This window comes from Oryctolagus cuniculus, chromosome 2 (assembly GCF_051225735.1).
Source record: "Oryctolagus cuniculus isolate XC-2025 breed Fujian yellow rabbit chromosome 2, ASM5122573v1, whole genome shotgun sequence".
In the NCBI taxonomy this organism is placed as follows: Eukaryota; Metazoa; Chordata; class Mammalia; order Lagomorpha; family Leporidae; genus Oryctolagus; species Oryctolagus cuniculus.
This window is the reverse complement of record NC_142868.1, coordinates 112,273,657-112,344,675: the sequence shown is the minus strand read 5'-3', so window position 1 is coordinate 112,344,675 and position 71,019 is coordinate 112,273,657. Positions and strand designations below refer to the sequence as shown.

At 46.7% G+C, this 71,019-nt stretch overlaps 1 protein-coding gene and 2 long non-coding RNA genes across 6 annotated transcripts in view; 2 read left to right on the top strand and 1 right to left on the bottom strand.

Annotated features, from left to right (window-relative positions):
• The window catches only part of LOC103346906 (uncharacterized), a 27,710-nt gene extending 19,627 nt beyond the window's left edge, over nt 1–8,083 (top strand). For both annotated transcript variants that reach the window (XR_016230219.1, XR_016230218.1), the window contains exons 2-3: nt 6,798–7,070; nt 7,248–8,083. This is a non-coding gene — a long non-coding RNA (uncharacterized LOC103346906). The remainder of the gene's footprint in view (nt 1–6,797; nt 7,071–7,247) is intronic.
• A 19,017-nt stretch (nt 8,084–27,100) lies between these two features.
• On the bottom strand, nt 27,101–63,679 carry CREG2 (cellular repressor of E1A stimulated genes 2). Of its 3 annotated transcripts, none has more exons than XM_089327468.1 (4): nt 63,246–63,679; nt 59,345–59,514; nt 35,942–36,055; nt 27,101–31,711 (listed from the first exon to the last, which is right to left on the bottom strand). In XM_089327468.1, exons 1-4 carry the CDS (start codon nt 63,531–63,533, stop codon nt 31,564–31,566), a joined length of 720 nt encoding a protein of 239 aa, XP_089183594.1. In that variant the 5' UTR covers nt 63,534–63,679; the 3' UTR covers nt 27,101–31,563. The 3 variants fall into 3 exon arrangements, with proteins under 3 accessions (XP_089183594.1, XP_017194972.4, XP_089183593.1); XM_017339483.4 differs by lacking the exon at nt 63,246–63,679 and adding an exon at nt 61,601–62,568; XM_089327467.1 differs by lacking the exons at nt 27,101–31,711; nt 35,942–36,055; nt 63,246–63,679 and adding exons at nt 54,632–54,860; nt 61,601–62,575.
• LOC149127996 (uncharacterized) lies at nt 61,852–64,168 on the top strand. The gene is made up of 2 exons (XR_016230217.1): nt 61,852–61,991; nt 63,804–64,168. It is a non-coding gene; the product is annotated as an uncharacterized LOC149127996 (long non-coding RNA).
• The last annotated feature ends 6,851 nt before the right edge of the window (nt 64,169–71,019 follow it).

Here is a 71,019-nt window from a genome sequence, read left to right as displayed (position 1 = left end):
GGGCGCTGGATTCTGTCCTGGTTGCCCCTCTTCCAGGCCAGCTCTCTGCTGTGGCCCGGGAGTGCAGTGGAGGATGGCCCAAGTGCTTAAGCCCTGCAACCCATGGGAGACCAGGAGAAGCACCTGGCTCCTGCCATCGGGTCAGCGCGGTGCGGCCATTGGAGGGTGAACCAACGGCAAAGGAAGACCTTTCTCTCTGTCTCTCTCTCTCTCACTGTCCACTCTGCCTGTCAAAAAAAAAAAAAAAAAAAAGAACCTGGACTTGGCATGATGAGTTTAATCTTCTATTTGGGGAACAATATTCCAGACCAGGAATTGGCGTGGTTCTGTTGTGATCTGAAAGGTTAACTCTAAGTGGACATTTGGCCTAGCAGTGAAGATGCTGCTCGGGACTCCTGTGTCCCACCTGGGAGGGCCTGGCTTCAGCACCAGGCTCTGCTCTGAAATGTACCCTGGGAAGCAGATAGGTTGCCTCAAGTGATTGGATTCCATGTGGGAGACCTAGTTAAAGATTTGTTTATTTTACTTGAAAGAGTTACAGAGATCCAGAGGCAGAGAGAGAGAGAGAGAGAGAGAGAGAGAGGTCTTCTATCCGCTGGTTCACTTCCCAAATGGCTGCAATATCTGGAGCTGGGCTAATCCAAAGCCAGGAGCCAGGAGCTTCTCTGGGTCTCCTCTGTGGGTGCAGGGGCTCAAGGGGTCAGGCCGTAGCAGAGAGCTAGATCAGAAGAGGAGCAGCTGGGACTTGAACCAGGGCCCATATGGGATACCGGCACTACAGATGGTGGCTTTACCCACTATGCCACAGCACCGGCCCCTAGATTGAATTTTGACCTGAGCTGGAGCTGTTGAAGACATTTGGGGGAGTGAACCAGCGTATTGGAGTGCTCTCTCCGTCTCTTTCTCTCTCTGCCTCTCAAGTGAATGAACTTTCTAAAAAAGGAAAAGATTTGCCTCACAACACTGAGGAGAAAACATTTAAAAAGGAAAAGACTAGTTAGGATCACTAGTGATTAGCATGCTATATGAATAATAAGAGCCCAATAGTGAGAGATTGAACCAGTGCGAACCGAAAGGAATGGAAGACATACTTGCAGGCCTTGAAAACTGCTTGAATAAGAGTGTCTAGGGTAAGAAAGGGTGCCTGGAAGGATGATGGTGCAAAAACCAAGGTAGGGAAGATGGCCAGCAGAACTGGTTTGGTGGGAAGATGATGAATGTGGCTTGGATTGAGCTTGTGGTGCTTGGCCAGAAATCCAAGTAGAAATGTACACAGACAATGTAGGTCAGCAGCTCGAGAGCGCTGAGGTCTAGTGATCCTCATCTGAGAGGGAACAGCACAGAGGGGATTAGGGAGCCTTGAGGACTGAGATGCTGAGTGAGAGCTTTCACTGCTTGGAGAGAGCAGGGCCTTGTGGCAGGGAGACAAGTTTGGGTATTGCAAGGGGAGAAGGCGCAGTGTCAGAGAGGGGCGAGAGAACAAAAAGAGCCATTAATAATGGCTACCAATGTCCAGGGAAGACGGGGACTCCAAAGAACACGGCTTCATGGCATCCGGGCAGGAGGGGTCCAGAGGCAACGGTGACAGTGGCACATGCTGGCAGAGTGTTGGTATTGGCTGCCACATTGGCAGTTGTAAGTGTGGGCTACCTTGTGTCGTTTGAGAAGAAGCAAGACGGGCCCTTGGGTTTGGAAAGAGGAATGCTTGTAGGCTGAAGAGAAGGAGCGAGGGACAAGGCAAGAATGAGGCTGCAAGCTAGAGGGTGTGGTTGCAGGAACAAGTCTGCAAAAGGAGTTGCAAGGTGGGAGGGAGGTGAGGGGGTGGGCTTGGAAGGAAGGAGGTGTATGCATTTCAAGATGAAAGGCTAAGTATGGACACAGAGGCATGTTGATGAGTAGAGGCAGGGAGCTGAAGGCGTTTTTGGCAAGCAGCTCTTCTCAAGAGAATAGGAAGCGAGGTCACTAGATGCTTGCAAGGTGTCTGGCGCGTAACAAATCTTCCCAGGCAGACGAATCAATTAATTCACAGGCTTTTATTGGGGTTCCGCTCCCGGGTGAGGTTCCCCGGTCCCAACAGAGCAACAGAGCGGGGGCCGGGGAAGTCGCGCATCAGAGATTGGGAGAGCTCCTTTTATAGATTCAGGGCATGGGGGTTAAAGGTTGAGGTGGGTCTGATCCTCATTGGTTGACCTTTAGGCACCCGCAGAGACCTTGACAAGGACTTTTCTTCCCCACACGTACAGGTAGGGACGTCTCCATTCCCGGAAGTATAGGCCTTCCTTCCATGCGGATCCCAAAGCTACCAATGCTGAGAGTGGAGAAGAAGGGAAAGGATTGCAACAGCTGCTAGGAATCACATAGGGAGTGCACGAGACATAGGTAAAGAGATTCTGGAAACCTCTGGGAGCCCAGCTGAGTCTAAATCCAAGAACGATCAATAAAACCAGTTGGCACTGGACATGGTCTTGATGAATGTAGCTCAGGATGCTTCCCCTTCCTGTAGTCAAAGATTAGGCAAGGGGCGGTCATTTGGCCAAGCAGGTAAGGAGCCAGTTAAGGGGCAGCTGCTTGGCAGGTGAAGTTGCCACCTGGGACATCTGCTCCAATGAGAGCACCTGGTTCAAGTACTGGCTTTTTTTTTTTTTTTAAGGTTTATTTATTTATTTGAAAGTCAGAGTTACACAGAGAGAGGAGATGCAGAGAGAGAGAGACAGATAGACAGACGGACAGAGAGAGGTCTTCTATCCAATTGGTCGCAACAGCCGGCACTGTGCCGATCCAAAGCCAGGAGCCACTTCTGGGTCTCCCACGTGGGTGTAGGGGCCCAAGGACTTGGGCCATCATCCACTGCTTTCCCAGGCCACAGCAGAGAGCTGGATTGGAAGAGGAGCAGCCAGGACCAGAACCAGTGCACATATGGGATGCCAGTGCTCCAGGCCAGGGCGTTAACCCGGTGCACCACAGCGCTGGCCCCCCAAGTACTGGCTTTCACATTTCCAATCCCACTTGCTGCTGGTATACATCCTGGGAGGCAGCTTGAGTATTTGGGTTTTCACCATATAGGAGATCCAGATGGAGTTGCAGGCTCTTGGTTTCGGCTTGGCCTAGCTCTGGCTATTGCAGGTAGGCATTTGGAGAGTGAACCAATGGATGGAAGATCTCTCTCTCTCTCTTTGCCTTTAAGTTAAATGAAAATAAATTTTTAAAAACTTTTTATAAAGATGCCAGTCAAGATGCTTTTATCCCATATTGGAATCCCTGGGCTAGATACCTGGCTCTGGCTCCCAGTTCTTCCTGCTAATGTGGACCCTGGGAGACAGTGGTGATGGCTCAAGTAATGGGGTCCTTGCCACCCATATGCGAGACCAGGATTGAGTTCCAGGCTCTTGGCCTTGGCCTGCGCTCTTCCTCTCCATTGCAGGCATTTGGAGAATGCACAAGCAGGTGGAAGTGCTTTCCATCTGTCAAATAAACCTGAGTTGGAGCAGCACAAAACTGGGAATGGCTGGAGAAAGCTTTTGGGGGTCCAGGGCCCTGAGGGGTTGCTCCCTTGTATCCCACACAGACTTCTAGTTGTCCTGGCTCCTGTTCCTCAGAAGCCAGGAACTTCAGCTTTCTTTCCAATCTGCAGCCGTGCTTTGCTTCTGTGGGATGCACTGCATCCCGTCCTTCAACAGAATCCCTCTGAGAGAGCAGCAGAAAGGGACACCCAGGAGACACTGACTTTATCCGCCTTGCAAGGCAGCACACCCCTTTTTTTTTTTTTTGACAGGCAGAGTGGACAGTGAGAGAGAGAGAGACAGAGAGAAAGGTTTTCCTTTTGCCGTTGTTTCACCCTCCAATGGCCGCCGCAGCCAGAGCACTGCGGCCTGCACACCGCGCTGATCTGAAGCCAGGAGCCAGGTGCTTCCTCCTGGTCTCCCATGGGGTGCAGGGACCAAGCACTTGGGCCATCCTCCACTGCCTTCCCGGGCCACAGCAGAGAGCTGGCCTGGAAGAGGGGCAACCGGGACAGAATCCGGCGCCCCAACCGGGGCTAGAACCCGGTGTGCCGGTGCCGCAGGCGGAAGATTAGCCTAGTGAGCCGCGGCGCTGGCCAGCACACCCTTTTTTTAAAAGCTCCATCACTTTGGGTGTCTCAGCTGGACATCACCATCATGGTGGTTGTCCTCACCATCATCATCATCATCGCCATTGTCAACATCATTTCAGCATCCTCCTCCTCCTCCTCCTGAGTGGCTAAGCCTGCCTGGGGTTACATAATTAGGGAATGACAGTGTTGGCTTGATGGCATAATCTGTCTGATTTACTTATGTTGTGCTGGGGTCTCCCTGCAAGGGCCACCTGGTCTCGGGTTAGGATTTGAGTCTCACCACTTGTTTTTTTTTTTTTTTTTTTTGACAGGCAGAGTTAGACAGTGAGAGAGAGGGAGAGAGAGAGAGAGACAGAGAGAAAGGTCTTCCTTTCCGTTGTTCACCCCCCAAATGGCCACTACAGCCGGTGCACTGCGGCTGTGCCCATCCAGCGCCAGGAGCCAGTAAACCTCCTCCTGGTCTCCCATGCAGGTGCAGGGCCCACGCACTTGGGCCATCCTCCACTGCACACCCAGGCCACAGCAGAGAGCTGGACTGGAAGAGAAGCAACCAGGACAGAATCCGGCGCCCCAACCGGGACTAGAACCCGGGGTGCCGGCGCTGAAGGCGGAGGATTAGCCTAGTGAGCTGTGGCGCCGGCCGAGTCTCACCACTTGTAACTGAGACACCCCGGTGTGGGGACTCCTCTGGGCTCCATTCCCATGTCCATAGCATGAAGATGCTGGATTGTCGTCCTAATAGATGCTCCTTCCTCCTTCAAGTTTGCTCTTTCTGTGAGAAATCATGGGTAAAAAGACAATGGCAGAGTAACTGACATTTCCTCTGTGCCTAAGATGTGCCAGGCCCTACTGTAAACACTTTATATTATGAATTCAACCAACCTGATGAAATAGGCACTATACTGACCCATTTTACAGATGAGGAAACTGAAGCCCAGAGAGCTCTGAGTGGTTTGATCAGGATCACATGGCCAGTAGGTGGTGGATCTGTCAAACACCACACATTCTGCTCCTACCACAGAGGCCCCATGGGGATGGGGGTTTTGTTTTGTTCCCTAGTGTACCTACCTAGTACAAAATAGAAGCCCAGTGAATAATTGTAATGAACAAATTAAACATGAGGAAAAAAAAAAAAACAAGAAGAAATGAAAGAATGAATAGGGAGGGAAAAGAGTCCAATTTTCTCCAAATCTAATTCTATAGTATTTGATTTGCTTGATGCACATGTGTTTCTCATTATTTTTCAAGCGGGATCTAGGCATTCTAAGAAAATTTGGGAATTAGTCCCTTTTTTCCCCTCCAGATGATGTGGAGATAGGATTTCAGAATCTGTTTCATCTCTGTGTTTTCAAATGAAATTAGTAACTATATAAGAGCCCAATTGTGCAAGTGCTTGGATGAGAACTCAGTATCATTTCGTTCGCTGGGGTTTGGTAAAGGCAGAGTCTTCGGGTTGTGAGATGGTTTGTTACCACCCACATAACCTGGTTCCAGTGGGGAGCTCTCTATGACCAGTCCACTGAGGAAAAACCCAGGTGAACTTGGACTTGGATTATGATGAACGGGCTGGGAGAGCACAGCTGCAGAGCATGCCCGAAAGTTAGCAAGAGGGGGAAGGGAAGGGAATCCCAAACCCTCCTGCCAGCCAAGTTTCTGTTAGCTTCTGCCAGTAGGAGGCACTGGTGAGAGAGCCAGTGGTAGGAAAAAGGGACAAACTGTACTTCTTGAGGTAAAATCCCGTAAGTATTCATACTAGAGTAACTTATTTAATCACTTCCTTACAGATTTTAAAAAAATATTTATTTATTTGAAAGGAAGAAATTAAGGGAGGAGAAGAGAGAGAGAGAGAGAGAGAGACAATCTCCTATCCACTGGTTAACTCCCCAAATGGTCACAACAGCCGGAGTTAGGCCAGGCCAAAGCCAGGAGCTAGGAACTTCTTCCGGGTCTCCCACAAGGGTGCAAGCGCCCAAGCACTTGGGCCATCTCCCACTGCTTTCCCAGATGCATTCGCAGGGACCTGGATCAGAAGTGGAGCAGCTGGGACTCAAACCTGCACCCATATAGGATATGGGCACTGCAGGCAGAGGCTTAACTTTCTATGCCACAGCACCAGCCCCTTTTCCTTATATTTGAAGTTGCTAATTGAATGATGAACCACAGTAACAAGTTGCTTGTAGCCAATACATGCATCAGCATGTAATCCTTACTGCTAACCTCACTACATAGTATCTATCAAGTTTATCCTGGCAGTACTGACTGTTCTGTCTTGAAACGCCTGTGGCAGGGCTGGTTCTGTGGTGCGATGGGTTAAAGCCCTGGCCTGCAGCACCAGCATCCCATATGGGTGCCGGTTCGGGTCCTGAAGAAGCTTCTGGCTCCAGCCCTGGCTGTTGGGGCCATTTGGAGATTGAACCAGTGGATGGGAGATCTCACTGTCTGTTGTTGCTTCTATTTCTTTCACTCTGCCTTTCAAATCAAATATATAAGTAATATGAATAGATAAAGAATGTATATTTATTATATAGAATATATTTATTATATGAATAAGAATAAAGAAATAGATTAGTAAATAAATAAATCATAACCAGACATTCCCCACCCCTGGGTCACTGAGCATCCCTGATTGGATAAAATGTGTAGACTATGCACTTTTCCGGGAAGTAACATTAAGAGTCTCTTTGATCTCTGTTGACTTTCTCAGAAAGGATTTGGACATCTTTGTTGGCATCAGAAGAGAAAAAGAGCCGTCACGGAAAGCTATCTGAGGTTTGTCCTCTTTTAGCTGAACCAGCTGAAGTCTTAACAGATTTGTGTATGACTAATACTTGGTGAATAGCTGTGTGCTTAAAGACCCGTGAAAATAAAAATTAGAAGAGCATCTTGGCCGCACAATATGGTGAACGTGCTCAGTGACTTTTTGTATTTAAAATGGTTGGTCCCCTGTTCAGTGAATTTTACTTCCATCAGACAATTGGTAAGTATGTTTTGCGCATTGGGAAAACGGATTGAATTGTAATTGTACCTAGCTTCAAGGATGTTTCGCAGATTTCTCACTGCCCTGCTTCGGCTTATCCCTGTGCTAAGAACCGGCTCTTAGATCACAGGCAGCGTTTATGCTCGGTGAAGTTTCTGATTTTTAATCACATTACAGATGAAAGAAGATGTGAAGCACTCGCTTGCCCCAACTACTTAACTACTTCAAAAGGATGAAAACAATCAACTGTGGGGAAATACACAGAAGCCTTCTCACGAGCACTCAGAGAGATGACCAATTTTAAATTCGTCTGAGATCCTCAGAAATTAATTTTGAAAATAAACCTTGCACAGATTTGCTCAGATAATTATAACAAAATGTGACATGAGTACAAATGGTTCTGAAGCTTGCTAGTATTAACTGTTTTTCACATTTTCTGCCTCTATGTGAGGGGACTTCAAAAAGCTCATGGAGGGGCTGGTGCTGTGGTGTAGTAGGTTAAGCCACTGCCTGCAGTGCCGGCATCCCATATGGGCGCTGGTTCGATTCTCAGCTGCTCCACTTCCTATCCGGCTCTCTGCTATGGCCTGGGAAAGCAGTAGAAGATGGCCCAAGTCCTGGGGTCCCTGCACCCACATGGGAGACTGGATGAAGATCCTGGCTTTGGCCTGGCCCAGCTCTGACCATTGAGGCCATTTAGGGAGTGAACCAGCAGGAGGAAAATCTCTCTCTCACTCCTTCTTGCTGTCTCTGTGCCTGTTTCTCTGTAAGTCCAATTTTCAAATAAATAATTTTTTTAAAAAAGAGTTTTAAAATAGCTCATGGAGGGGCCCGCACTGTGTCATGGTGGGTTAAGCTGCTACCTGCAGTGCTGGGATCCCATATGGGTGCTGGTTCTGGTCTTGGATGCTCCACTTCAGATTCAACTCCCTGCTAATGTGCCTAGGTAAACAGCAGAAGATGGCCCAAGTGCTTGAGGCCCTGCATCCATGTGGAGAAGCTCCTGGCTCCTGACTTCAGCCTGGTCTAGCCCCAGCTGGGCTTTCTTTAAGGAAAGAACCAGTGAATGGAAGATTCTCTCTCTCAAAAAAAAAAAAAAAAAAAAAAAAAAACTCATGGAAAACGTATATTATGGCAGGTGTTATGCTACTGCTTGGAATGCCAGTCTCCCGTATTGGAGTCCCTGAATTCAAGTACTGCCTTTGCTTCCGTACAGCTTCCTATAACGTGCACTCTGGAAGACAGCAGGTGATGGCTCAAGTGCTTAGGCACTTTGGGGAGTGAACCAGCAGATGGAAGACCTCTCTCTCTCTGCCTCTCTCTGCCTCTGTGACTCTGCCTTTCAAATAAATAAATAAATACCTTTTTTTTTTTTAAAAAAAAGATGCACTTATTTGCCTGTCTGTGAATTTAAGTGAAACACCTTCCAATTCATTCCACTTTTCTTCTTTCTTTCTTTCTTTCTTTTTTTTTTTTTTTTTTTTTTTTGACAGGCAGAGTGGACAGTGAGAGAGAGAGAGACAGAGAGAAAGGTCTTCCTTTGCCGCTGGTTCACCCTCCAATGGCCACCGCGGCTGGCGCGCTGCGGCCGGTGCACCGCGCTGATCCGATGGCAGGAGCCAGGTACTTATCCTGGTCTCTCATGGGGTGCAGGGCCCAAGGACTTGGGCCATCCTCCACTGCCTTCCTGGGTCACAGCAGAGAGCTGGCCTGGAAGAGGGGCAACTGGGAGAGAATCCGGCGCCCCGACCGGGACTAGAACCCGGTGTGCTGGCGCCACAAGGCGGAAGATTAGCCTAGTGAGCCGCGGCGCCGGCCCATTCCACTTTTCTTCATTTTTTAAAAAAATATTTACTTTGGAGGCAGAGAAACAGAAAGGAAGAGGGACAGATAGACAGGCAGAAACAGAGATTTCTGATCCAGTTAGTGTCCTGCAACAGCTGAGGCTGGGGTGGGGGCACAGAGCCAGGAGCAGGAACAGGAGCCAGGAACACAATCCAGGTCTCTCACGTGGGTGGCAGGGACCCAGTTACTTGAGCCAGCACCGCTGCTTTCCAGCATGAGCAGTAAGAGAAAGTTGGAGTCAGGAGCAGGAGCTGGGAATTGAACTCAGGGACTCTGATGGGGAACACAGGCGTCCTAACCACTAGTCTGACCACCTGCTCCCCATTCCAACTTTTTGATCTGTCTGTATGCTCATCAAACAACTGCATAATCTCTCAGCCTCACTGGTGACCAGAAAGGAGGGTGGGGGCCCCTGATTATGAAGTGGGAGCTTTTAGGTATTGGGTCCAGTCTGAGTCTAATCAGCCCAAGGCCACCAGGCCAAACCCGAAGCCCAAGAAAGTCAGGTTCATTGGCTCTGGGAAATGAGAGACTACCTATCAGTGGAACTCCTGGACATTTCACCAAATAGAGAAAGAGATAAGGTAATCAGGTGATTTGGGGGGAAGGGAGGTATTTAAGTACTGAGGAGTGAAGCAATGTTTTGGTGGCTTCCAGGCAAACAGGCTGCAGGTAAAGGGTCCACTTTGGGTCCAAACTGCAAGGTGGACTCAGGGACCTGTGTCATGCAACTGTGTGTGTGAGAAGTTGAAGCTCTTCTTGATGTTGAAAGATTTCCATCCTCTGGACAAAAGTGGAATATTTCATTGTTACTGATTTGATTTCACTTGGCAAAGTTTCTGACAGCCGAGGTTGCAGATAAAGTCTCTCATTGACTCAAAAGGCAGAAATCACTCAAAAGAGGGTTTGTTAGGCATTTGACAGCTGGAGAGGGCCCCCAGAGAGAATATTGCTTCCCTGGGTGCATTACACTAGCCAATTTTTTCTTTCTCTGTCTGACTCCATTTTTGCTTTCTCCATAAAGCATCTGGAGAGAGAATTGTTGGGTCTTTATATAAAAAAAATGACCAGCCAATTTGCAGGATATAGTACACTCTAGATGAGCACAATAAAAAAATAACTGCTATGCTGAAAACCAAAGAAGATTGGATTAAGATGGCAGAGTAGGGAGGGTGCTTACTGCTCTAGTCTAGGAGAAAATAGTTTATAAAAAAAAAAAAATGGAGAGAATGTAGTTTCAGGGAAGAGTTAGGGAGAAAACAGCAGAGGAAACTCCATGTAAATCAGAGGGACACTGTGGACCTACATGGAGGATGTCGACGTGCACGACTCAGGACCCCAGCACCTGAGTCTCCGGACTAGCTTTGGAGAGTGAGGTGAGAACAGACTGCAGCATCCCAAGCCACTGGAGATAAAGCTGCAGGAAGAGCCTGGAGGGAATCTAGCTTGGAGGCCTGTGGGGGATAGTGTACCTGCCAAACTAGAGGAAAAAGCAGAGGGGGCACATTCCTCTCTGATCACCCTGCAGTTGTGTCCTGTAACAAGCTAATAGAGAGCGGTCACCATTTTGGACATACATAACAGCTGTGCTGGCCTCAGGCCCAGCAACCAGCTGAGCAAAGACTCCTGAGTCTGGTGGGGAAAACAGACAGGGGGCTGGGTGCTTGTGACTGTGGGAGGCTTGTGTGCCGGGACTGTGAAAACACTGAGGCTGTGTGGGAGGACTCAGGGTGTGAATGGGACTTTGGGCAGTCACTGTGGGAGGTCTCACACCATTAGGGCTCCCTGGTTCCCTGGTGAGGGACATTGCTGTGGAATCTGTGCTTTCTCTGAGGACTGCACAGATCCTTTGTGTGGTTCTTTATTATTATTATTATTATTAAAGATTTATTTATTTATTTAAGAGGCAGAGTTACACAGAGAGAGAAGAAGCAGAGAGAGAGAGAGAGAGGTCTTCCACCCACTGGTTCACTCCCCAGTTGGCCACAATAGCTGGAGCCATGCCAATCTGAAGCCAGGAGCAAGAAGCTTCTTCCAGGTCTCCCACGTGGGTGCAGGGGCCCAAGGACTTGGGCCATCTTCTACTGCTTTCCCAGACCATGGCAGAGAGCTGGATCAGAAGTGGAGCCACGGCCGGCGCTGCGGCTCAATAGGCTAATCCTCCACCTAGCGGCGCCGGCACACCGGGTTCTAGTCCCGGTCGGGGCACCAGATTCTGTCCCGGTTGCTCCTCTTCCAGGCCAGCTCTCTGCTGTGGCCCGGGAAGGCAGTGGAGGATGGCCCAAGTGCTTGGGCCCTGCACCCGCATGGGAGACCAGGAGAAGCACCTGGCTCCTGGGTTCAGATCAGCGCAGCGCGCGAGCCGTGGCGGCCATTGGAGGGTGAAAAGGCCATTGGAGGGCAAAAAAGGAAGACCTTTCTCTCTGTCTCTTTCTCTCACTATCCACTCCGTCTGTCAAAAAAAAAAAAAAAAAAAAAGTGGAGCCACCAGGACTTGAACTGTCACCCGTATAGGATGCCGGCACTGCAGGCAGCGGCCTCTGTGTGGTTCTTGTGGTAGCGTGAACAAATGCTATACTCTCTGGGGCTAGCACCCAGGCACTCCTTTGAGGAAAGGAGGTAAACTGAGTCTACACCAATAAAGCAGAACAAACATGCCCTCTGATAAAAAAAAATTAAAAAAAGATTTACCATGCCCAATCTGGGAGTCACCTTGGACATTCCCTTCACCTTGGAGCACTGAACAGAGCTCCATCACATGCTTGGAGGTATTCCCTGAAAGCAGACACTCTGCTAATCCACACTTAGTCCAAAGATAAAAACCACCACAGTGAAAAAACAAAGAAACTAATGACTATCTCCACAAATACCAAATAACAAATGTACCAATTCAAGAAACAAGAATAGGGAAGACAACATGATGCCTCCAAAAGAATATAACACTTCAATACTACATTGTGAAGATGATGAGATTGAAGAAATGCAAGAAATGGAGTCCAGGAAATTGATCATAAGATTACATAGAAGTAATCAGAAGCAAATGCACAAACTACTGAAATCCATACAGGACTTGAAAAAAATTTCTCCCACAAAATTGAGATCTTGGCCGGCACTGTGGCTCACTAGGCTAATCCTCTTCCTGCGGCACCAGCACACCAGGTTCTAGTCCCGGTTGGGGCACCGGATTCTGTCCCGGTTGCTCCTCTTCCAGTCCAGCTCTCTGCTGTGGCCCAGGAGTGCAGTGCAGGATGGCCCAAGTGCTTGGGCCCTGCACCCGCATGGGAGACCAGGAGGAAGCACCTGGATCCTGGCTTCAGATTGGCACAGCGCGCCGGCCACAATGTGCTGGCCATAGCGGCCATTTTGGGGGTGAACGAATGAAAGGAAGACCTTTCTCTTTGTCTCTCTCTCTCACTGTCTAACTCTGCCTGTCAAAAAAAAAAAAAATGAGATCTTAAAGAGAAATCAAAATGAAATCTTGGAAATGAAGAATTCAATAGAACAATTATAGTCACAGCGGACTTATCAGAAACCCTACAGGCTAGGAGAGAATGGCAAGATATATTCAAGTCTTAGGAGAAAAAACTTTCAACCTAGAATACTGTACCCTGTAAAGCTTTAATTTATGAATGAAGGTGAAATAAAGACCTTCCATGACAAACAGAAATTGAAAGAATTTGTCACCACCTGTCCAGCCTTGCAAAAGATGCTTAAGGATATGCTGCACACAGAAACACAGAAACATGGTCATCACTACGAAAGAAGGTGAAGTTAGAAAATCTCCTAGTAAAAGTACAAAGGAAACCCAAAGTAAAAAAAAGAATATTTATGGAAAAATGGCAGGGCAAAGTCGTTACTTATCAACAGTTACCTTGAATATAAATGGTCTCAACTCCCCAGTTAAAGGACAGACTGGCTGAATGGATTAAAAAACAAAATCCATTTATTTGCTGCCTATAAGAAACACATCTCACCAATAAAGACACACACAGACTGAAAGTTAAAGGATGGAAAAAATATATTCCATGCTTACAGAAACCAAAAAAGAGCTGGTGTAGCCATCCTAATATCAGACAAAATAAACTATTTCACAGAAACTATTTAAAAAGACAAATAATGGCACTGTATAATGATTAAGGGAGCAATTCAACAGGAAGATGTAACTATTATATACATATACACACCTAATTACAGGGCACCTGGCTATTTAAAAGAAATGTTAAGGGATTTAAAGGGAGACATAGACCCCCATACAATTGTAATGGGAGACTTCAATACCCCACTTTCAGCAATAGACAGGTCAATTAGAAAAAAAAAATCAGCAAGGAAATAACAGAGTAAATTGACGTTATAGACAAAATGGACCTAACAGATATCTACAGAACTTTCCATCTTTAGCCACAGAATACACATTCTTCTCAGCAATGCACAGAATTTTCTCTAGGATTGACCACATACTAGGCCATAAAGCAAGTCTCAGCAAATTTTAAAAAACTTGAAATCATATCATGCATCTTCTCAGATGGAGTGAAGCTGGAAATCAGCAACTGTGGAATCTCTAGAACATATACAAACATATGGAGACTGAACAACATGTTCCTGAATGAACAGTGGGTCATAGAAGAAATCAGAATAGAAATCAAAAAATTTCTGGAAACAATGAAGATGACAATACAACATATCAAAACTTATGGGATACAGCAAAAGTAGTGTTAAGAGGAAAGTTTATAGCAATAGGTGCCTACATCAAGAAACTGGAGAAGCACCAAATAAATGAGCTATTAATGCATCTCAAAGATCTAGAAAAACAATAGCAAACCAAACCCAAAACTAGTAGTAGAAAAGAAATAATTTGAGAACAAATAAACAAAACTGAAACAACAAAAAAATAAAAAGATCAGAAAAATGAAGAGCTAGTTTAAAAAAAAAATGATACACCATTGGCCCAGCTAACCAAATAAAGGAGAGAGAAGACCCAAATTAATAAAATTAGAGATGAAAAAGGAAATGTAACAAGACCCCACAGAAATAAAAATAATCAACAGAAATTACTACAAACAGCTGTATGCTAACAAACTGGGAGACCCAGAAGAAATGGATAGATTCTTGAACCATACAAACTACCTAAATTGAGCCATGAAGACATAAAAAACCTAAACAGATTCATAACCAAGATGGAAATTAACTCAGTAATAAAGACCCTCCCAAAAAAGAAAAACCCAGGACTGGATGGTTTCACTGCTGAATTCTACCAGGCATTTAAAGAAGAACTAAGTCCAAGTCTTCTCAAGCTATTCAAAACAATTGAGAGGGAGGAAATCCTCTCAAATTCCTTCTAGATAACCAGCATCACCTTAATTCCTAAACCTGAAAAATAAGCAACAGAGAAAGGGAACTACAGACCAATTTCCCTGCTGAACACAGATGCAAAAATGCTCAACAAAATCCTAGCCAATTGAATCCAACAACACACCAGAGGGATCATTCACCCAGACCCAGTGGGATTTATCTTTGGTATGCAGGGACAGTTCAACATTCACAAGTCAATCAATGTGATACATTACATTAACAAACAAAAGAACAAAAATCATATGATTATCTCAATAGATGCAGAAAAAGCATTTGATAAAATACAATATCTTTTTATGATGAAAACTCTAAGCAAATTGGGTGTAGAAGGAACATTCCTCAACACAATAAAGGCAATTTATGACAAACCCACAGACAGCATCCTGTTGAATGGGGAAAGTTGGAAGCATTACCACTGAGATCCATAACCAGACAAGGATATCCATTCTCACCATTGCTATTCAATAAAGTCCTGGACATTTTAGCCAGAGCCATTAGACAAGAAAAAGAAATCAAAGGGATACAAATTGAGAAGGAGGAAGTCAAACTAGCCGTTATTGCAGAGGACATGAGTCTATATTAAAGGGGATACAAAAGACTCCACTAAAAGACTATCAGAACTCATAGAAGAAGTAAAGTAGCAGGATATAAATTCAATACAAAAAAAGCAACAGTCTTTGTATACACAGACAATGCCATGGCTGAGAAAGAACTAAGATAAATCCTATTCACAATAGCTACAAAAAAAATCAAATACCTTGAAATAAACTTAACCAAGGATGGTAAAGATCTCTATGATGATAATTACAAAACATTAAAGGAAGAAATAGAAGAAGATATAAAAAATGGAAAAATCTTCAATGTTCATGGATTGGAAGAATCAGTATCATCAAAATGTCCATTCTTCTGAAACTAATTTACAGATTCAATGCAATAGTAATAGAAATACCAAGAACATTCTTCTCAGATGTAGAAAAAATGATGTTGAAATTCATATGGAAACCAGGTTACCCCAAATAGCTAAAGCAAACTTATACAACAAAAGCAAAGTTGGAGACATCATAATACCAGATTTCAAGACATACTACAGGGCAGTTATAATCAAAACAGCCTGGTAAATGCTACAAAAATAGATGGATAGACCAATAGAACAGAATGGAAATGCCGGAAATCAATCCAAGCATCTACAACAACCTATCTTTGACAAAGGAGCTAAAACCAGTCCCTGGTGCAAGGACAGTTACTTCAACAAATGATGCTGGATTTTCACATGCAGAAGTGTGAAGCAGGACCCCTACTTTACACCTTACACAAAAATTCACGCAAAATGGATTAAAGACCTAAATCCATGACCCAATACCATCAAATTATTAGAGAACATTGGGGAAACCCTGCAAGTCACTGGCACAGGCAAAGAGTTCTTGGAAAAGTCCTCAGGGGCACAGGTAATCAAAACCAAAATTAATAAATAGGATTACATAAAATTGAGATGCTTCTGTACTGCAAAAGAAACAATCAAGAAAGTGAAGAGGCAACTGACAGAATGGGAGAAATTATTTGTGAACTACACCACTGATGAAGGGTTAATAAAAGAACATGTAAAGAGATCAAGAAACTCCACAACAACAAAACAATCAACCCAGTGAAGAAATGGGCAAAGGACTTAAACAGACCATTTTTCAAAAGAGCAAATCCAAATGGCCAACAGACACATGAAAAAATGCGTGGGATCACTAGCTATCCAGGAAATGCAATTCAAAACCACAGTGAGGTTTCACCTCACCCCAGTTAAAATGGCTTTCTTACAGAAAGCAACAAACAATAAATGCTGGTGAGGATGTGGGGAAAAGGGCACCCTAATCCACTATTGGTAGGAATGTAAACTGATAAAGCCACTATGGAAAACAGTATGGAGATACCTCAGAAACCTGAATATAGACCTACCATATCACCCAGCCATCCCACTCCTGGGAATTTACCCAAAGGAAATGAAACCAGTATATAGAAGAGTTATCTGCACCCCCATGTTTAATGCAGCAGAACTTACAATAACTAAGATATGGAATCAACCCAAATACCCATTAACTAAAGACTGGATAAAGAAACAGTGGGATATATACACCATGGAATACTACACAATGGAAAAAAAAAAAGAAATCTGGTCATTTGCAACAAAATGGATGAATCTGGAAAACATCATACTTAGTGAAATAAACAAGTCCTAAAGGGACAAATACCATATATTCTCCTTGACCTGTGATAACTAATAGAGCACCTAAAAGACAATCTGTAGAAGTGAAATTGACATTTTGAGAAGCAATGAGTTTAAAGAACCCTGTCGTTACTGTTGAGGAACAGTTTTTGTTTTTATTTTCATACTATTTGTTGAACTTTTTACTTAACATAGTTTATCATATATGTATAATGCCAACTGAAAATAGATCTTAGTAAAAAAAATGAGAGTGGGAATACGAGAGGAGAAAGAGGGGTGGGTGTATGGTTGGGATGGTGGGCCAAATTGGAAGAATTACCATGTTCCTCAAAATTATGAAGTTTGTAACTGTAAACATGTATAGTTCTGCATACATTCCTATGGACTTTCTTCTAAGGATACAGTTTAAAAACTTGCCATGAGATCTCAAATCCCCTTAAGCTGGTTGGTAATAATACCATCTTAAGTGTTAAAGTGATCATATGAATAGGAGTAAGTGTCTAGTAATAATAATAGATAGAATTATAAAGGAGTGAATGCATAGAAAGTAGTCCACACAGCATACTCAAAGAATGACAATCACTTTAAGTAGCACTGTGACTTCAGAATCAGCCCTTAAGGCAGTCTGGTCTGACTGAAAAGCTCAAGAGAGCAGTTCAGGCATAGAAAGCCAAGACACTGTGGCAAAAAATGTCCTACATGAGGGACCTTGGTGAGCGAGACCCCAGTGGAAAAAAGTGGTCATCAAAGAAGGAGGTACTTTTCTCTGAAGGGAGGAGAGAACTCCCACTTTGCTTATGGCCTTGTCAATACTGACAGAGTCTATGGATTCAAAAGTCTTCCACAGCCTAGGCAGCTCATGTCAAGAGCCTTGGATGATCACTAACGTTATGCATAAGAGTGTTAATCGTTAAATTAACAGCAAGGGTCACTGTGCACTAAATTCCCATGCAGGACCTCTGTCCTCAAAGAGTTGGATTTTGAGAGTTGACTGTAAAACTTGTTCTCAAAGATTTATTTCGTTTTGGTGCATTAAGTGGAGGATATTCCTAGGTCTCATAAGTTTTAGTTATGTCTAAGTGTCCAACTCCATTGCTGTTTTCTTAGGTGCTTCCTTAATTTATGATTAAGATAATTTTCAAGGACTTACTTTCTTTTAATGTATTAAGTGGAGTATACTCTCATGTCTCATAAGTTATAGTCATGTCTAAATTCTCACAAAAGATGTATGATTTTGGGGTGATTCTTTAAAGTTAATTAAGCTAAAAAAAAGTGAAATTAACTTTGAGATGCAATATCTTTGAACAGCCTTTGTTTTGACTGTTGAGGAACAGGTTTTTTGTGTGTGTGTGCAAATTGTTGAACTCTTTACTTAGTATACAGTTGGTCTTCTGTGTATAAAGTTAATTGAAAATGGGTCTTTTGGAGAATGGGACTGGAAATGGGAGAGGGAGGAGGAGGAGGAGGTGGGATGAGAGTGTGGGTGGGAGGGCGGGTATGCTGGGAAGAATCACTATATTCCTAAAGTTGTACTTATGAAATGCATGAAGTTTGTATTCATTAAATATAAGGTTTTGTTGGAGAAAAAAATAACCAAAACCCAACAGTTGTTAAAGGAGAAATGAAAAGGCCGTTGGAGCATCGTACACATTTTAATGTCTAAAAAAATAAACATCCAATCCTATCACCAACTTAAGCCAAAAGCCCTTGAGCTCCTTGGTCTTAAGAAAACCCCCAAGGATCAGTTGCAGCTGTGATTGATCCCTGCTCTGCTCTGACTTCAGAAGGACCAAGTGTCATGAAATCCAAATTCATGCAAGTCCCTGCTAGGCTGCCTTTGGTCCATTTCTTGCTCTGACTTCTTAAGGAGCTCTAAGGTTACAGAATTCCACATGCCACTGGCTGCCCAGTCCAGGTTTTTGTCCACCTTACCAGGGAGCTGTTATGGTGACCTGGGTGACTGGGACCCATCTATCCTAGCATTTGTGCTTGTTGGTGTTGCTGCAGTTTTTTTTGTTTGTTTCTTGTTCTATTTTGTTTATTCTTCTCCCCATTTTGTTTTAGTTTGGTTTTTTTTTTTACCTTTTTTTGCCCATTTTTGTCTTTTTTTTTTTCATTTTTGGCTTCCCCCGCCTTTAATTAGGCAGCACTGCTAGATTTCACAGTGATACTGTAGTTATTTAGTGTTAGCTTTTTTGGAGTTTTTTCTGGTTTTTGTTTTCAGTTTTGTTGAGATAGTACTTAGTCTTGCCACTGTGTGTCATTAGTGTAGTTAGTATAGCTAGTGTGGTGGCATAGTGAGAGCAGCAGGTAGTCTCCTGGTTGTCCATTTATTTTCTTATGTATTATAGTGAAGGTAGCCCATCAGTTTGTGTTTGTGAACAAAAAGAGAGAGTAGATCAGAGAGAATAGTTAGACACTCCAGCATGGAAGGGCTTGAGGACTTCAGGGTCAAAGCCAGCCCTCAGCCTGAGCTCCAGCTGCTGACCCTACTGGGCTGGGGCAGCTTCAGCATTGTGTTTCTGGCCCACCAGGCGTCAGGCCGTGAAGCAGTTCCAGGAATACCTGAGTGACCTCTGATACCAGGCGGGCAAAGACAGAGCCAGCATCATGCAGCTCCTTAGGCACCAGAACATCCTGGAGCTGCTGGAGGTGTGATGTCGGCGGTCACCATTGCCTGGTGTAGGAGCTGGGGGGCGGGGGTGGGGGTGGGGCACTGCTATCAGCGCATGATGGGCCGGGGCGGCCTGCAGGAGCCCGAGACTATGGCCATGTTCTACCAGATCCTGGCGTCAGTGGGCCACTGCCATGTGCAGCGTGTGGCACACAGGGACCTCAAGCTGGGGAACCTGCTGCTGGACTCGGACCTGAATGCGAAGCTGATGAACTTTGGGCTCAGCTGCCAAGTGGCCAAGGGCGTGCTGGTGCCCGGCTTCTGCGGGTCCCAGAAGTATTCCAGCAGGAGGCCTGTTGCAGTTGATTTCTCAACAATGTTGCAATGGATTCCTTTCTGAGAGGAGTGTGGTGGCGGCAAGAGGTGCGGAGTCACCACACAGACCCCCCGGAGTCAGGTGAAAGCGGGCTTCAGGCAAGCAGCCCGCAGGCTCATTTATTTCAGTTGGTACAACAGCTTATATAGCCAAGACCAGCCAATCCGGTCAAGGGGTGGTCTATGCCCCAACCAATCACAGCCTGTTGCCAGGCAGTTTCCAAAGCCATCCAATCACAGCCTGTTTCCAGGCAGGCTCCTTTGCCAGGTGGGTTTCAAAGCCATTCCTGAGTAACTGACACTCTCTTGCCAACGGCCATCTTGGCATGGCCTTCTCATTCCACCACAGAGGCCCACAATGCCTTCGCGCGGACATCTGGAGTTTGGATGTGATCCTCTTCGTCCTGTGGGCGGGGTGCTGCAAGCTCCCCTGTGCGGCCAGCCCAGCTTTGGCGGCGCTCCTGAGCTTGCTGCTCAGCCTGGACCCGAGCGAGAGGCCTACGGCAGAACTGGTTCACCATCACTGGTGGTTCGATCCCTTACAGGAAGAAGGCGAGTGCGAGAAGGTGACTCTGGTGCATTCCCTGGGGGTTCCCGAGGACCCAGAGGCCCAGGAGTACCTGGTGGGCCTGGGTCCGCTGCCAGGGGGCTGGACCTGCATCGCTGTGGCTCTGGTGGCCCCAGCCCCGAGTCCCTGCAGTCGGAGCCTGGAGCAGGTGCAGCTCTGTGGGCAAAGCCCGCGTCGGGCTGTGGCTTCGCCCACACAGCCTCGCGGTTATGTAGGGTGCACCTGCATGCGCGGCCTCGAGGGAGGTCCGGAGTGTGCTTGCCTTTCTCACTTGTGAGCCCCTGTCGCCTCAGGGCTGCAGGGAGCCCGAGCCCCAGCGAGAGCTGGAGGCAGAGCCTGATTCCGCCCCAGCCGCACCCCCTGCTTGTCTCTCCCCTCCCTGGACAGCTGCAAGAGGAGAGGAACCCCGGTGCCAGCCCAGCCCCCGAGCCCGTCCCTGTGGCCGCCCCCTCCAGCCCCTGCCCCAGGAGCAGCAGGGACCCGGAGGTGCCAGAGGTCCCAAGCAACTGAGCCTAAGGAGGATGGGGCGTCAGCAGCTGCCTCTGTCCCGAGCAAGGGCCATCAGGGGCTTGGCAGGAGGATCGCCAGGTTCCTCCTGTGGGCCTGCTGCATCCTGCCGGCCTCTGCCAGCGGCCTGGGCCCCCACAGCTGAAAAGTGGCCCCTTGGTAGCCTACCTGGGGGGGGGGTTCATTTGCTTAAGACTTTTGTGTACTTCTCATAAATAAAAATCATAACTGTATACAAATAAATAAAAAGAAAAACCAAAGAAAAAACCCCATGAAACCTTCCTAATGTTTTATTGGTGCCACTTTTAGATCAACTGCATAATCCTTTCAAATAATATCTATTAAAAAATGACTTTCATAAAAAAAGAGACCCTGACCTTGGTTGTAAAAGCTGTCAAAAGACAAACGCATAACAATTCAGTTTAAAGATCTTGATCGGCTTTATTTGTGACTGCAGAATCAGATGATACGTCCTTCCCTAAAACAGAGTGAGCATGCCAATGGGCTGAGCAGAAGATCTCGGCTTCATAGACAGAGAAAAGGGATAGAAAGGAGAAAGAACAGACGATGGGGTGGTTTTTCCAAAGATATCTTCCCTGTAGGGCACAGGGAGTCGGAACCACGGGAAATAACTGACTGGTAGACTTCAGGCAAAGCCTCATTCAGGATCAAGGCAGGGGCAAATTTACTATCACCCAGCTGAAAGTGGCTCTCTGGGAGACAAGCTTGTTGGCTCTCTCACCCTCTGCCCTCGGAAGGTCAAAAGACACTTCCTTTCGCGGTGGCGATGAAAGCATCAGCATGCGTGACTCCATGTTGGTTTCTAGTTTGCTGGGGCCCAGTGCAGGAGCCTAGTCCAAAACAATGGCCTCCTGGGATTTTTTTTTTTTTTTTTAGTTACCAAAATAATGCAGATATTACGTGATGACATCGGAAAGGTGAGGTATGGTCACGGCAGCACAAATGCCTTCATTCCATGGACACCTAAGATCAATGCCATGGATGTCTCTATTATATTAGAAAGTAGGGCAGCCGGTGTCCAATGGGAAAACAGAACTACTTGACTTTCGAGTGAAGAGGGCTTTAATGCAGGGAAGAGCTACAAGGAGCCTGGGAGGGTCCACCTGCCTGGCTAGAGGCCACCATTGTGAATCCACACTGGAGCTTATGGTTCCTTGAAGAATGATGGGGAAGCAAGGCCGGCAGCGAGGTGTGGTAGGCTAAACCTCCACCTGCAGGGCCGGCATCCCATATCGGTGCCAGTTCTAGTCTCGGCTGCTCCTCTTCCAATCCAACTCTCTGCTATGGCCTGGGAAAGCAGTAGAAGATGGCCCAAGTCCTTGGGCCCCTGCACCCATGTAGGAGACCCAAAAGAAGCTCCTGGTTTTGAATCTGCCCAACTCCAGCCATTGCAGTCATTTGGGGAGTGAACCAGAAGATAGAAGACCTCTTTCTTTGTCTTTTCCTCTCTCTGTCTGTAGCTCTACCTCTCAAATAAATAAAAGTGAAAAAAAGAATGATGGGTTCAAAATCAGTCTGATTCTAAAAAATACATGTCAGCCTGGATGAGACCACTGGGTGATAGGTTAGAGAATGAATGTTGCACCCGAAGCTCACAGCCGGTGCCACGAATTAGCAGTATGACCCTGCAGCTTCTTTACGTGGCAGTGAGAGGGCAGGAAGCCCCTCCTCACAGGGGTGCAGGGAGACCTAGGTGCAACACAGCCTGGTGGGGCTTAACAGGGGTCTGCCATGAGTACTCTGCCGACCTATGGCCCTTCCAATCTGCAGGAAGCAGTCCTTCCTCCACCAAGATCTGCGTCAGGACAGCCACGCTCAATGGTGGGGGTGTTGAGCAGGGAAGGAAAACCCAAGAAGGGGAGCGAGTACTTTCTGAAACCTCCAGCCCGCTGAGGGCACAGAAAGGAGGCTGGAGTCAGTGCTGAGTTGGCTTCCTGGGACCAGGTCTGCCAGCATTGCTGGGTCTCAGGTTTCCCCCTTCATAGAAGAGCCCCCCAAACTGGGAGGGGCCCTCTGTTTCGATGCAGACCACAGCTGGAGGTGCTGTCAGGGGCCCTGTCTGTCTCCCCTGCCCCACCCCTCCTCCCTTGGAGCAATCCTCTGGCCCACTGCCTGCTCATGCTGGGTGTTTCTCCGTGCAGGGAAATCCATGCTCATATGTGCATGTGTGTTCATTGTCTCAGCTCTTGAAAAAAATCTGGTATCACTTTGGATGGAACAAAGACAGAAGCCTCAGCCATTCTTGCTCACTGCCCAAAAGATAGATAAACGTTGGAATGTATTCCTTGCCCTTGAACTCAGTTGGGTCTCGATCCTATTGCCTACATACCCCACCCTGCATTCTTTCCCAGGTTCCCAAGGCCCTGCCAAGTTCCAGGAATTCACCTCTGTCTGCTGCCCTCTACCCCACCCCCACCCCTAGTCCTAAAATCTAAAAAGGCCCGGCCTCTGGGGGTTGGGGCCTTCTGCCTTCACTGTGCACGTGGGCAGTTGGTCACCCACCTCTACAAATTTATTTTCTCTGAATAAATGTGGTCTGGCTGTAAATTCGTACACTGTGTCCTCTCTATTCTGCGCCTCTTCTCCTAACATTTACGGTGCCCCACGTGAGGAGGCACCAATCTGCAATTATTTTCCTAACAACTTTGGCACCCTATACATGTCTGCACTTAGAAACCAATTGAAGAATGTATCAACTGATTGGAAATGTCCATAAAATAAGAGTCCAGTAACCCCAAGCATCATGGTGTAATTATCTGTGATGCAATTATCTGAAAAATGAAAGCCTTTTCAGAATGAGTTTGTGTGGAGAGTCCTTCAATACATTTGTGAAAAATGCACTGTAAAGATAATTTTGCCAGAAAAAAAATTGAAATTCATGCACATCAGTGTAAAGTCATTGCCCTAAGCAAAAACTCACTTTTAGTAACAGCTATAAATAATTTAAAATACCACTATCCAAATGTCATACTTTGTAGTCTACCCTGTCTACCATGTGTGTGTTTTCTTTTTTTTTTTTTTTAAGATTTATTTATTTATTCGAAACTCAGATTTACACAGAGAGAAGAGAGGCAGAGAGAGAGAGGTCTTCCATCCGCTGGTTCACTCCCCAATTGGCCGCAACGGCCGGAGCTGTGCTGATCCGAAGCCAGGAGCCAAGAGCTTCTTCCAGGTCTCCAATGTGGGTGCAGGGGCCCAAGGACTTGGACTGCCTTCCCAGGCCATAGCAGAGAGCTGGATCGGAAGAGGAGCAGCCGAGACTAGAACCGGCACCCATATGGGATGCCAGCACTTCAGCAGGGCACCAACCCGCTGCGCCACAATGCTGGCCCCATGTGTGTATTTTCAAAAGAGAGAGCTTGGTGTGTGTGTGTGTGTGTGTGTGTGGCCACCAAGACGCTTCACCCAAGGCAGCTCTTGGTTCAGTTTCTTTCTGGAAATCTGGGTTCTGGGCAAGGTGAAATTTCCGGGAGGAACCACCGGGTGGCACGGTGAGTGAGCCTTGCCATGGCTGCAGTGCAAAACCTCGCCAGGTTTGGAAACTGGGGAGGGTCAGAAGTTTATCTGGAAGTGGTCAGGAGAATGGGCAGACCCGGTGAGGGTACAAGTCAGGCACCATTTTCAAGGCTCTGAGTGAAACAGTTCAACTGCAGACTTGCTTCATTTTGAGCATAGTTATTATTCAGGGAAACAGCAAAAACAGGAAGTGTGCCAATGACTGAGTCCCAGAAGGGAGCACTTGCCCAAAACCCAACAGGTATGTAATTCAGGCCTGCTTTCTGTACTTTGAGCACTTACTATGAGCCAGAACCCAGTGCAGGTGCAACAGCAACCCCTCAAATGTTCCTCACCCTGTGAAAACAAGCGGTCACGTGATGCAGCTGTTTCTGCCTTTAGGGTGTGCCAGGCGCCAAGTCGTAATGATCCCATTTGCCAAGGCGGATGTGGAGTAAATAGCCAGGTGGTAAGTTTAGGCCTGCTGAGCGGGAAGTCAGAAGCCCCCACGTGGAATTCTATCCTCCTACTTGTCAGTGAAAAGTCCCCTTTCCCGGGATGCCGCTGCATCACCCAGGACCAGGAAAACAGGGATTTGGAACTTCACAGGGACTCGTGGAGGTGCCACCCCTCCAGAGGCACCACCCCTGACCTCGTAAAAGAGTCCAAAAACTGGGAGGGGCTCTCTCTTTCCCTGCAGACCACAGCTGGAGGTGCTGTCGGGAACTCCATCCATCTCCCTGCCCCACCTGTCCTCCCTTGGAGCAATCCTCCAGCCTACTGCCCACTCATGCTGGGTGTTTCTCCATGTGGGGCAACCTACGTTCACGTGTGCCTGCGTGTTCATTGTCTCAGCTCTTGGGAAAAAAATCGGTTATCACTTTTGTACCTTGTACATGTCTGCACTTAGAATCCCTGGCTATGAGTGAGATGGAAGCCTGGAGTGAAATTAGTACATCAGAAGGAGAGTCAAAGGATTCACTAGTTCCCAAGAGTTACAAGGCCAAGAAACTGTGTGCCCGCACTGTGCCTACGAGCCATACGTATGAGGTTGATCAATCCAAACCAGAGAAGTAAAAGGACTGTAGTGGGGGTCTTAGGAATTGCAGTTTGGGAGACAGCCCTGAATCAATGTTCCGAAGGGCACAGGGAACGTGGGGCCCATAGGGAAGCAGCGCTGATTGATGGCGAAGTGTATAAACCCCTTTGTGGGAAACTTCTACTGAACCAAAAGCAGGGGCTAGAAACCAGCAGGAGAAAAGACTGTATCAACTGGGTGCAAATGTCCCCAAAACAAGAGTCCCATGGCCTCAAGGGTCAGCGTCATCATATTCTTGTTCCATATGCCTGCAGTCTACGGGTGAAGGGGCCCAAAGTTCACTCTCCTAGCAATAGCTTGAGATGAGCAGAAGTCTTGCTCCCATCACCACTTCCAGTGCTCTCTTCCAGCACTCTTCCAGTGCTGCTGCCACTGCAATTTTCCATGTATTTATTATTAAAAATTATTAAAAAATAAACACAAAACCCTCCAACCTCCTCCTTGTGTCCTTTTTATTCCATCACACCTGCCTCCATCTCAGAGAAGCCCAGGCAGAGGCATTCTGCCCAGAAAACCCTCCCACAGGAGGAGGAGGGGCTACCATGCTTTAGAGAATTCCTCTGGGGGTGCAGTGGGGCAAGCACTCATCGCAGTAATCAGGGAAAAATCCAAGAGAGAATGGGGGAGGGGCTCCCGGGAAGAACACGGACCATGCATGTCAGGCGGGGGCCATTAAGGTGCAGAGATAAGCACTGACTTTATGAACCAGGGCTGGCTGTGCCATGCGGTTCTGATGTAAAACAGAGAGGTGGAGGATACTGGTCAGAGGGAGGAAGCTCTGAACCCTAAGACTGAGGCCTACTTATTGCCTATAAAACACGGGTGTCTGTGGGCAGGGCCTCAGATGGTCACTGTAATCCCGCCCTGTTGTCAGTCATTTTCTTGAGCCAGTGAGCCAGGCTGAAGGAGCCCAGTGGAGCAGCAGAGCCTCACCTGAGCCTGGAGGAGGTGCCTGGATGCTTGGCGAGTTCTGAGCTAGTCTGCTCCCGGGAATGACCCAAAACAGGGGCGGCTGAGGTGGCGTGGAAGCAGGGTCGACAACTGTCTCCAAATTCAAGACCTCCCTGGCTCTGCCTCTGGAAGTCCCTGGTCCCCAGAAAGCACCAGGCTTGGGTGAACTGGCAGCCGGTCACCCTCCATAGCATGGGTACTGGTGGGTGGTCTGTAGTAGCTCAGTCACCTAGGATTGTCACTCTTATGGGCAGGTGCCATTGCAGCCACACTGTGTGTGTGTGTGTGTGAGACCCTTGGGGTGTGTCTCCTTACCTGTAAAACAGAGCTTTTTCCTAGCCCTGGACTCTGGGAATGACAATGGTGCTAAAAATGGCAACTATTTCAAGAGTGGGGAATACCACTATGGCTACGTCAGCATTTTCAAGTCTGCAAGTGAAGCATATTTTACTCAGAGCCATAAATATTATGTCAACAAAAGTCCCCCAGCGGATTGTTATAAATTAAAAAATTATTTATGGGTGAGGAAGACAGAGAGAGACAAAGAGGAGAAGGAGGGGGAGAGAGAGAGAGAGAGAGAAAGAGAGGGAGGGAGAGGGAGAGGGAGAGAGAAGAAGGAGGAGGAGTGGGGGTGGGGGGAGGGGAGGGGAGGGGAAAGTTGAGGGTTGTTTTTGAGGTTGCCAGTTCACTTCCCAGAAGTCCACAATCCAGGTCCCCCATGTGTACAGCAGAGACTCGACTCAGCCACTTCAGTCCTCACCAGCCTCCCAGGAGGTAAATTACAGGAAGCTGAAAGCAAGAGCAGGGCCAGGATTTGAACCCAGGCACTCCAACAGGGGATGCACGCGTGCCAGGCTGCACCTCAACTGCTGTACCAAATGCCCCACCCCTTATTCTCTATTAGAAATGTAACCACTGTTTCATTCTAATAGAATCTATTTTCTTACAACCGGAAAAATGCTCATTTGTAATACTACATGAAAAGACTAGGTAGAAATGTCATAATTTCATTTAATTGAGCACGAGATCACATCAGGAATGAAACAGACTTTGGCTAAATAGACATATCTAGTTTTGAAAACAGATTTTACACCGCACATGCACTATATGGCACAGACAAATCCTAACTTGGTTACAGTTCATTTTACAATGATATTCTAGCAATCAGGTAAGCAACAATCAATAAATTATTCTAGAGAGGTTTTATTTTCAGGATGGTATTTGATAGGTAAATTATTAAAAATCAAATACAGACTTCCGCCAAAAAAAAAAAGTTTAGAAATACATTTCAACCTCAAAGCAACGCTCTTACAAACAGTATCCGAGGCATATTGAAACCAATAGCATCAGAATTCCACCATGGGTGTGAACAGTGCTTGTAAATAAAAACATGAGGGTCCTGAAATACTTCTGTTTATTTAAAGAAACAAAACAAGGATTCTTTCTCAGAATATTTAGAGTGACGATAATTGGAATTATAGTTCTTGGTTATAAATATCAGTGGGAAATCATTCTTTACAGAGCACACACAGAGCTTATGCAACATGTTTATGCCAGAAACTTGAAGATATTTTTCCCTCTTGAAGTGTCCCACATAAAATTGGTAGAGTGGATTTGTCAAATTCTTATTCCTTTGTAGTTAATATTAAATTGAACCCATCTAGAAGACTTCTCAAGAAGTCTTTGTCTCTTCCACAAATGCACATGTTAATGATTAACAGAAGAAATACTGTCTCTTTCTGCTAAGTTTTGGCACATAGTTCAGTTCCTCATTTATTAGGGAGAGAGAGAGAGTGAGCATAAATGCCTTTCTTAAGCTAACCCTTACATCTTGTTTGTATTAAATTTTTTCCTATGAGATAATCGTAGATTCTAACACAGTGTGGATTCACATGCAGCTATAAAAAATTATATAAAGAGATCCTGTGTATGTTTTGCCTTGATTCCCCCAATGGCAACATCTTGCTAAGCTGTAGTACAAACCCACAGTTTTCACACTGACTGATCAAGACACTGAACATATCTATCTGTCGTGTTAATTCCCTTCTCTGACTCTCATCCTCGTCCCTGGTAGCCCCTACTCTACTCTCCATTCCTGTAACCTTGCATTCCAGAAGATTATGTAGGTAGAGTCATAGAGCGGGGAAACTTCCAGAATGGGCCCTCTGCACTCAGCATAATTCTCTAGAGGTTCATCCACGGTGTTGCCTGTGTCAGTAATTAGTTTCTGTTTCTTGCTGAGTAAGTACTCCAAGCTGCGGATGTGCCACTGGTGATTTCACCAGCCACTCACCAGAGGACGTCTGGCTGTTTCCAGCCTTTGAATATTATGAATAAACCTGATATGTGTGTGTGAGTTTTCATTTGTCTGAAATGAAAGACCTACACAAAAGCAGGGAGATACCATGTTCATGGATCCCCTTTCTCTGAGACAAACGCCCAGGAGTAGAATTGCTGGTTGCATGTTTGGTTTTATAAGAAAATGCCCAGTGGTTCTCCAGAGTGGCTGTTGCCTTTCACATTCCCCCTTTCCCACCAGTGGTATACAATGGGTCTGGTTTCTTAGCACCTTTGTGTAGCCGCTGTTTTATTTTACTGACTTTGACAGACGTGCAGTGATAGCTCCTTGTGGTTTTACTTTGCAGACCCTTCATGATGAATTATGCTGAATACACGTGCTGTTTGTGTATCTTTTGAAATAAACTGTCTGCTCATGTTCTTCATTTTCTAATTGGAGTTTTTTAAGCTCTTGAGCTTGGAGAGTTCTATATATATTCTGTGTACTAGTCTCTTGTCAGATGTGTGGTTCCGAAGAGTTTCTCGCAGTATGTGTCCTGTGTTTTCATCCTTTCAACCTGATCTTTTGAAAAGCCAAAAAAGTCTAATTTATCCAATTTCCCTTTTGTGAATTATGCTTTTGATGTCAAGTCTAAGAACTCTTTGTTCAGCCCTCAGTCCTCCAAATTTTCTCTCTGGTTTTTCTCTATAGTTTTACATTTTATGTTTAGGAATATTATCTCCTTGAGTCGATTTCTGTATAGGGTATGAAATTTAGTCCAAGGTTTGGAATACAGATCCTGAACACACTTTGCTAAGTTTATAATTAAGTATTTCTTTTTCTTGGGAGTGATTGTAAATGGTATTATGTTTTTAGTTTTGGCTTCCACATGTTCATCATCAGTATATAGAAATGTAATTAAATTGTCTGTGTTGATCTTGTATGCTGAGACCTTGCTGCACTCAATAGTTCTAGGAGTGTTTTGATTTGTTAAAAATAACTTATTTGGAATCCCTACATAGACAATCATGTCAACTGTTAATAGGGGTATCTTCCTTTCTTCCCAATCTGTTCTCACTTTATTTCTTTTTTCTTGCCTTATTGCCACATCTAAAACTTCCAATACAGCCTGTAAAAGCTTAGTCAATGTAAAGTTCTAAGGATTTGCTGAAATGTGCTTGCCCCAGGGGGACCCATCAGACACAAGCCCATGAAGGTTCAACCACATTCTTCTTGTCACACGGGTCCAGATTTCATTTCCTGTGATCTGGAGAAATAGCTGACAACAATCATCAGTGTTTGTTAACGACACCCACTCTGCAAAGCCCTTTTAAGCACCTGTGACCGCTAATGAGCTAAACAGAACCTGACTATGAAAGCAAACCTCGAACAGGGACATGATCTGTAAGACAGCGCTGAGAAGGCAGTGTTTCTCCAAGAGTTAAGGTCTGAAGTTGGCTTATGACACATTTTTGAGCATTAATTTTGTTCTTACAGGTTTCCCCTTCTAAATTGAGGGTTGTAGTAATTTAGGAAATACCCTCAAACGTTCTCCCATCCTTATGTACTAGAAATCGTCATTGCTAGAAACTTGAAAATTGGCTTATATGACGAGTAAAGAATTCTGTGCATCTTACCATGTGCTTAGTAACAGGCACTTAAAATATATTTAGACAACTCAAACTCTCTCAAGTCTTCTTTTGTTGAACAAAAGTAAAACCATTAATAGCACTTTTATTTAACAATGTATGTTTCCTATCCATAATGATGTGTTTTTATGCTATACAACACACCTAACCCACTGGAGGGTTTATAGCCATTGTAGGAAGATGGAAAACTTCAGTACCGCTAGATCCTTTTTATGTTTCTACTATAAAAAGTCATGGGTATACTCACATAGGTTCAGGCAGGCCCTCGAAATGTACACAAATGTGGTCTAATTTTTTTTTTTCCAAACACAAGGAATTCCTACACATGAGTTGTAGAAAGTTTTAATTTGATTAAGGAATTAAATTTCAGAGATTCCCCACCCCTAACTCACCCTGGAAGCAGTGGCAAATCCTCTCCAGGCAAGTTAGCCATTCTTTTTCACAATCACTTTACTGATTTTCCTGGATCAATGACTACCTGTGTATTTCAGCAACTCTTGTTCTTGAAACTAGAAGTCATGTAGGTGTCACTCTCTCTCTCATTTCTAGTGAGATCTGGAGTCTGATCTTGGAATGCTGACTTGGCCTCTCTGGGCCTCAGTTTCCCTGTCTGAAAGTGGCAATGCCATCTCACTCTTGTAGCGCTTAAATGAGATGACTTCTGGCTGGCAGGCAGTGGGCCCGTGGTGAGTAACATCTTCCCTTCCTCCACTCCCTGATTGCCTTTGCTTCCAATCTGCTCTCTCTCTCCTCTCCTCTGCCCACACTGAGGAGTGAGGAGCTCCTTCTTTGGAGTCTCTGTCAGAAATCTGAGCAGCAGGGATCCAGCAAGTGTGACGCCAACGCTACCCCATTCACTTTCACTTACAACCGTGTTCCACTTGTACGGAGTAGGCCTGTGCACAAAACTGGATGTCCTGACATGGTCAGTCACGTTCAGGGGGAAAAGGGCTCCATAAGCAACTCAGACATTCTGGCAAATGGGACTCAAGTCACGCCTTTGCAATTCAGTCACATGACGAGCAACCCATGGACAAGTTGTCATCTCCCCTAACCCTGAACACAGCGTTGTGGCAGTGTGATGCACAGGCTACTCCTCTGTGGTTGCGATGAGCTTAGAACCAAGACACTGCTTTTGGCACAGCAAGCAACAAAAACACCCTCACCGTATGAAGCAATCATGTTCCATGTAAGAGCATTATTTTTTTTTTAAAGAATGGAACAGCCACAGTCTCAATATGTCATCTTGACAACCAACGATGGGTTCCAAACAGGAGAGTCAAGGTTGAATACAGTGTAAACAAAGACATCTATGTGAAGTACCTGTGTGGACTGGGGGGTGGTCTACAAATGGCCACTTGATTCTCATGTCTAGCGCGACACTGCCTGGTCCCCCTCTCTCATTCTGCAGCAGCGTTGGCAGAGCTGCTAGGAGCCCTTCAAGAAAGAGACAGCAGCCAGGAGCCAGCAGGTGGCATCCCTTAAAATGTTTGCACTTGAATGCAAACCAACGACTTGCTTCTTACTTCATCAGGCCTTTCTGGGAACAGCTTTGAAATATTCCTCCCTTGAAACCTTGCTCACTCCTCCATACCATTTCTGAAGCCAGATGTGTTCTACCCTCATCTTCATAAAGAACCATTCGTACTGACGAGGCCACTTCCTCATCCCTGGGTGCCTGTGGGGACAAAAGGAGATCACAGTGAAACCGCGGTCCTCGAAGGGGTGCACCCTTGGCTGGAGAGCATGGGGCCTTCAGAGTCAGAGCCCGGGGCAGCCCTAGGAAGGCAGAAAGCTGCGGTCCCCACGCAAAGATGCTGCCAACTCAAGTCTTGAGCCAGGCTCTTTGGCCTGAATCCCAGGTCAATTTCTGAGCGGCTCTGATGCTTTGTGGGTGGGCTGCCTCCTTGGCTGATGCTGATGGTGCTTGGATGGTAGGGCTGGGTAGGGAGCAAACACGGGAGCAGACACAAGACACCTGCACAGGGCAGGTGCTCAGTGGACGTTGGTGACTGTTGTTGCCAGGAAACGCAAAACCTTCATGCATCACTGTCTGAAATGTTAACAGAATGGTGAGCTCATGACACAAGTCTGCTTGGGAAGATTTCCATTCCTGCAGCAAGAACAGCTTAGAACTGGTTCACAGGAAATGTCAAATCCTGCTTCCTGCTATTTACAAACTTGTCTTTTTTTTTTTTTTTTTTTTTTTTTTTTTTTTGTGACAGGCAGAGTGGACAGTGAGAGAGAGAGACAGAGAGAAAGGTCTTCCTTTTCTGTTGGTTCACCCTCCAACGGCCGCTGCAGCTGGCGCACTGCGGCCGGCGCACCACACTGATCCGAAGGCAGGAGCCAGGTGTTTCTCCTGGTCTCCCATGCGGGTGCAGGGCTCAAGGACCTGGGCCATCCTCCACTGCACTCCTGGGCCACAGCAGAGAGCTGGCCTGGAAGAAGGGCAACCGGGATAGAATCCGGAGTCCCGACCGGGACTAGAACCTGGTGTGCTGGTGCCGCAGGCGGAGGATTAGCCTAGTGAGGCGACCTACTTTTTTTTTTTTTATGATTTATTTCATTTTTATTTGAAAGGCAAAATGACAGAGAAAGATACAGAGAAAGAGATCTTGCATCTGCTGGTTCACTTGCCAAATGGCTACAATGGCCAGGACCGGGTCAGGCCAAAAGCAGGAGCCTAGAACTCCACCCAGATCTCCCATATGGGTGGCAAGACCCAAAGTACTAGGGCCACCCTCTGCTGCTCTCCCAGGTGCACTAGCACAGAGCTGGATTAGCAGTAGAGCAGTCAGGACCTGAACCAGTGCTCTAGTATGGGAGGCTGGCGATACAGGCTGTGGCTTAACCCACTGTACTTCCACGCCAACCCCAAACTTGCCTTCCTCCCCATGCATGCCCGCTATGTACTTATCATATCCTCAATGGCCAGAGCTGTGGCTCACATTTTTAAAAAATTTCATAAAAATTTCTTTTACATCTAAAAATGTTAGTGGGGTGGGCATTCGGCAGAGCAGCTAAGAGGCTGCTTGGGATGCCTGCATCCCGTATCGCAGTGCCTGCGTTCAAGTTTGAGTTCTAGTCCCCATTCCAGATTCTACACAGCCTGGGAGGCAAAGGGGATGGCTCATGAAGCTGGATCCCTGTCTACCACGTGGGAGATGTGGACTGAATTCCTGGCTCCTAGCAGCTTGGCTCAGGCCTGGCTAGGGCGTAAGCCAGCGGATAAGAAATCTCTCTGTCTCTGTTTCTCCGCTTTTCAAATAAATAAAATCCTTTTTTTCCCAAATAAAAAATGTTATAAACCTAATACAGCAATCAAGTCCAAGCTGGAGGAACATGCAGAACCAAGCTAAATGCAACAAAAAATTGATGATCTTTTAAAAAGATAATGTATTTTGAAATAAATATGCATAGAATTTAATTAAAAGCACAATGGAAAATACTCTTCTCTTTTCTGGACCAATTGAAGGTAAGCTGTTGATCTGATGTCTCAGCACCACAAATACTCATGCAGCTGAGACAATAACACGATTGTTGCTATCTTAAGCAATCTAGTTTTGTACTGATAACTGGAGCAGACTTTATATCTGGAGGTGGGTTTAGTGGGCAGGTGCGACAAACCTTCATTTATGGGGCAGTGGCTTTGGAACCAGGCAATGGGTGGAGCTGGAAGTACCTGGAGGAGGATGACTGTGGGAGCTAAAAAGAAGATAAAGAGGGGTGGGAGGGGCTCCTAGTTATTAAGATGCCGGCATCCTATATCCAACAACTGATTCCCGCTTGCTGCTAAGGCAGATCTTGGGAAGAAGTGGTGACGGCTCAAGTGATTGGGTTCTTGCCACTCACATGGAACATCTGGATTGAGTTCCTGGCTCCTGGCTTCTCCACAGCCCAGTCCTGGCATTTACAGAGTACATCAGTGAGCTGCAGTTCTCCTTCTCGCAAAAAAAAAATTTTTTTTTAAAGAATACAGGCGCCATTGCTGTAGTGTAGTGGGTAAAGCCGCTGCCTGCAGTGCCAGCATCCCATGTGGGCGTTGGTGCAAATCCTGGCTGCTCCACTTCCGATCCAGCTCCCTGCTGTGGCCTGGGAAGGCAGTGGAAGATGGCCCAAGTCCTTGGGTCCCTGCACCCACATGGGAGACCCAGAAGAAGCTCCTGGCTCCTGGTTTGGGATCGGCCTAGTTCCAGCCGTTGTGGCCATTTGGGATATGAACCAGCGGATGAAAGATCTCTCTCTCTCTCTGCCTCTCTTAAACTCTGCCTTTCAAACAAATAAATAAATCTTTCAAAAAAAAAAAAAATACAGTGGCCAGCTTTATGCCACAGCAAGTTGACCTGCCACTTGGAACGCTTATATCCCATTTTGGAATGCTAGTTCAAGTCCCAGCTCTTCTGCTTGCAATCCAGCTTCCTGCTGATGCACCCGGGAAGGCAGCAGAAGATGGCCCATGTACGTGGGCCCCTATCACCCAGGTGGAAAACCAGGATAGTGCTCCTGGCTGCAGGTTGTAGGCAGGCCCAGCCTTAGCCGCTGTGGATATTTGGGCGAGTCAATCAGAGAAGGAGGGAAGATCTTTGTCTCTCTGTGGTGTGTGTGTCTTTCCCTCTCTCTGCTGCTCTGCCTTTCAAATAAATAAATAAATAAATAAATGTTTTAAGAAGAATATAAAGAAAGCTGGAAGTAAGGGGACCGTGATACATAGTGGCGGCAAATTGAGTAGGTCAGTTGTCTGTAGAACTGAGGAAGATGGGAAATGAACTTACGGAGCCCTGTGATTGGCAGAGGTTTGACTTGTTCTCACTGCCTTTCATAATGTTTGGGAGGTGCGCGCACCGAGCGTGACAGCCGAGGGTGGAAATCCACATGTGCAGGCTCACGCACGCACAGATTCACATACACGGATCTACGTCTGTGTCTCTCTGTGTGTGCTGGAAACCAGGAGCTCCTGTTGACTGATACAGCCAAGGCCCAACCAATTCAGTTTTCTCCCTTATGTATTTGTAACCTTTTCCCATGGCAGTGAGCAGTGTGGCTTCTGCTGTCTGTCCTCTGCTACTTATTTGATGGTTCCCCGCATGTAGGATCTTCCAGTCTCTGGGGTCAGGGATGGCTCTTCCAGCTTCCTGCCTGCCTTGGGGGCATTCTTCCACCAGCATCAACACAAGGTGTGTGCCTTTTTGCATCCCTACACCACTCCCACATGGACCTTCAGCTCTGGACTGCTGCCTCCAAGCGTAACCCCAACCCCTGGAGACTCCAAGACTGAAAGACCATCCCTCGTGCACACAAGCTCATCCCTCATCACAAGCCCTGGTCTCTGCACGGGGCCACCTTCTCACTCATTCTGTCCCCTTCAGCAATGGTTCTCAAACTTTAGCATCCACCTTAATATCCCGGGGGCACAGTTTTTGCAGTTTGATTACTGGGCTTTGTTTCTGGAGAAATCTGATTCAGTAAACAGGTGGAGGGGCAGGTGGAGGCAGGAAGCTGCGTCTGCAGGACGCTGCTGATGTCAGAGCGAGAATACTGCACTGTGAAATCCTGCCCCGGCACTGCTGGCAGGCACCATGCTTTGCTCAGAGTGGGCGTGTGAACTTGCCTTTGTGTGAACTTGACTTGGCAGGCTCAGTTAGCGTCCTTGCAAGTCGAGGCATTGCCCAAGGTTGAAGCAGGTAGGGACTGTGCCTGTGAGGCCAACTCCAAAGGTGTTGTCAGCCCACTGAAGGCCACCTGCCTGGCCGCTGCGGCCACAGCTGCCAACAGCGACAGTGTGAGGGAGGCTGACAGTTAGGCCACTCAGTGTCATTGTGTAAGACGCATCACACAGCACAGCCCTGATGTCCCCTCTTTATTGCTGTGTATTTCTGGGCGAACTGCTTGCAAAGTGTTTACAAACCTGGAGAACATGGCCTGCTTGGCAAATTCTACTTCCTCTGGAGACACCACCATCATCCGGCCGGTGAGCGTCAACCGGACACATCGGGGATCCTCTGGGTCCACAATGTTCTTTCTGTACAGGAAGCAGATTGTCCATTTGTTATGACAATGGTAGAACGTCAACACGAAACACTAAGGATCTGAATAAAAATGAAAAATCCGGGGCTGGCGTTTGGCGATAGAAGGTAAGATGCTGGTTAAGGTCCCACATTGGAGTTTGAGTCCTGCCTCCAGCTTCCTGCTAATGCAGAACCGGGGAAGCAGCCGGTTATGGCTCAAGTAACTGGATCCTTGCCAGCCACGTAAGATATGTGGATTGAGTTCCCAGCTCCTGGATGTTTTGGGCATTAGGGGAACAAACAGGTGTTCCCTCTGTCAGCCTGTCTCTCTGTCTCCTTCCATCTGTCTTCTTGAATACATTAAAAAATTAAAAACAGTAGCTCATTGCTGATTGTACCACTCAGTTTTTTTTTTTTTTTTTTAACACAGCCATTATTACTTTAAAATACTCCAACACAGGCAGTGTGGTAAGTGTGTCTTCTGAGGTGGACGTTAGTTTGTGTTGTCAGGGCAGCTAAGTAACATCCAAAGCACCTTAGTCACGAGTGCACTGCCCGGGTGGGGAACAGGGAGCTGTTATTCAAAGGGGTCAACATTTCAGTTGTACTGGATGAATTTGTTCTAGTGACCTGCTGGACAACTTAGCACCCTAGAGTTAGTACTACATCATGTATTTAAAACTTGATTGAGGAGGATAGACATTATGGCTCAGTGGGTTAAGCTGCTGTTGGGAGGCCCAAATCCCATATCAGCGTGCCTACTGCAAGTCCTGATTACTCTGCTTCTGCTCCAGCTGCCTGCTAATGTGCCTGGGAGGCAGCAGATGATGGCTCAGATGTGGGTTCCTGCCACCCACATAGGAGACCTGGATGGAGATCCAGGCTCCTAGTTTAGGCTTGGCCCAGCTCTGGTGGTTGTGGGTATTTGGGAAGTGAACCAGTGGATGGAAGATTTCTCTCTCTCTCTCTGCCTTTCAAATAACTAACTAACTAAATAAATCTTTAAAAATTTATTAAGAAAGTAGATCTCATGTTGCATTTTTGCTGCAAAATCAAAACCATGGGACACAGGAAATGTTGGGAGATGTCGGCTGCATCCATTACTTTGATTGTGGTGATGGTATCACAAGTGTTTGCATACATGCAAACTGCCAAAATTGAACACACTGCATAGGTGCAGTTCTTTTATATTAATGTTACATCAGTAGAATTGTTAATACAAAGAACGTGGGAGTTGGTGCTTAGTTTGGAGGTTAAGAGGCCCACCTCCCACACCCAGCTCTGGCTCTTGACTCCAGCCAATGCAGACCCTGGGAGGCAGTGATTGGGTTCCGGTCGCCTATGTGGGAGACCTGGATTGAGCTCCTAGCTCCTGGCTCAGCTCTAGCCCAGTCCTGGCCATTTTGGGCATTCAGGGATCCCCTGAATTCACAGCTCCCTCTGTGTCTATCTGTGTCTCAAACAAATAAACAAATACTTTTTTTAAAAAAAGATTTATTTATTTATTTGAAAGAGTTACAGAGAGAGGTAGAGCTAGAGAGACAGAGAGGTCTTCCATCTGCTGGTTCACTACCCAGATGGCCACAATGGCCAAAGCTGAGCTGATCTGAAGCCAGAAGCCAGGACCCTCTTCTGGGTTTCCCACATGGGTTCAGGGGCCCAAGGATTTGGGCCACCTTACACTGCTTTCCCAGGCCATAGCAGAGAGCTGGATCAGAAGTGGAGCAGCTGGGACTTGAACTGATGCCCATATGGGATGCCAGCACCACAGGCGGCAGCTTTACCTGCTATGCCACAGCACCGACCCCAACAAATAAATTTTAAAAGACAGCATCAAGACTCCCATCAGGAGTCACTATCTGGAATAATGTGAAGCACCACTCACTAGGAATAGAACACACCTATATTGCTTGTGGCTAAGCCACGTCGCCCACTGAGAGTACATTTCTTCTTTCTACTGCTTTGTGTTTTCATTTGGAATTAATAACTTCTATTTAGTTTTGTTTAGTTTTCTATATCCTTACCATCTATTACTTTTAAACTTTTCCTTTTAGCACATTTTTAAACACAAAATATATTCTCTCGTAATCAAAAAAGTTGAAATATAAGTTCATGCATGTTTACAGCAGCATAATTTACAGTAGCACTGAGGTGGAAACAACCCAAATGTCCAACAAAATTGGCAAAATGTGCAATACTTTTATCCATGAAATGGAATAAAGTACTAGTAACATGATTAAACCTGGAACACACACACACACACACACACACACACACACACGCACCTCCCAGAGCAGGCAAATCCTGCGACTAAAGTAGATGAGCGACTAGCACTGGCAGAGACTGAGGTGAGAAGAGCCTGGGGAGAGGCTGCTGAGGCACGGACTTCCTTTGGAGGAAAAATAATAATATTCTAGAATTCGACAGGGGTGCCAGCTGCTCAGCGTGGTGACCGTCCTGCAGCCAAGTGAAAGCCACGCTTTCGAAAGGTGACTTCTGTGGTGTGTTATATCTCAATTAAACAGCATTGCATTGAACCCCATTGTTTTCTCCTGAGGACCCTCTTCCTCTGGTGCCCACACGTCCAACCTGCTTTCAGTGTGTGTTGCATCACTGTACCCTGGAGAACTCCCTCCAGCAGTATCTGAGACTGTCGCATGTCTGTATGGGGTCACCTCTTTCCTTGGGTACGCAGCTTCCCCTCGCTTCTTCCTTTTGCTGTCATAACTCTGCTGGAAATACATGTTTTCTGAGAAGAAGTACATGGAAGGAAAGAAATATTTGAGGTTTTGCATGTCTCAGAATTTGATTAATTCACCCTCACTGTTTATTGATAATTTGGCTGGGTATTTCAATCTATCTAGAAAATGATTTCCCCAAATAACGTTGAAGATACTGCTCCCTTCAAGAATTGCTACTAAGGGGGCTGGTGCTATGGCATAGCGGGTGGAGCCACCACTTGCAGTGGCGGCATCCCATATGGGCGCTGGTTCAAGTCCCAGCTGTTCCATTCTGATCCAGCTCTCTTGCTATGGCCTGGAAAAGCAGTAGAAGATGGCCCAAATCATTGGGCCCCTGCACCTGTGTAGGAGAACCAGAAGAAGCTGCTGGCTCCTGGTTTTGGATTGGCCCAGCTCCGGCCCTTGCAACCATTTGGGGAGTGAATCAGCGAATGGAAGACTTCTATCTGTCACTCTCTGGCTCTGCCTCTCTGTAACTCTGTCTTTCCAATAAATAAATAAATCTTAAAAAGAAAGAAAACAAGAATTGCTGCTAAGCACTAATGCAATTCTCTTTCTTGCTCTTTGTGTGGGAACTTTCCTTTGCTCCTTTGAAAAATTTTATAAACTAATTTTTTCTATGATTCACTGAAATTTCATGATGTACATTTTAAAAAATCCATTGTTTTGGGCACTTGGTGGGTTCTTTTAAACTTGGAAACTTATGTCTTTTGGTTCTGGGAAATTTTTATTGAATTATATCTTTGCTAATTTTTTCCTTTCATTTTCTCATTCCACTTTTTTCTGCAATTGATTTACTTTAATTGCTGGACATTCTAGATTACTCCTTTAATTTTCTTATTCTTTCTCTCTGCTCCATCTGTCTTTTGATTCTACTTTTTGTGAGATTACTTCAGAGTCTCCTCTTTAACCCTTTAGTTGAGTTCTTTTTAAATTTCTGCCCCTTTTCATTGAGTATTTTTATTTTGAAGCCCACCCTTCTGCAATGTACTGTCCTCTCTCCTGAGAAGTCACTTCCTTCCCTCCTGTACTGCTTTAGTGTTCCCTTCGTTGGGTTTGCTTGGTAGAGACTTTCCTCACACGACTGGTTCCCGTTGGCTATTCACATCTAAAATGTAGAATGCAAAAGTCAATTGGAGGGAAATGGCGCTGTGGTGTAGTAGGCTAAGTCTCTCCCTGTGGTGCTGGCATCCCATATGGATGCCGGTTCGAGTTCCCACTGCTCCACTTCTGATCCAGCTCTCTGTTATGGCCTAGGAAAGCAGTAGAAGATGCCCCAAGTCCTTGGGCCCCTGCACCCACGTGGGAGACCTGGATGAAGCTCCTGGCTCCTGGCTTCAGATCGGTTTAGCTCCTTTCCATTGTGGCCATTTGGGGAGTGAACCAGGGGAGGGAAGACCTCTCTCTCTGTCTCTCCCTCTCTCTCTGTAACTCTGCCTCTCAAACAAATAAATACAATCTTTAAAGGAAAATTTACTTTAAAAGAAAGTCAACTGAAACTCCAACTGCCTAGGGCTGGCTTTTTGATCAAATAATGATCAAGTGTGGTGGTTTTGTTTAGAGACTCAGAGCTACCAGAATCTGTGTATTGCGTGCGTTCCCTTGGGGCTGTTCAGCTTCCCTGGGGAGAAAAGGATTCTCACAGATAAAGCCTTGTTAAAGATGAGCTCATAGTCCAAACTTCCCAGGCAGAAGCAGCAACCGCAGTAGGAACAACAAATGTCAGAAATAAGTACCCAACGCCTATGCTTAAGTGATTATAAGATACAGAAAGTGAAGAGTCTCTCGATTTTTAATTGGAAGCATAGCTTTTTAGGGGTCCTGATTTTATGTGGGGAATCTTTTCAATCTTCACCTGACTTTGTCCAAGATATTTATTTCTCTTATTGTACAAAAACCTAAGCCCCTCTTTTTTCCTACACTGGCAAACTCCAACAGAGAAGTTGGGGCTCTGGCTTTTTTTGTTCCAATCTCATTTTTGACCCCTGGAAGTTTTCCCTTTGCTTCTTAATAGTATGAATTTAAAATAATGTGTATCTTCCTACTGTTTTTCAGATTTATGAAGCCCACGGTCATATTTTCAAACTTTGAACCCTTGTTCAAAGCTCTTTTCCTTTTTAGTTTCCTTATAGAAGATCTGGAGAAATAAAAAATGATTTAAAATAAACTTGGAATTACAGCTTATATGCAATTTTGTATTTTTCTGCTTAAGAAATAAATTGTGGCCATTTTTGAATTTAAATATTTTTATTTATTTAATATGTATTTACTTGTTTGTTTATTCACTGTATTATTTGAAAGGGAGAGAGTGAGAGAGCAGCCATCTGCTGATTCCCTCCTGAAATCCCCAAAACTGTGGCTGGGCCAGCCTGAAGGCAGGAGACGGGAACTCAGTGCAGATCTTCCATACGGGTGACAGAGGCGAGACTACTTCAGCCGTCACCTGCTGCCTCCCAGGGCCTGCATTACAGGAAACTAGCACTGAGAATGCAGCCAGGACTTGGACCCAGGACTCTATGCTTAGTCCAAATGCTTGCCCCACGTCTGAACAACTTACATACAAAAGTACACGTTTTGAAAGCTAGTTAGTCACAAAATTCCCAGCTGAAATCTAACTCATATCTTCTGAAAGATTTTTGCTTTTTGATTTATTTATTCAAGAGGTGCACAGACACAGATGTCTCGTCTGCTGGTTCACTTCCCAGATGCCTGCAACAACCAACGTGGAGCCCGAGGGACCTGCGCTGAAGCCAGGAGCAGGGAACACCCTCCAGCCCTCCTGTGTGGGTGGCAGAAGTCCCAGTCCCTGAGCCATCACTGCTGCCTCCCGGGGTGCACATCGGCAGGAAGCTGGAGTCAGAAGCCAGGGTTGGGAATCAAACCTAGGTCCTCCAAGGCAGGCATTTTAATCACTAAGCTAAAGGCCCACTCCCCATTTTTACGCTGGTCCTGTCTACCGAGAATATCTGAGGAGCTCTGATGTTGAGTAATTTTGTTCTGTGTTTGTGTGAGCTGTGTTGAGTATCTGAGAAATGGGAAAAGCACAGGGTCTGGTCTTAAAGTAGCTGTTTACCATGTGACCTCTGGCCAGATGTCCAAGTCTCGGTTTCCTCTTCCGTTGAGGATGGGGGCTGGCGCTGTAGCACAGTGGGTTAAAGCCCCAGCGTGCAGTGCTGGCATCCCATATGGGCGCCGGTTCAAGTCTTGGCTGCTCCACTTCTGATCCAGCTCTCTATTATGGCCTGGGAAAGCAGTAGAAGATGCCCCAAGTCCTTGGGCCCCTGCACCCACGTGGGAGACCTGGATGAAGCTCCTGGCTCCTGGCTTCAGATCGGTTTAGCTCCTTTCCATTGTGGCCATTTGGGGAGTGAACCAGGGGAGGGAAGACCTCTCTCTCTGTCTCTCCCTCTCTCTCTGTAACTCTGCCTCTCAAACAAATAAATACAATCTTTAAAGGAAAATTTACTTTAAAAGAAAGTCAACTGAAACTCCAACTGCCTAGGGCTGGCTTTTTGATCAAATAATGATCAAGTGTGGTGGTTTTGTTTAGAGACTCAGAGCTACCAGAATCTGTGTATTGCGTGCGTTCCCTTGGGGCTGTTCAGCTTCCCTGGGGAGAAAAGGATTCTCACAGATAAAGCCTTGTTAAAGATGAGCTCATAGTCCAAACTTCCCAGGCAGAAGCAGCAACCGCAGTAGGAACAACAAATGTCAGAAATAAGTACCCAACGCCTATGCTTAAGTGATTATAAGATACAGAAAGTGAAGAGTCTCTCGATTTTTAATTGGAAGCATAGCTTTTTAGGGGTCCTGATTTTATGTGGGGAATCTTTTCAATCTTCACCTGACTTTGTCCAAGATATTTATTTCTCTTATTGTACAAAAACCTAAGCCCCTCTTTTTTCCTACACTGGCAAACTCCAACAGAGAAGTTGGGGCTCTGGCTTTTTTTGTTCCAATCTCATTTTTGACCCCTGGAAGTTTTCCCTTTGCTTCTTAATAGTATGAATTTAAAATAATGTGTATCTTCCTACTGTTTTTCAGATTTATGAAGCCCACGGTCATATTTTCAAACTTTGAACCCTTGTTCAAAGCTCTTTTCCTTTTTAGTTTCCTTATAGAAGATCTGGAGAAATAAAAAATGATTTAAAATAAACTTGGAATTACAGCTTATATGCAATTTTGTATTTTTCTGCTTAAGAAATAAATTGTGGCCATTTTTGAATTTAAATATTTTTATTTATTTAATATGTATTTACTTGTTTGTTTATTCACTGTATTATTTGAAAGGGAGAGAGTGAGAGAGCAGCCATCTGCTGATTCCCTCCTGAAATCCCCAAAACTGTGGCTGGGCCAGCCTGAAGGCAGGAGACGGGAACTCAGTGCAGATCTTCCATACGGGTGACAGAGGCGAGACTACTTCAGCCGTCACCTGCTGCCTCCCAGGGCCTGCATTACAGGAAACTAGCACTGAGAATGCAGCCAGGACTTGGACCCAGGACTCTATGCTTAGTCCAAATGCTTGCCCCACGTCTGAACAACTTACATACAAAAGTACACGTTTTGAAAGCTAGTTAGTCACAAAATTCCCAGCTGAAATCTAACTCATATCTTCTGAAAGATTTTTGCTTTTTGATTTATTTATTCAAGAGGTGCACAGACACAGATGTCTCGTCTGCTGGTTCACTTCCCAGATGCCTGCAACAACCAACGTGGAGCCCGAGGGACCTGCGCTGAAGCCAGGAGCAGGGAACACCCTCCAGCCCTCCTGTGTGGGTGGCAGAAGTCCCAGTCCCTGAGCCATCACTGCTGCCTCCCGGGGTGCACATCGGCAGGAAGCTGGAGTCAGAAGCCAGGGTTGGGAATCAAACCTAGGTCCTCCAAGGCAGGCATTTTAATCACTAAGCTAAAGGCCCACTCCCCATTTTTACGCTGGTCCTGTCTACCGAGAATATCTGAGGAGCTCTGATGTTGAGTAATTTTGTTCTGTGTTTGTGTGAGCTGTGTTGAGTATCTGAGAAATGGGAAAAGCACAGGGTCTGGTCTTAAAGTAGCTGTTTACCATGTGACCTCTGGCCAGATGTCCAAGTCTCGGTTTCCTCTTCCGTTGAGGATGGGGGCTGGCGCTGTAGCACAGTGGGTTAAAGCCCCAGCGTGCAGTGCTGGCATCCCATATGGGCGCCGGTTCAAGTCTTGGCTGCTCCACTTCTGATCCAGCTCTCTATTATGGCCTGGGAAAGCAGTAGAAGATGGCCCAAGTCCTTGGGCCCCTGCACCCACGTGGGAGACCAGGAAGAAGCTCTTGGCTTCGGATCAGCACAGCTCCGGCTACTGCGGCCATCTGGGAGTGAGCCAGCGCATGGAAGACCTCTCTCTCTCTCTGTCTCTGCCTCTCTCTGTAACTCTGACTTTCAAATAAATAAAATAAATCTTCAAAAAAATAAATCTTCAAAAAAAAAAAGGTGAGGATATTAATTTCTTGCCTGCCTTTGGTACAGGTGCAAACATATAAAAATACTTTGAGCATCATAAAGAAGTAACGAATAGTATTTGAAACATTCTCTTCTAACATACATGCATTCATGGAATGATATTAATTTAATATGAACAGGCTAGAGATGGAGAAGCCCTTTTTTTAAAAAAATGTTTTATTTATTTGAAAGAGTTGCAAAGAGAGGGAGACACAAAGAGAGTATAGACAGAAATATCTACTAACTCCCTCCTTAAATGCCACAATGCCTGGGACTGGGCTAGGCTGAAGCCAGGAGCCTGGAACTCTATCCAGGTCTCTCATGTGGGTAGCAGGGCCCCAGGAACTCCTGCCGTCTTCCACTGCTTTCCCATGTGCATTAGCAGGGGGCTGGATCAGAAGCAGAGCAGCTGGAACTGGAACCAGTGCTCATCTAGAATGCCGTATGGCAGGCAGCAGCTTAACCTGCCATGCCACAGGCTGGCCCCAAAGCCTTTATACATAGCTTTTATAAATAGGCTGATTCTTGCTGCTTTCTTTTAGTCCATTGCCCTAGAGCGCTTTTCTGGCACCGCATTTCATTATCTAAGGTTGGAGGGGAAACCTTTCTGATAGATTGTCCTCTAACATCAAAGAAGGAAGGGAAGCAAAAGACATCTTGCATTTTCCTTTTGTTTGAGGTCATTTATAGCCAGGAGGAAAGGAAGAAGGGGCCCTTTTCTTGTCAGGTTTGTACAACCTGCCTGCCTGAGCATTCTGATACATACAGGCACACGGACAAGTGATGAAGGACTGGAAAGACACACAGCAGGGAGGCCTAGAGTATGGGCTCCGAATCAGCCTCGTTGCTTTGAAACCAGGTCATGACTCAACCTCTGTGTGCCTCAGTCTCAGCACCTGTGCAAAACAGATCAAAGTAATTTCTGCCTGGCGGTGTTATTTTTACATGTGGGGGTTAGGAGGATAAAGCGGACTCCTTCCCTCTGATGATGGGCTGGGAGCTCAATTAGAATAATCTTGATTATCTCCACTGCTCAGACTGAAGTTGGTGAATTTGGAAGACACTGGATATGTGTAACTTAGTCCCATCACCCCGCAGGAAGTATACGTAGCACCTGGCAGGAAGTACACACCACTCCACAGGAAGTACTCATCACCCCACAGGAAGTACACATCACCCCACAGGAAGTATACATTCTATTCTATTCCTTTATACCATGAATTAAGAAAAGGCTTACCATAACTCAGGGAGACTTATGGAGCAGCCAAACCTGCCAGCTCCTTGGCTTTGAACTTCCAGCCTCCAAAACAGTGAGACAATAAATTTCTGTTGTTGAAGGCCCTAGTCTGGGCGAGCTAGTTCTGGGAACTGGGGTGGGCAATAAGGCAGTGTAAGGACTGAAAGGTGACCTTGATATAATGAACAACAAAACCTCTGCTGCTGCCTCTGTGGTTCAGGCTCCCACAGATGTACGTTGCTATGGTGGTGGAAGGGATTCAATGAGCCAGGGTAGTGGATAATGGATAATGTGGGTGGGAGTTAAGTCATAACATTTTGGCCATGTCTGAGCCAAGGCTTCTTCCATGGAGCCCAGGGAAATGTGGGAAGATGTATTTTATTGACACCTAGAAATGTTGCATATTTTTACCATTCTAATGATAGCATGCCAGGATCATTGATAAAAGCCAGGCCCCATTTGTAAGCAACCCAAACAGGTTCTGGATGGGCTGAGAAGACCGTCTCAAATTCACATATGTGGCTGCCTATAATATTTAGCTTTGTAACTTAATTATTGCTTGAGAAAGTGATATGCTTTCTCTAACTTCTCCATTTTAATTAAAAAATATAATTAGTGTTCTTTTTTAAAATTTTTATTTATTTATTTATTTATTTCGACAGGCAGAGTGGACAATGAGAGAGAGAGACAGAGAGAAAGGTCTTCCTTTACTGTTGGTTCACCCCCCAGTGGCCGCTGCAGCCAGCGCGCTGTGGCTGACGCATGGCGCTGATCTGAAGCCAGGAGCCAGGTGTTCCTCCTGGTCTCCCATGCGGGTGCAGGGCCCAAGCACTTGGGCCATCCTCCACTGCACTCCTGGGCTACAGCAGAGAGCTGGACTGGAAGAGGAATGACCAGGACAGAATCCGGCGCCCCGACCGGGACCAGAACCTGGTGTGCCAGCGCCGCAAGTGGAGAATTAGCCTATTGAGCTGCGGTGCCGGCTGAATTAGTGTTCTTTTAAAAATTAATACATTTTTAGTTATTTGAGAGACTTCCTAAATGCCCAGAATGGCTGAGGCTGGGCCAAGCTGAAGCCAGGAGCCAGGAACCCAACTGCTTCAGCCTCACCTGCTGCCTCTTAGGGCCTGCGTTAGCAGGAAGCTGGAGTTGGGAGCAGAGCTAGACTTGAACCTAGGCCCTGCAACATGGGAGGCAGCTGTCCCAGGTGGCAGGCTAACTGCTAGCCCAAACACCATTTCTCCATTTCTAAGATATGATTTTTTTCATGTACATATCTTTTCATGTCTTTTAAAAATTATTTTGAAAGAGAGAGAGCTTCTATCTACTGGTTCACTCCCCAAATACTCACAACTGCTGGAGCTGGGTCAGGCCAAAGCCAGGAGCCAGGTACTCAGTTCACATCTCCCACATGGGTGGCAGGAACCCACTTGATTAGGCCATTGTTGCCTCCCAGGCTGTATATTAGCAGGAAGCTATAATCAGGTGTAGAACCGGGACTCAACCCCAGGCACTCCGATATGGGATGCAGCTGTCTGTTCCAACTGGAGGCTTAACTGCTGAGCCAAAAGCCTGTCTGCCTATCTTCTCATATTTTAAGACATGCGGCTTGTTTAATCCTCACAACAGCCATACGATGTGGGTTGCATACCATTTTCTCTTCATGTGCAGTAAAGGGTTAACTCTGCAAGACTGGGTGGCCCCAGGCCTGCGCAGTCCAGAGAAAGGCCTGGCTTCGGCAGCTCCTGGAGAGTCACCCCTGAGCCTTAGCATGTCCCGCCTGATGAGAAGTTCTGCACATCTGAGGCCTGGCCATGCTGTCTCAGTCTGACATTTTGGGGGGCTGGAGACTTGACAGCTACAGCACCTGTATCACTGAACTGCATAAACATCCTGGTGACACAAGGCTCCAGGGAGCTCCCCTGGCTGGCAGTACCCTGCACACATGTTGTCACACATCTTGGCTGGGAGAATTAGGCACGTACTCTTGGCGCCACTGGGAGGAGGCACCTGGAAGTTTGTGTGCTTATTTTCTCCTGGGCTTTGTCCTATGCTCCTTGGGCTTTTGAGGCTCGCGCGCGCGCTCTCTCTCTCTCATTTATTTATTTAGAAAGAGAGAGATCCTTCATCCACTGGTTCACTCCCCATATGGCTGCAGCAGCCAGGACTGGGCTAGGCTGAAGCCAGAAATCAGGAACTCCATCCTGGTCTCCCACATGGGTGGCAGGGCCCAAGTACTTGAGCCATCCTCCACTGCCTTCCTAGGTGCATTAGCAGGGAGCTGGATTGGAAGCAGAGTAGCCGGGACTCCAACCAGTGCTCCAATATTGGGATGCTGGTGTCACAGGCAGTGGCTTAACCCACTACCCCACAATGTAAGCCCCTACACTTGAGGATCTTGATCTTCTCACTGTAATAAACCACGAACTTTTGAGTCCTGCGAGTCCTTCTAGGAGATAACCGAATCTGTGGGTGGTCTTGGAGTCCCTAGGCCACACCGGGCCAGGCTGGCTTTGACAGCTCCTCTTTTCATAGATGGTAAATATCATAACATGGCTGTTGATGCGTGAGTCACTAAAACCCATCCTCATGCAAGACACGCCATTAAAATCTTAAGCTACATCTGTCAAGCACAGCACAGGTTCTGTTCTACTGAAAGAACTTGTTTTCACCTGCCTAGCAGCTCTCTCTGATACACCCTGTTGAGTTGTAACAAAAGACAATCATGGTGGACAAGCCCACATATCCAGGTACAATGCTGACCGTGGAAACATCATGTGCCAATCCCAAGTGTCCCATGCTATGCTGTTTTCGACACTATAAACATGCAGTTGCTGAGTTATGGATTTTTCTTGTGGGTGAGGATGAATGATTGATAGCATGTGATCTACATAATAGCTATCAAATCTGAATCTACCACGGAACTTACAAATAAAACCAGAGAAGTATAGAAGAAAATAAGTAGTGAACAGGAACTGAATTTCCACATATGGATATATACGGGATTTGTGTCTGGATAAGACTCTCATCATTTGGCCCAATTTTTTTGTTCACTGTGAAGGCTAATTTCTTCACAAAATTGCTCTGTGAGGAAAGCAATGAAATTAGCTTACTCATAAGTAAGTCACTGTAGAATAACAGTGCATTCATTTAAATGGGGAGCATTTATGCTTCTTCACTATGGGCAACTGTGGTGGAATGAGAAGGTCATGCCAAGGTGGCCACTGACAATGGAGCCTGCCTGGCAACAGGCTGTGATTGGATGGCTTCGGAAACTGCCTGGCAACAGGGTGTGATTGGTTAGGGCATAGACCGCCCCTTGACCAGATTGGCTGCCTTAGTTATATAAGCTGCTGTAGCAACTGAAATAAATGAGTCTGCGGGCTGCTCCCCTCTGGCCTGCTTTCACCCAACTCCCGGGGTCTGTGTGGTGACTCCGTGCCTCTTGTCCCCACCATGTTCCTCCTCTCAGAACAAATCAACCCAACTGCAACAGGCAACTACATACAACAGAGAGGAGATTGTATATTTAAATAGGGAAACAGAAACCTTTCTAGTCACACAGCTGGAAACCCAGCGCAATTCCATGTCACTTCCTTCCCACTGGTGGAAGTGGGGATAATGAGCACCACCCCAAAGACCTCCACATCCCCATCTCTGGAACATGGAAATTTGTGGCCTTACACGGCCAAGGAGTTAAGGTTGCCACTCTGGATAGAAGATTAGCCTGGATTCTCTGGCTGGGCCCAGGGCAAGAGAATGTGGAAGGGCCATGCTGTAAGAAGATCCACCTGTCTGTTACTGGCTTTGGGTACATGAGCCAGGAATGCAGTCAGCCCCTAGAAGCTGGAAGAAGCAAGAAAAGGGACATTGTCCTAGCACCTCCAGGAAGAAACAGTCCTGCCAACAACCCAGTTTGAGTCCAGTGAGACCTGTTTTGGGCTTCTGACCCTTAGAACTAGGAGATGACAAATTCATGTTCTTTTAGCCATGATCAGTTGTGATGACTCGCTGCAACAGCAATGGGAAAGGAATACACCATGGAAAGGAAGATGGATTGCAGCCCGGCCCTCGATCGCATGAGTGTAGCACTCCTGAGGTTACTGGCAGCTGTTGCTCCTCACGTGGTCAGCAGAGGCAAGACCCACTAGGAAAAGGGGTACTGTGTACCCCAAGGGCCACGATTTATGACCGTCAGTTCCGAGAGGCAACTTTGGTCTGTGGGAGGCATTGCCCCTCCTCTTGGTAACACATCTCACATCTTTCTCACACACAGCATAGGAACCCTGTTCCACCCATGGGGCTTGACCACCTGGGCTGCCTAAGTCAACCAGCAGATCCTCACCTCCAGTGGTAGTGATGGATGCAGAGACTGGCGCACGAGCAAGCATGGACTTCCGGGATGGAAATCCACTTCCTCTCCTTCGGAGTTACTCTCTCTTTTGCTGTACATAAATGGGAGACACGTGTTCCTAGGTGTGCTGGCCACAACACTTTGGGCCAGGCCAAAGCCAGGAGCCAGGAGCTTCTTCTGGACCTCTCACATGAGTGTAGGAGCTCAAGCACTTGAGCCATCCTCCACTGCTTTCCCAGGTGCATTAGCAGGGAGCTGGATGGGAAGTGGAGCAGCTGGGATTCGAACCAGTACTCATATGGAATGCCTGCACTGCAGGCAGAGGCTTAACCTTCTATGCCACAGTGCCGGCCCCTAGAATGGATCTTATAACTAGGACATGCTCACCGAATGTTGAGTGCTATTAATAGTGATCCAGAAATGGTTTTCAGCGAAGTTACCATGGAACTACGGTAAGCAAAGACACCCATATGCATATGTTTCCATTAACACAGTATCATGCAAAGCCAAGACAGCCTGTATTTACAAAATATTCACAAAATTATACATTTTCCTGAAATAAGACTCTATAGATGATGGTCTACATGGAACAGTTTTCCATGGGTTTCTTGCATTTCTGAATGTCTGCTGAGCTCAGGTCCTGGCTACCTTTGCTCTGGGCCATCTCTTCACACAGACACAACCTTGGAAGACAGAGCGAGTGTCTTCCTCTGGGGCAAGGGGTAGGCTCCCCAGCAACAGATTTTGATTCTCTAGGCTCAGGGTTCCTCTCCTGAAATAGAACCCAGTGTGTGTGCAGGTGCCCTTGGGCCGCCTGACGTGGGATTGAGACTGGAAAAACCAATGCCATAGGTATCCTTACCCGTGAAGAGAGAGAAAGAAAGTCAGAAAGAAAATGAAATCCCAGAGAACAAACTTGTGATCTCTGGGACCAGAAGAGAAGGAACAAGCCAAGAATGGACAACACTCCAAGGAAGTTAGTGTCTGATTTCTGAAGGACAGATCTGGTGGAGTTGGATGAGATGGGGGTGACGGACAGATGGACGGACGGATGGAGGGGAAGCGAAGAGGTTGAGATGGGGGTCATTGTAGCTCCCTGCACAATCCTGCTCTCCCCTCTTGGGGAGAGGCACGATGTCAACTTTCTCCCCGTGACCACTGTTAGATCTCACTGTCTTGGTCAAACGACTGTTGACAAATAGGCAGGGAAGAACTTGTGTTCTTACGTCTTCTCCATGCATGCACAGCAGGTAGAAATGCCCAATAAATATCGTGTGAAGAAAAACAATTCTTATTTTCATCATGATGTTTAATATGTTACTTTGCACACAGTATACTTAGCTAATGTTTCTTTGGATATATTATCAGTATCTTCCTACCTTGTCTTTAAATCATTGAAATAATTGCTTTTCCTCCCAAATTCCTTTTTAATTCAACTAATTAAAATCACTTTTCTTGGTCAGACCTTTTTTTTTTTTTTTTTTTTTTTTTTACCATTTCTACACACTAGATAATTTAGATGCAATTCTGCATTATCTCAGAAAAATTACTTTAATTCCTTGCTTGTCTGATGGGAGAGGCAAAGTCTATAGACTTAGAAGGACATTGACCAGGAACATACCCGAATGTAACTGGAATGTCAGTTCTGAATCCTTGGGAATCTTTCTGTTTCTTCCAATGACAAAATAAGAGAAAATTAGATAAAAAATATGTTGGAAAAATGTTTGCAAATCATATATCTGAAGAGGGCTCTATCTAGAATATATTAAAAACCCTTACAACTCAACAACACAAAGAGAAATAACCCAATTCAAAAACAGGTAACACATTTGAATACATAGCTCTCCAAAGAAGACATAAAAATTGACCAACAAGCACAAATAATGACATTCAGCCTCATTAGTCATAAGGGAAATGCAAATCAAACCACTTCACACCCACTAGGACAGCTATAATAAAAGAGACAGACAATAGGGAATGTTAGTGAGGACACAGAGGGACAGGAGGCCCCATACATTGCTGGTGGGAATATAAAATGGTGCAGCCACTCAGAAATATAATTTTGTACTTCTTCAAAAAATTAAACATTGAATTACCATATGACTCAGACATTCCACTCCTAGGAATGCACCAGAAAACATATACTTGCACAAAACTGTCCACAAATGCTCATAGCGGTATTATGCATGACAGCCAAAACATGGAAACAAATGTCCTTCAACTGATGAATAAGTAATATGTGAAACAATCACATGGTAGAATATTATACAGTCATAAAAGGGATAAATTGCTAATGTAGGCTACTGTGATGAATCTTGAAAATACACCAAGTGAGGTTTGCAATGCTGGCTTCCATATCAAAATGCAGGTTCAAGTCCTGGCTGCTTCTCTTCCAATCTAGCTCCCTGCTAGTGTGCCTAGGAAAGCAATGGATGATGTCCCAAGTAACTGAGCCCCTTGCACCCACGTGGAAGACCCGGATGGAGTTTCTGGCTTCTGGGGTTGGCCTGGCTGAACCCTGGCTATTGCAGCCATTTGGGGAATTAATCAGTGAATAGAAACTCTCTTTCTCTTTCTCTCTGAGTCTCTTCATCTCTCTCAGTTGCTCTTTCAAATAAACACACAACTCTTAAGTTAAAGTAATTATGCTAAGGGAAACAAGCCAGTCCCCAAAAGCCACATATTGTAACATCCCATTTATAGGAAATGTCCAGAATATGCAAATCTTTGGAGACAGAAAGTAGATTATGATTGCCAGGGCCCAGGGTCCCTAAAATACACCCGCTGCATCTATCTTACTAGCTCTGAAAGCTCTTTCAAAGGCGTTTGTTTTTTAGGGGAGGCACACAACCTCATCACTTGTTCATGTCATTTCTGCTTAAGATGAAGGCATGTCCATCAGTGAGAAAAACACTTGTGAACTGGGTGGAGAGAACAGTCAGAAGACAGAGGAGAAAGGCAGTGTAGGGACAGAGGAACTGGAACCATTAGTGGATTCATGAACTGGACAGAAACCATGGGGACAAAACTCTATTGGAAACAAAATTAAGGAGAGAGAAGTGGCTACAGATGGCTATGAAATAAGCCCCAGAAATGAGCAGAAGAAAGAAAACAACACTGGAACACCTGCTCATTTAGCTCTGCCTTTGCAGATTTCTCTGACTCTTCTATAAAAGCTACTCGGGTTAATGTTAGCTCCAGCAATACAGGGATGTTTAGGGGGAGGGGAGAGAGGAGAAGAGATAACACAAATAGGAACAGAAAGCAATTTATTTAGAAGATTTATATGTTGCCTTCAAGGGGGGAATGAACAAGAAGCAGTGAAGAGAAATTGGATTCAACTTCTGGATCTGATTAGGGCTGGGCCCTGTGCTTTGAAATGCATGTCGCATCTCAGGTGGACACAGACAGAGATGCATCTTGGCTATTAGCTCACGGGCCTGCTGCAAGCTGGTGCATCCCCTGTGTGTGCATCAAATGGAGTTCTTGGAGAGAGAGGCAGAATGAACAGACACGGTTCCAGGGGCACAAATCCCAGAGCCTGCCTTAGCACTTGGGCTGGGCTGAGATTGTCGTCTGTCATTCAACATTCTCTTCCTACAAGGACAGTCAGGGAGGCAGGTGGAAGGAGGAATGCTATGAGACAGTTACACTTTTCCAGAACCCTTTTTACTTTTTGCACAGAAGAGATGATTAAATTCAGGGTGTGCGAATTCAGTTATTTGTGCCCACTAGGGGTTTCCCTAACCCACGACATAACCAGGATCCTGTTTCACTGAAGGAATTCCTGTTCCCACGTTTGTGCCCACAATAGACCAGGGCTGCCTAAAGGGTAGGACAGGAACTACAAATGTGTCTGAGCAGGTGATCCCAAGAGCTCTGGTGGGAACAATATATATATATTTTTAACTTATTTACCTGATAGGCAGGGAGGGAGGGAGAGAGAGCTCTCCCATATGTTTGTTTACCCCACCCAAATACCTGCCACAGCTGGGGTTGGATCAAGCTAAAGCCTGGAGCCAGGAACTCTCTCCTACACGGATGGCAGGAACCCAAGTACTTGAGCCATCACTTGATGCCTCTCAGGGTGCTTGTTACCAGAAGCTAGAATCAGAAGTGGAGCTGGGTTTCCAACCCAGGCACTCCGCCATGGAATCCACACATCCCAAGCATTGTCTTCACCACTGCATACACTAACCCAGAATGTTAGTGTCCTCCACGATGTTAAGCCACATCAAAGTCTGATGAATTAAAGAGCTCTGGTACGAGCCACCATGCATCCTTAGGGCAGGAATGCTCTCCCCGTTGGGGAGTAAAAGGGCTTTCACTCCATGATGCACTTCACTGAAATCCATTGGGCAGGTGCGGGTGGGGGTGGGGCAGCCTGTGGCCAGCAGTTAAGATGCCTGAATTCCTGCACCGCTCAGTGGAGAGCCTGGTTTTGATTCCTGGCTCCAGCTTCCTGCTAAAGCAGACCCTGGGAGGCAGCAGGGATGGCTCCAGTCATTGGGTCCCCGCCCCCCCCCCCACCCCCCGGGAGGGAGACCAGTATTGAGATACTGGCTCCCAGCTTTGGCCTTGACCCAGCCCTGGCTGTTGTGGATGGGAACTCTTTCTCTAATGTTCTCTCTAAACAAATAAGTAATTAATTAAATAAAACAAAAGGCTTTTGGGGAAGAGAGGGGAAAGTGCTTTCAGATCCTCTTTTCTTGACAACCAACAGTCTAGTTAAGAACCTAACATTTGTCCAAATTATCAGCTGAAATTTTTTCATTTCTTTTTTTTTGGGGGGTAGGATTTATTTATTTATTTATTTGAAAGGCAGAGTTACAGGGTGGCAGAGGCAGAGAGAGAAGTGTTTCAACTGCTGGTTCACTCCCCAAATGGCTGCAATGGCTGGAGCTGGGGTGATCTGAAGCCAGGAGCCAGGAGCTTCTTCTGGGTCTCCCACATGGGTGCAGGGGCCCAAGCACTTGGGCCATCTTCTGCTGCTTTCCAAAGTGCATTAGCAGGGAGCTGGATAGGAAGTGGAGTAGCCAGGACTCGAACCAGCGCCTCTATGGGATGCAGGCACTGCAAAGTGTAGCACTTTACTTGCTACGCCGCAGCGCCAGCCCCCTGAAATTTTTTCATTTCAGGAGAGCTATCTGACGAAGTTCTTTGGGTTTCATTTAGGTACTTCTCTTCAGTATGAAAACTGATCCAATATCATCATGCAGAAGAGTTCCCCCATCCTCCCGCCTCCCACCCTGACCCCATGCCAGCCCTGCTGCACTAAGAAGATACAAATGGAAAACCTATGGTGTGCAAGCACCCAGCTCTACAAGGGAAGAGGTTGCATCGCTCAAGTGGTCTTTATCCATCAAAATCTATTGAATTTTCACACAGCTGGGCCCTGATCACTTAGTTGTAGGCACCTGTCCATGTCCATGGGCGTTGACAGGAGAGAGAAATAAAGGGGGGGGGGGAGGATGGCTGATGGTCAGAATCTTTTAAGCTAGAATCTTCTTTTCAATTTGCCATCTTGCTAGAAAGTAGATTCCCACCCCTAATTATCCAATTAGTTAATGAAGAAATCACATCACCCGAGAGTAAACAGATTAATTGAATAAAACAGACATTAAGTAAGCTAACGATTATCAGGCAAGACATGTTTGTGGATTCTGGCTTGGATGGAAGTCATGTTTGACAAGTGGGAAAGCCGCCTCCCGTTCTAGGTTTTTCAGACTGTCATTTTTTTTTTTTTTTTACCTTTTAAAATATTGACTTGTCCAATAAAGATGTAATATATTCCAGGTGTACGATACGATTTGATTTACACATACGCTTTGTAATGATTGCTGCAGTCAAAAAAGAGCTCCATCACCAACCATGCTGCACCTTAAACTTGTACCAGAACTTGTTCATCTTATAACTCAAAGTTGAAAGTGTTTCGTCAACCAACATCCACCCTGTGTCCTCCACTTCCCTGCCCCTGCAACCACCGTGCTACTCCTGGCTTTTGGGAGTTCCACTCCCTTGGACTCCACATATGAAGTCACATCATGCAATATGTGTCTTTATGTCACGCTATCATTTTGACTGGACCTTACAAATGACAACAGCCATCCTGGGGCTAAACCACAGTTCCTAGCAGACCATTCCTGGAAATCCACTTAATGTTCTCATTTTCCTCTTCCAGGTCTCCCATGTGGGTGCAGGGGTCCAAGGACTTGGGACATCTTCCACTGCTTTCCCAGGCAATAGTAGAGAGCTGGATAGGAAGTGGAGCAGCCGGGACTTAAACTGGTGCCCATATGAGATGCCAGCGCTTCAGGCCAGGGTGTTAATCTGCTGTGCCACAGCACCAGCCCCTATGTTCTCATTTTTCTAAAGCAGTGTCAGAAGCAATCCATAGCTCCTTTAGGCTATAAACCTTTGTTTCCAAGAGCCTCTGGTCCTTGTGCTGGGGGAGGGGCAAGGCGACCCAGATCATTAATTGGTCCCTCTCATCCCTGACCTCCAAGCAGTTGAAATTCACTCTTCTACCCCAAGAATGTGGAAGTGTTAGGTAGGAAGTCAGGTATGAGCTTATGTGTGCGTGACAAAGGCCTAAAGAAAAGACATCTATGTCCAGCATATGCATCTGCATCTCAAAGTCATCCTGATAACGTTTCAGGGGCAGCCCAGTGTTTGCATCCTGCCCTGCCCCTTCTACCCGATAACCTGCCAGGTGGGGGTCCCCGCCCCTTCTGCCTGACAAATTTTCCACAATCTCCCAGATGCAGCACAGTATCTGCATTTCAAATACCCTGCTCTGGATCCAGGGGGTCCTGCTCACCCTTCCTCTAAACTCAGGATGGTGCCAGCTAGCCTTCCTCCTGTCTGATACCTTCAGGGGAAAACTCAGATAGGAGCTTCTTAATATTTACTTCCATAAAATCCTTTGTTTCAGGAGGAGATGTGTGAAGACAAAGACCCATCTCCTTTAAAACCGGATGGCGCGCTCAGCCCTCTGCCTCTATGCTGAGCCGCCCGCCTGCCTGCCCAGGTGTAATCTCCCCACTCAACCATGTAACCTCGCTCCTCCCCCACCCCCTGTCTGAGCGACTAGGCACTCTCTCTCAGGTCCTGTCTGGAGAGGTGCCCATCCGTTCTTACGGATGTCCTTTTCCCTAACAAACTTTGTTACTTTACTTTCCACTACTCTCTGTCTCACGCCTGAATTCTTTCTTGCGCGAAGACAAGAACCCTGCCATTCACCGGTAACAGAAGTTCCCCCTTTACGGCATGTTTTGTAGCAAACTATATATAAAAATATAGCACCTTACTCAACAGACTGTCGTACAAACAGATGCCCCTTGATGTACAATAGGGTTATGTCCTGATGAACACACCCTAAGTTAGAACCATCATTAAGTCAAAAACGCATTGAATCCATGTACCCTACTACACATCCTAGCTAAGCAGAACCCCAATGAGTTGACATCCTACATTGTATCATTGTGGCTCCTCTAGGAGCATCCTGCCTCCCATCACTCACAGAGGCACAGGGCTCTCAGATCTCTTTCCTCTCACTACTTCCTGCTTTCAGCCCTGCTGGGACCTGTCGGTGGATGAGTCTTTCCCTAGGTGGAGGGGCGTGGTAGCCTCGTTCATGGATCTATGTTCGCTTGTCTGTTTCCCAGGGCAGGCGTGTCTGGGTTCTGGCATCAACATGTTCCAGCATGACTGGTTTTAGGACATGTGCAGTAGGACACCCTTGAGAGGTTAAGAAAGGAATCCTGGGAATATATGTCTACCAACAGCAAGCCTGACTTACCAAAACCAGGGAAAATATTCCCTGACAAAGGGAACATTTCTTTTCCTGGCTTTTTGTCACAACCTGACAGAGAACTGGGTGGGCTGAAGGGTCCCCACTTGCCAAGGGAATGACAGGGTCACCTGCAGGCTGCCCTCTACAGCACACACTTGCTCTTATTAGCCCTGGAAGAATGACCACACTGTTTGGCTACTGGGATTTTCACGCTACTCATAGAGAACAGTAGAATTTCAGAGGGGAGATGAAGCCAATTGATTTTCTATGGCACGGCATCGCCACATTGTACAGGGAATGTCACTGGAGGCCCTGAGGTTAGAGGACTCACCCAGGCCACCTCACCACCAGATGGGGTGGGGCACGGCAGGGCTCGCAATGCAGCCACCACACCAGCTCTGTGTGGCCATTTCCTGTTCAGTAGGGAACTTCAAGCTTTGCAATTTTGCCTTCAGACAAAGGTGTCTGGATCAATGCTCCACCTGTGCTGAAATACCATCAGAAGGCTTGGGAAAGTGGGTCAGAGGTTGCCGGTTCTTTATGGCAGATGCAGGGATAAAAACGAACTGGAAAAACAATAAGCTGTGTATTGCATGTGTGGGGAGAGAAGCTGCCGGCTCCTCCGGTGCCAGCCCGCAGTCCTTGTCTGCAATGCCAACAGCTGCATTTCACCCACCCACTTCTGGGCAAGGCACTGTGTCCCTGTGTCCAACACTCTCAGTGAACCCTAGGATAAGGCAGAGATTATTACAGACATCCTCGACCTACAGTGGCTCTCCTTAATTATTTTCAGCTTTACAATGACGCAGTAAAAATTGCACTTGAGATTTTTACCTTTTCCGGGACTAGCCATATAGCAAAACCACAGTGTTTTTTTTTTTTTTTTTTTTTTTTTTTTGACAGGCAGAGTTAGATAGTGAGAGAGAGAGACAGAGAGAAAGGTCTTCCTTTTGCCGTTGGTTCACCCTCCAATGGCCGCTGCGGCCGGCGCACCACGCTGATCTGATGGCAGGAGCCAGGTACTTATCCTGGTCTCCCATGGGGTGCAGGGCCCAAGCACTTGGGCCATCCTCCACTGCACTCCCTGGCCACAGCAGAGAGCTGGCCTGGAAGAGAGGCAACCGAGACAGAATCCGGCGCCCTGAACGGGACTAGAACTTGGTGTGCCGGCGCCGCAAGGCGGAGGATTAGCCTAGTGAGCCGCGGTGCTGGCCTCACAGTGTTTTTTCATTCTCAGTCTATTAGTCAACAAATCATATGAGATAGCCAACACTTTTTTATAATCTAGACTTCATGTTAAATGATGTTGCCCTACTGTAGGCCAATGTAAGTGCTCTGAGCACGTGTGAGGGAAGTGATGCTGAGCTACACTGTTTTGTGAATTAGGTGTGCTGAATGCATTTTCCGCTTATGATATTTTCAGTTTATAGAGGGTTGATCAGGACACAACGTTATCAAAAGTGGAGGACGGCTGCATTCCTATTTTACAGACCAGGAAACTGAGGCTGACAAAGGTTAGGTAACTTGTTCTAAATCGACCATTTATTGAGAGGGGGAATTCTAATTTATCCAACTCCAAGGGCAAAGACATCAGTAGGCATATCAAGGTTCTGTTAAGGCCATGTGACTCAGAAGGGCGTCCATGTCTGACTCTCTCCTCAAGACTCCCCAGGACCTGTGCATGCAAAGCCAAACCCTTGCGTACCTGCAAAACTCCCCCTCGGATTCGGGCAGCGTCAACGAGGCCATGGGGTTCTTCACCAGATCGGCCACCACGGGGTCCCTGGCCGTCACGTAGAAGAAAGGAATCCCGGTGCTGTTGTTGAAGGGGCCGTCACTGACGGGCAGGCAGTTCCCAAAAGGCAGTCCTTGGATCTAACAAACACCAAAAATGGCCTTTTCATTAAAGCATCATGGGCTGACGAGCTAGGGGCTCGCCTCGTGTCTCTGGACAGGAAGTACAGCACTGGGGAGTTGGGGAGGGCACCCCAGCTTCACAGTAATAATACAGGCAAGGTAGTTCCCAACCTGCCCGAAGCTCCCAGCGATGGCTCCAGGCTTTGTCTATGACACGCGCTGCAGTGGCACCCTGTCTGGAAGGGATGGGGTAAGGACTTTTCTCGAAGCTGCCTGTGTGCAGCCAAATCCTCTCACTTGAATGAATTTCACATTAATTAGGGAATGGATTGTGTCAAGCCTGTCACAGAAGTGCCCCTGAGAGCCCTACTGCTGTCAGCTCTTTCTCCAAGGATTTCTTTTTAAAAGACGTATTTTTATTTATTTATTTGAAAGGCAGAGTCACACAGAGTCATGGAGAGACAGAGCGAGGTCTTCCATAGTCTGGTTCATTCCCCAGATGGCCATAATGTTCCTGCCTGGGTCAGGCCAAAGCCAGGAGCCAGCTGCTACATCCTGGCATGGGTGGCAGGGGCCCACGCACTTGGACCACCTTCCGCTGCTTTTCTCAGGCCATTAGCAGGGACACGGATCAGAATTGGAGCAGCCGGGACTCGAACCGGTGCCCATGTGGGAAGCTGGCATCATAGGCAGAGGCTTTGCCCACTGTGCCACAGTGCTAGCCCTGCCCCTAAGGTTTTGATGCTAGAATTTAAAGTGTTGCATGACAACAGGGTGTGGGGCTGTAAAAGGGATACCCTGAAGGAATTCACCAAAATGATAGTGTCCTTCACTCACAGCTTGTTTTTCAGCTTGTCAGAAACCACCCAGAGTCATGCTTTGCATACATGCAAATACTTTCTGAATTTGATGAGTTTAAATTGAACGTCAATACTGGAAAGGGAGACTCTTAACAGAGCTAGGCAAAGGCATGCTGAAAGTCAAAATCTTTCTAATACACTGGCAACTCAACTTTTAATTGCTTGGTTAGGTTTGTTTCACACCAAGCTCAGATTCGTATGTCAACTTTGTATCTTAAGGTGTGTCTTAGGAGTGCAAGATCTAACTAAGAGAAACCACTGGGTACGCTGAACACCCAGCTCAGATCCAACTGGCTCTGAATCCCATACTAAAGGGGTTGAGATCACTGCCATAGTTGGAGTAAAGCTGTCATTTAGGTAATCTTATTTGCAAAAAAAGAACCTTCACAGCTCCCTAGTAACTAACTGCCGAATTTTATAGACGAGGAATGTCAAGGGTAGAAGCCGATGTCGCAGCCACAGTCTCCCGCTGGTGAGACCCAGAGCTGGGACAGGACAGGAACCTGCCCCCCCGCCCCCCCTCCCCGTGCATCCCTAAGGGTATATTCTTTTCTGTATAAAAGAAATAGCAATTCGAATTACTGCTCTGCAGTTCCACCCTTACATCTATCTCATCGGCTCTCAGGGGCTTTCTGCGGGTGTACACTCACGTCCTTCCAGCCGGAAAAGTGTCCAACAGGAGAGTAAACACCTGTGAACTGAACACTAGAAACCGCAGCAGCCGGCGGCCCCTCCCGGAGCTGTTAGCTCGCCATCCAGAAAAATTCTAGAATCCCATTTTTCAAAATCTAATTTTTCCATTAGAGCCTGGGTGGTGTCTTGCTCCCCACTCCTGCCTCGTTTGGGTGTCGGGAAGTGACGGGGCCGTGAGACCGCGCGGGGAGGGGCTGTAGGCGCCTGTTCTGCGGTTCCAAAGGCGACGCTGGCCTGGGTCTCTGGCCAGACGCGGGTTGCTCGCATGTCACTCTAGCCATCTTTAGATCGATCCGGTCCCCAACTACCTGGCAGGCAGCTTGGTTTTCAGCGCTCCCGGCCCGGCCCCGACACAGACACTTTGCCAAGCCAGCGCAAGCACAACCCGGTTCCATCATTCACACGATGTCCATGGCCCTCTGCCGCTCCCGGGGCATGTCTGGATCCGACTACCCGCCCTGTCGCCAGCTCCTCCCGGTGCCCTAGGCGCGCCGCCAGACTGCCGCCGCGAGAGGTGCACCTGCAGCCCGCGCCGGGCCCGCGTGGCTTACCTGCTCGCGGGCGGACACGGTGGCCAGGCAGCCCCAGGCGCTGGCGTGGGCCAGGGAGCGGGCGGTGCCGGCGTGCAGCCTCGGGCCAGGGGCCGCGCCCGCAGCGGGGCCGCTTTCCCGGCGGTAGGAGAACATTCCCGGCGGCGCAGGGGGCGGCCTGGAGCGGCCGGTTCCCGCCCGGGGCCGCAGGTGCGCGTCCTCCTTGTGTGCCGAGGCCGGGAGGCTCTGCTGCCAGATGCTGCCAGAATCTTCCAGCAGCGCGGGCAAGGCTTCCTCGGTGGAGGCGCTGTCCAGCTCCTCGTCCACCTCGTTGGTGACGGCCCAGGACACCGAGCTCACGATCACGTACCCCGCGGCGGGCGACAGCAGGGCGCTGCAGCACAGCAGCCAGGTGAGGCGGGTCCCGGGCCGCGCCGGCCGCTGGCTTCGGCACACCGACATCTTGCAGGCGGCGGCACGCCTGGACGCGGGGACCGCCGGCAGCGCCCCCCGGCGGCGGAGGCGCGGAGCGCGACCCTCCCTTGGCACCCTACTCCAGGCCCCCCGCAGGACCCCAGGGTGCGGTCCCCAGCGCGAGCCCCCGAGACGCCCTCGCAGCCGCACGCCCGGCGATGCCGGGAGCCCACCAGCGCGCCGCACGTACTGCAGCCGCGGTGCGCAGAGCCCGCGTCGCGTGCCAGCTGCGGGCCTGGCTTCGCCGCCCGCAGGAGCGCACGGGTTCCGCAGCCAGAGGGCGGGCGTTCAAATCCCGGTCGAACGTGCTCCTCTGCTGTATGACCCTGCCAGGCCGCTTAGCCTCTCTGTGCCCCGTTCCCTCATCCGCAAACGCAGATGGTAGCTGCCTCACCGTGGGGCGAGGGGTGGGATGGCTAAGTGATGCGCTGTTTGAATTCTTGATCTATGCGGAGAATCTGGCTGTCCATTCCGGCAGTGTTCCATCCTGGGTGTTGCCGAGAGAACGTTCAGTACCAGGGAAGACATAAAGTGAGATCCTTCAATCTTATGTACACCTGTTTCTTCGTCAGTGTTGAACGTTAGAAATGGCAGGTGGTCCCGACCCTTTTCAGGTCCGTGGTGGTAACACTACATGCAGCTCCTTGGAGCCGATGCATCCCGAGGAGCCCCTGGGAAAACGGGCGGCTCCGTGTGCTTTCCCAGCTCGAAGAGGGGCTCTCTGGACTTGGACCTTGGCTCTTTTCCTCTGCTTTCCCAGGCGCCTTAGCAGGGAGCTGGACTGGAAGTGGCGCCCATATGGGATGGCCGGTTCACAGGCGGTGGCTTTACCTGCTGCACCACAACGCCAGACCCAGGGCAATTCAGTTCTGAGATGCCTGAGCTGGCCTGCCCCCGGAACACACCTGTGGTGTCCTGCCCTTGTCTGTGATTAAGAAAGGACTTTCATTCGTAGAGCCTATAATAGACTCCTATTCCCCAATTAGCTTCACCTCCAGTCAGCTTGCTGTTCTCGGTTATACTCATGTTCTCATGTATTTAGTTGAAGGGAGAGAGAGAGAGAGAGAGAGGCCATCCACTGATTCACTCCCCAAATGCCCACAATGCACAATGCCTGGAGCTGAGCCGGGCTGAAGTTTGAAGTTGGGAACTCAATCCAGGTCTCTCCCATGGGTGGCAGAAAGCTACCTACCTGAGCCATCACTGTTATCTCCCAGGGTCGGCATAAGCAGGACGCTAGAGTGCGGAGTGGGATCTGGGATCTGAGCCCAAGCAGGCGGCTGTGGGACACAGGTGTGTCAACTGCCAGGCTAAACACCTGTTCTGGGTTCTTGTGCTTTATTTCCCCATTAGATCTAAACTCAAAGGAGAAGGAGGTGGGTAAGCAATCATTGCCCTCCCAACTCCACCATACAGTGTGTCTCAGGGCACGAGAGCTGCTCAATAAATAGCCATGGTTATTTGCCTGTTGCTCCTGCATACCTGTGAGTGTCTTACCGGTCCCTCGGCTTCTGGGAGAGATTGCCCCATGGATCTCCTGCACTTTTAGAATTCATCACCTGTGTGATGCCAGAGCAGGTGTATCCCCCAGAGTGATTTAACGCTCCATTTCACAGAAGCAGCCCAGGTAGTAAAGATAGCGGGTGTAAGTATGTTTAGTTTTATTCTGTGGGCAACCTGGGTAATGTGACTGCAGGCAGCAAAGGTGTGGCTGATGTGTTAATTGAAGATTCTGTAATCTCACTCTCAGGACATATGTCCATCATTGGCCGCACGCTGGTGGTCCACGAGAAAGAAGACGACTTGGGCAAAGGTGGAAATGACGAGAGTACAAAGACCGGGAACGCCGGCAGTCGTTTGGCCTGTGGTGTCATTGGAATCGCCCCCTAAACATTCCTGCCATGTGGTCTGAGTCCCAGGAGCTCATCTGTTAGCCTGCTGGTTGTAGACATGTAACCTGATGCACATTAAACACTGTCACCTGCAAGTGTCATGCAGTGATGTTTCTTCAGTTGCTTTCAGTACCTGTGATGAATCTGATCTCTGAATCCTTGGAAGATTTGTATGGTTTTATAAAACTCATATTCAATTAAAATGTCTGTTTGAATAAAAAAATTTATTTTATTTACACCAAACTGATGGCCAAAATGATTTCTCCATTTATACTACTGCTATCAGAGTGTGAGTTACTATTGCTCCATATTCTCATCCACACGGATTAGTCAGTATTTTCTCCCTTACCCGTGAACCTGGTGGATTGGCCTTGGGTATCTCATTGTTAATTTTTATTGCATTTTCCTAATGATTTATGTGGCTGAGCACTTTTTTTTTTTTTTTTGACAGGCAGAGTTAGACAATGAGAGAGAGAGAGACAGAGAGAAAGGTCTTCCTTCCGTTGGTTCACCCCCCAAATGACCACTATGGCTGGCACTCTGCGCCAATCCGAAGCCAGGAGCCAGGTGCTTCTCCTGGTCTCCCATGCGGGTGCAGGGCCCAAGGACTTGGGCCATCCTCCACTGCCCTCCCGGGCCACAGCAGAGAGCTGGACTGGAAGAGGAGCAACCGGAACTAGAACCCAGCGCCCCAACCGGGACTAGAACCCAGGGTGCTGGCACTGCAGGCAGAGGATTAGCCTAATGAGCCTGGGCGCCGGCCAGCTGAGCACTTCTTATACCGTTTGATATCTGTTTTTGTGAAATGCTGTTGTTAATACATTTTGATCTTTTTTTTTTTAAGTGTGGTATAAAAAAAAAAACCCCACACACCATGAGATCTAGCCTCTTTACAAATGGGTATAGTACAGTATTGTTAACAATACAGCAGGTGTCTTGAACTTTTGTACTTTGTATGGTGGACAGTGCGTGTACTGAGAGCAGCTCCCTCCTCCTCTCTTCCCAGGCTCCAGCAGCCACTGTTATTTGAGTTTGACCACCTCAGACACCTCACATGCAGTACATTTCCTTCTGTGAATGGCTGACTTCACTTAGCATAAGACTCAAGCTTCGCCTGTGTGGTGGGTGTGATGGGATTGCTGCTGCTGCTTATTATTAAGATTTATTCAATTATTTGAAAGTAAGAGTTGCAGAGAGAGAGAGGGGGAGAGACAGAGTGGGGGAAGGGGGAAGAGAGAGAATCTTCCATCTGCTGGTTCACGTCCCAGATGGCTGTAGTTGCAAGGGGTGGGCCAGGCAAAACCCAGGAGCAAGGGGCTTCTTCCAGGTCTCCTATGTGGGTGCAGGGGCTCAAGGACTTGGGCCATCTTCTACTGCTTTCCCAGGCCATAGCAGAGAGCTGGACCGGAAGTGGAGCAGCTGGGACTCGAACCAGCGCCCGTCTGGGAAGCCGGTACTGCAGGCAGTGGCTTTACCTGCTTACTCCACTGCGCTGGCCCCGAGGCAGGAGTCTTAAGTGGCATCTTAACTGCTAGGTAAAATGCCTGCCCCATTATTCAGTGTGAAATGATATGTCATTGTGGATTTGATTTGCATGTCTCTGATAATTAATGATCTTGACCATCTTTTCATATACTTGTTAGCCAGTTGTATGTCTGCTTTGGAAAAAGGACTATTTTAGAATTTCTTTGCCAATGTTTAACTGGCTGTTTATACACACACACACACACACATACAAATATTTGCTGCTGAGTTGTAGGAGTTCCTTATATATTTTGAATATTAACCCCATATCAAATAAAGGTTTATAGTTATTTCTCTCATTCTATATATCTTTCCCTCCCTCTGTGTTACTCTGCCTTTTGAATAAATGGATAAATCTTTTTAAAAAAATCTGTCAAAAGGGACAATTTTACCTCTTCTGATTTGCATGCCTTTTATTTCTTTTTCTTGCCTAATTACCCCGTGTAGGGCTAACAATAAGATATTGAAAAGAACTGGTGTCATTCCCTCATTCCTGATCTTGGTAGAAAATCTTCAGTTTTTAACCAGAATATATGTTAACTGTGGGCTTTACATATATGACATTTATTATGTTGGAATAATTTCCTTCTGTTAGTTTATTGAGTATTTTATTGTGAAAAGATGTTGATTTACCAAATGCTTTTTCTATATCTACTAAAATCATGGGATTTTTATCTTTGTTCTATTAATGTGGTAAATCACGTTGATTTTCATATGTCGAACTATCCTTTGCATTCTATGGGTACTTCCTACTTGATAATGGTGTATGGTCTTTTTCACGGGCTGTTGACTTTGATTGGCTAGTATTGTGTTGAGGGTTATGCACCTATGTCCATCAGGGATATTGGACTATAGTTCTATTACTTCTGTCTAGTTTTGGTGTCAGATTCATGTTGACCTCATACAATGAGATTGGCAATTTTCTCTTTAATTTTTTGGGAAGAGTTTGAAAAGACTCACCATTAATTCTTCTCTAAATGTTTGGGAAAATTCACCAGTGCAGCCAACTGGTCCTGGGCTTTTCTTTGTTAGAAGTTTCTCAATTCTTATCTCATTCTCTATTAATAATTTATCTGTTAGGCTTTCTATTTTTTTCTTGTCGCAGTCTTGGTAGGTTGTATGTTTCTGTAATTTATCCATATCCTCTAGGTTAGCTGTTTACTTTTGGTAAGCTCATCCCTATGATTCTTTGTATTTCTGAGTTATCCATTGAAATATCTTCTTTTTCATTTTTGACTTTTTTATTTGATTCTTCTCTTTCTTCTTGGTCTAGCTAAAGATATGTCAAATTTGTTTATCTTTTATAAAAAATCAGCTTTTCTATTAGGTGTTTTGTTTGCTTTTGCTTAATCTCTATTATTTGCTTTCTTCTGCTAAAATCAGGATATTTGTTTTTCTAGTTCCTTGAAAGGTAAGGATAGGTTGTTTATTTGAGATATTTCCTTTTTTAAAATGTAAGCAGTTACAGCTATAAACTTCCCTCTGAATTCTATTTTTTAAAGAGTTTGTTTATGTATTTTTAAAGTCAGAGTTCTATATAGAGAGATCTTCCATCTGCCAGTTCACTCCCCAGATGGCCATAATGGCTCGTGCTGAGCCAGGCAGAGCCAGGAACTTCATCCAGGTCTCCTGCATGGATGCAGGGGGCCATCTCCCACTGCTTTTCCCAGTCCATTAGCAGGGAGCTGGATGGGAAGTAGAGCAGCTGGGACTCGAACCCATGCCCTTAAGGGATGCGGCTTAACCTGCTATGCCACAACACCAGCCTCTCTGAGTTCTATTTTTGCTGCATCTCATAAGTTTTTGTTTGTATTTTAGTTTGTAACTAAAGTTTTTGTTTGTATTTTGGTTTGTAAGATTTTTTCTAATTTCTCTTTTTAATTTTTTTCCTTTGACCTGTTGATTAAGAGTGTGTTACTTAGTTTCCAGCTTGTGAATTTTTCAGTTTTCATTCTGCAATTTATTTCTAGTTGTATTATATTGTAGTTATAAGACACTTGGTGTGATTTCAATACCCCTAAGTTTGCTACGACTTGTTTTGTGGGCTGACATGATCTATCCTGGAGAATGTTTCGTGTGCACTTAAGAAGAATGTGTGTTCTTCTGTTGAGGGTGGAATGTTCTGTGTATGACTGGTAGGCCATGGGGTCTACAGTAAAATTCATGTCCTCTGTTCTCAGTCTTCAGTCTGCATGAGGACTTCATTATTGACATGGGGTACTGAGATAGCCTTCTATTGTTGTGTGGTTGGCTTTCAGTCTGTCACTGTTTGTGTCTTCTTTGGGTACATTGTAATGATGAGTACATGGATGAAGCACCATCAAAAAGTTAGCGGAAAATGGAATTTAGTTCATCTTGGTGTAAAAAGAAGTCCGTATATAACTTTTCCATAATCTGCATTTTCCATAAGCTTTTTGGACATTTCTTAGATATCATAATGTTTATATTTTCCTGGTGAATTGAATATTTTATTCTTATATAACTTCTTTCCAGTTTTTTTTTCTTAACCTAAAATATCTTTTGTGAGATATAATTATGGCTACTCTATCATCTTTTGGTTCCATTTGGATGAAATACCTCTCCTTTAGAAAATTAATTAATTAATTTGACAGGCAGAGTGACAGGGAGAAGGAGAAGGGGGGAGAGAGAGAGAGATCTTCCATCCACTGGTTCTCTTCTCAAATGGCCACAGTGACACACAGGGCTGCTCAGGCCTAAGCCAGGAGCCTGAAACACTACCAGGTCTTCAACGTGGGCGGTATGGACCAGCACCTGGGCCATCTGCTGCCTTCCAAGGCTTGACAGGGAGCTGGATCAGAAGCGGAGCAGCTGGGGCTTGTTCAGCACTTTGGCATGCGCTGCTGGCATTGTAAGCTTCTGTTTAAGCCCCCATCCCACAATGCTGCCCCTCCCCCATTTTCAGCATATGTATGTTATTAAAAGCAAAGTAAATTCATATGCTATAGACAACATATAGTTAAAACCCTTTTTCCCCTAAAATCCATTTAAACAGTCCATGTCTGTTTTTTTTTTTTAAGTTCACCTCTTTATCTGAAAGTCAGAGTTACAGAGAGAGAGAAAGAGAGAGAGAGAGAGTAGGAGAGATCTTCCATCTGCTGGTTCACTCCCCAAATGGCCACAACAGCCAGAGCTGGGCCAGGCCGAAGCCAGGAGCCAGGAGCCCTATCAGGGTCTCCCAAGCGGGTAGCAGAGGCCCAAGCATTTTGACCACCCTCTGCTGCCTTCCCAGGCTTACCAGAAGGGAGCTGGATTGGAAGTGGAACAATTGGGACTCCAGTCTGCACCCATATTGGATATTGCACTGCAGGCAGCCATGGTGCCAGTCTTTTTTTTTTTTTTTTTTTTTTTTTTTAGTTTTTAAAAAAATTATTTATTTATCTGAAAGGCAGAGTGGAAGAGAGAGGGAGAGAGGCATTCAGAGAGATTTTCATTTTTTCATTTACTGGTTCACTCTGCAAATGCCTGCAACAGCCAGTTCTTGACCAGGTTGAAGTCAGGAGTCTGGAAATCCATGTGGGTCACCCATGTGCATGGCAGGGACTCACGTACTCGAGCCATCATCTGCTGCCTGTTGCATGCATTAGCAGGAAGGATTGGAAGTGGAGTAATCCAGGACTTGAACCAGGCACTCTGAGTTGGGATGTGGACATAGGAAGCGGTGGTTTCATCTGTGTGCCACGAGGCCTGTCCCCAGCCACCCCTGTATGTCTTTTGATTGGGGTGTTCAAAGTATTTACATTTAAAGTAATTACCAGGCCAGCATTGTGGTGCAGAGGGTTAGAGTCCAGGCCTGCAGTGCTGGCATTCCATATGGGCACCAGTTCAAGTCCCAGCTGCTCCACTTCTGATCCAGCTCCCTGCTAACTGCCTGGGAAAGCAGCGGAGAATGGCACAAGTACTTAGGCCCCCGCACCCATGTGGGAGACCTGGAAGAGGCTCCTGGCTTTGACCTGGCTCAGCCCTGGTTGTTGTGACCATTTGAGGAGTGAACCAGCTGATGGAAGATCTCTCTCTCTCTCTCTCTCTCTCTCTCTGTCTCTACCTCTCTCTCTCTAACGCTGCCTTTCAAATAAATAAAATAAATCTTTTAAAAAAATTGCCAATCAGGAAGGTCTTGTTTAATGTCATTTTGTTGATTGTTTTCTGTCTTGTAGCTTTCTTGTCCTTTTTCCTCTTGTTGTCTTCCTTTTGCCACATTGACATGTTTTGTTACCTTTCTCTTTTTCTTTGTGGGTCTTCCATAGGCATTATCTTTCTGGTTCTCACGAGGCTCACATGCAACATCTTACAGTTCTGACAATCTATTTGAAACTGACAGCTTCAATGATTTATGAAAACTTTACTCTGGCTTCTCCCCTGGACTTTATGTCACTGATGTCATGAATTACATCTTTTTTTTTATTGTGCAGCAAGTAACACATTTTTTATTTTATTTTATTTTTTTATTTTTTGACAGGCAGAGTGGACAGTGAGAGAGAGAGACAGAGAGAAAGGTCTTCCTTTGCCGTTGGTTCACCCTCCAATGGCCGCCGCGGCCGGCGCACCGCGCTGATCCGATGGCAGGAGCCAGGAGCCAGGTGCTTTTCCTGGTCTCCCATGGGGTGCAGGGCCCAAGCACCTGGGCCATCCTCCACTGCACTCCCTGGCCACAGCAGAGAGCTGGCCTGGAAGAGGGGCTACCGGGACAGAATCCGGCGCCCCGACCAGGACTAGAACCCGGTGTGCCGGCGCCGCTAGGCGGAGGATTAGCCTAGTGAGCCGCGGCGCCGGCCAAGTAACACATTTTATATTTATAATTTTTAATACTTTTTATCTTTTAGCGTCTTTTTTTTTAGTTTTGACAGGCAGAGTGGACAGTGAGAGAGAGAGACAGAGAGAAAGGTCTTCCTTTGCCGTTGGTTCACCCCCCAATGGCCGCCGCGGCCGGCACGCTGCGGCCGGTGCACTGCGCCGATCCGAAGCCAGGAGCCAGGTGCTTCTCCTGGTCTCCCATGGGGTGCAGGGCCCAAGCACAACAGAGAGCTGGCCTGGAAGAGGGGCAACCAGGACAGAATCTGGCGCCCCGACCGGGACTAGAACCCGATGTGCCGGCGCCACAGGCGGAGGATTAGCCTAGTGAGCTGCGGCGCTGGCCAGCGTCCTTCTTTTTTTAAGAGTTAATTATTTATTTGACAGTCAGAGAGAGAGAGAGAGAGAGAGAGAGATATCTTGCATCTTCTGGTTCACACCCCAGAAAGCCTTAAAGGCCAGGACTGGGCCAGGCTGACTCCAGGAGCCAGGAGCTTCATCTGAGTCTCCCATGTGAGTGCAGGGGCCCACACACTTGGACCATCTTCCACTGCTTTTCCCAGGCCATGAGCAGGGAGCTGAACTAGAAGTGGAGCATCTGGGACGTGCGTGGATCAGCACCCACATGGGATGCCCTGTGTTGCAGGTGGTGAATTTACCTGCCTTGCCATAATGCTGGCCCCTGTCTTTTAACTTCTATATCAGAGTTAAAAGTGATTTACTTATAACTATTGATGAATT

Coding starts and splice junctions, on each gene's coding strand:
- CREG2 (XM_017339483.4), bottom strand. CDS start 62,041: ATGTCGGTGTGCCGAAGCCAGCGGCCGGCGCGGCCCGGGACCCGCCTC. Junction 36,056..59,344: donor TCCGAGGGGGAGTTTTGCAG/GTACGCAAGGGT, acceptor CTTCCTGTACAG/AAAGAACATTGTGGACCCAG. Junction 31,712..35,941: donor AAGCAGGCCATGTTCTCCAG/GTTTGTAAACAC, acceptor TTGTCCCCACAG/GCACCCAGGGATGAGGAAGT.